General features: G+C 47.0%; 1 protein-coding gene across 5 annotated transcripts; it reads right to left on the bottom strand.

Moving 5' to 3' along the window:
* Nucleotides 1-5,868: 5,868 nt before the first annotated feature.
* On the bottom strand, nucleotides 5,869-54,804 carry LOC124177873. 5 transcript variants are annotated; one of them, XM_046560769.1, is made up of 5 exons: nucleotides 44,891-45,515; nucleotides 44,502-44,594; nucleotides 38,740-39,847; nucleotides 11,118-11,270; nucleotides 5,869-7,075 (listed from the first exon to the last, which is right to left on the bottom strand). In XM_046560769.1, the coding sequence occupies exons 2-5, from the start codon at nucleotides 44,570-44,572 to the stop codon at nucleotides 6,095-6,097; spliced, it is 2,313 nt and encodes a 770-aa protein (XP_046416725.1). In that variant the 5' UTR covers nucleotides 44,573-44,594; nucleotides 44,891-45,515; the 3' UTR covers nucleotides 5,869-6,094. The 5 variants fall into 5 exon arrangements, with proteins under 5 accessions (XP_046416725.1, XP_046416726.1, XP_046416730.1 ...); XM_046560770.1 differs by having other exon boundaries at nucleotides 44,502-44,590; XM_046560774.1 differs by lacking the exons at nucleotides 44,502-44,594; nucleotides 44,891-45,515 and adding an exon at nucleotides 54,646-54,804.
* Nucleotides 54,805-62,414: the final 7,610 nt, after the last annotated feature.

Genomic DNA, 62,414 nt, shown 5'->3' with positions numbered 1-62,414 from the left:
ATGGACCTGACGGACTTATTGTCACTGATCCACAGTACGGCGACAAGGATGGCCGAGGCAGCGGCCATCCAAAAAAACATGAGTATGTCCGTCAAACTGGGCATAAAGACTATTCTCGAGGCTGCCGACGTTGCGCTTAACAGGCGCGCTAAAGCAGCCCCGAAAGACCACAAGACGGACAACGAGACGACGGAGACGGACGTTGAGACTGAACAACGGACACAAAACACTCCGCGGACGAAACGGAAACGGGAGGCGACTGGAACCACTCCGGAAACCTCTCAGAAGAGGGCAACGGTTGCGGAACCGGTCGCTGACTGGCAGACAGTGACAAGGACAAGAAAGGTAAAGAAGAAACAGAAGACGCGGACGGACGGGACGAACGCGACGAAGGACACGACAGCCGGGGCTGAGGGGCGCAGAGCGGCTCCCAAACATTGGGGGACGGCGGTGCTCGTCAAACCCGGGAACGACACGACGTACTCCGACATCGTGAGGAAGATACGGACCACGGTCGACCCTGCGAAGAGTCATGTTAAAGTGACGACTCTCAGGAAGACGAAGAATGGTCTGTGTCTTCTGAAGATAAAGACAGACGCCAACGGACGAGACGACTTCCGACGCGTCCTGCAGGACGCGGTCGGCGACGCAGGCAACGTCAGGACCGGGACCTCCAGGGTTCAACTGGAGATCATGGATCTTGACTGTGTCACGACCAGACACGACGTGATACAGGCACTGCGACGAGAGACGGGACGAGACGCGGACTTTGGGGTCCACATCTTCGGTCCGAACCGGGCCGAGCAGTTTATGGCCGTATGCGACCTAGAGTCGCAGGAAGCCAGAGCGCTGCTCGGCCGGGGACGGATCGGGATTGGATGGGTAGCTTGCCGCGTCCGACCACGACTGACGGTGACGAAATGCCACAAGTGCCTGGGATACGGGCACACCAAGACAAAATGCAAAAATACAGACCGGACGAAGTGCTGCAGAAAATGTGGCGAGACAGGACACTACGCCACGGACTGCAAAAACAGACCGGCCTGCCCACTGTGCGCCGAGGCGGGACACGGCGATGCGGCGCATGTCGCGGGCTCCGGGAGGTGCGCGGTGTACCGGGTTGCGCTGGAGGAGTGCAAGAAGCAGGCCGGAAGACGGACAGGATAGTTCAGGGCAACCTGAACCGTAGTAGGACAGCAGATATGCTACTACCACAGATAGCAGACGAACACGACGCCGACATTCTGATCCTGTGCGAGCCGTACAGGGTGCGACAAACACAGGATTGGATTACGAACGAGACCAAGACAGCGGCTATCTGGGTGAGGGGCGCTGCCCGAGCCCGGATAACCGCTCGTGGCGTCGGGGACGACTACGTCTGGGCTAGGGTGGGCGCTGTCACCTACGTCAGCGTCTACCTGACCCCAAACTGCGCTGCGGCGGAGTTCCGGGCGAAGGTTGCGCTCCTCGAGGACGGACTCAGGGACCTGCCCGGGGACCTCGTGGTCGCGGGGGACCTCAACGCGAGGGCGGTCGAGTGGGGCATGACGGAAACGAACAGACGCGGACGGCTGCTGCTGGAGATGGCCGCAAGGCTGGACCTAGTAGTGGCGAACACGGGAGACGTACCAACGTACAGACGGCCGGGATTTGGAGACTCCATCCCGGACGTAACGATGACGACGGACAGGACTCTGCCACGGATAGGGCGGTGGCGGGTGCTCGAGGGCTACACGGCCAGCGATCATCAGTACATCGCCTTCGAAGTGGCAGGAGAGACAAGGACGACACGGACGAGGACACGGCACCCCCCGCGGTGGAACGTAGACAAACTCGACGTACTGAAATTCTCGGCGGAGCTGGCGGCAGCGCCGGCCCCAACTACCGACGTCCCCCCAGAGCTGACTGGCCGGCAAAGGGCGGAAAGACTGGCGGACGAGACGGCCAAGCTGACGACGCGGCTGTGCGACAGCACAATGCCAAAACGACGGTACGGACGTAACAGACCACCACAATATTGGTGGACGGACGAGATAGCCGAGCTGCGGAAGAGTTGCCTGGCAAAACGACGACGGGTTACGAGGGCTGGAGGGAGACCCGAGAGGGAAACCCTTCAGGCCGAGTACAAGACTGAACGGAAACGACTGACGTACGCCATTAGAGACAGCAAGACGCGATGCTGGAAGAAGCTCTGCGAGGAGGTGGACCGCGACCCCTGGGGTGCCGGTTACAAGATTGTGACCGGTAGGCTGGGGGCCCGGATCCCGCCAGAACTCAAGGATGCTGAAACCGCACGACGGATCGTCGACGGACTGTTCCCGACGCACCCGACGCGTACGGACGCGACGAACGACGACGAGACGGCGGCGCCCCCCGTCTTCACCGCCGAGGAGCTCGTCGGAGCGACCAAAGCGATGAAGAGGGGTAAGGCCCCAGGACCGGACGGGGTACCGGCGGAGGTTCTTCGGCTGATGGCGAGCCTGAGGCCGGAGATACTTCTCGACCTCTACAATACGTGCCTTACGACAGGGACATTCAGCGACCGGTGGAAGGTGGCGAGGTTGGTCCTTATCCCAAAGGGTAAGGGTGACCCCAGCACGCCGTCGGCCTACCGGCCGCTGAGCTTACTGGACACGACGGGGAAACTGTACGAACAGCTTCTGCGACCACGACTTACGGACGCTATACGGGACGGCGGAGGCCTCTCTGACCAGCAGTTCGGCTTCCGGAGGGGTCGATCAACGATTGGAGCGATCCAAGAGGTGGTTGACTCCTTCCGGTCGACAGACAGACATTGCCACGCTGCGCGACCCGTCGCGCTGCTGGTGACACTTGACGTTAAGAACGCCTTCAACTCGGCCAGGTGGGTGGATATTCTAGGGTCGCTGAGAGGCGACTTCGGGGTCCCGCCTTACTTGCTCCGAGTTGTTGAAGACTACCTTCGGAACAGACGACTGACGTACGAAACGACCGAAGGCCAAGTGACGAGACAGATTACCGCGGGGGTCGCTCAAGGTTCCATACTAGGACCCGACTTTTGGAACGGGATGTACGACGGCCTGCTCAGACTGGAGCTCCCACTCGGCGTTCGCCTGGTCGCTTACGCTGACGACGTGGCGGCAGTGATAGTCGAGCGAACTCCAGATCTGGCACAATACGCACTGAACCAGACGATGAGACGAGTCGGACGGTGGATGACTGACCACGGACTGCAACTCGCGACGGAAAAGACAGAACTGGTGCTTCTCACCAGGAGACGAATACCGACGATATTACGCATGACGGTCGGGACGGACGAGATCGAGACCAGAGGGGAAGTCAAGTACCTGGGGGTGACCCTGGATACGAAGATGACCTTCTGGCCTCACATACGACGAACGGCTCAGAAGGCGGCTGAAAGGATAGCATCCCTAAGCCGCCTGATGGCAAACACGAACGGACCGAGACCAGGGAAACGGAGACTACTGATGTCGACGGTGAACTCGATCCTCCTCTACGGTGCGGAGATCTGGGCAGACTCCCTGAAGACTGAGAAATACTGTCACGCAATGACGACGGTACAGAGACGAAGCGCGTTGAGGATCGCTTGTTCCTATCGGACGGTCTCAGCACAGGCCGTTCTGGTGGTGGCAGGCGTGATTCCCATAGACCTTCTCGCGTTTGAGCGCAAGAGGGTCTACGGAAGAGACGCGGACGTGACCCGACGGGACGCGGCAACGACGGAAAGAGACGCGACGATACAGACGTGGCAGGAACGGTGGACGGAAGAAACAACGGGAAACTGGACGAGACGACTTATTAAGGACCTGCGACCGTGGATCCAGAGGGGGTTTGGGGATGTGAATTTTTACGTCACCCAGCTTCTGACGGGCCACGGTTATTTTAGACGGTACTTATACAACTTGAACCGAGTACGGACGCCCAACTGTACGTACTGCGGACACGAACGAGACGACGCGGAACACACGTTCTTTGAATGTGACCGCTGGACAGAACTGAGACATAGACTGGAGACGGTCGTGGGAGGCATCACTCCCGACAACGTTGTCGGGGTGATGCTCCATAGTACAGAAAGGTGGCAACTTGTTGCCACCTACACAGAGACAATCCTACGACGTAAGAACGCGGACGGCTGCCTGACGTAACGCAACTGACGGACTGCCGACACGGGACGGACGGACGGACAGACTGACGAGACACACACCGACAGAGCTCCCAGCTAGAAGTAATATCACCATAGTTCCTGGCTGGGAGCGTTGCACAGGAGGTGGCGGTTTAGTGGGTAGGCCACCCTGGAGTCCCACATCCGCGCTAGCCCGTATGACTGGCGTGAATCCGTAACTTGGATTCCGCAACTCCTCGGAAAAAAAAAAAAAAAAAAAAAAAAAAAATAATAATAATAATAATAATAATAATAATAATAATAATAATAATAATAATAATAATAATATTAATAATAATAATAGTAATAATAATAAAAATAATAATAATAATAGCAATAATAATCGTGATAATAGTAATATAATAACATATTATATAACCTTAGAAATCCACACTATGTTACAACAGTGTTATATTTACAAAATTGAAAGGTGTGTGCTTTGCATAGGGTTTTTACTATAATATTACATTTATATATAATTTAAAGACATTTTTTCACGTTTAACGTTTGCCAAATCTAAACTCTCTAACATATATATTATATAGACAACATCGCGAATAAACTTTTATCGCAATTTTAGTTACAATCTCTATGGCTATACTATTGTTAATTATTATTGTTAATTAAGGCTGGTATTATATGTCATATAATATACAGATAAGCTACTTCCTCTAGCAAAGAGACACGACAAGAATGAAGATTGTTTTTTGTTTTTTTGTAATTTTTTTCGTTATTTTTGAGGCGTATTATACGTAGTATTTGAAAGAATTAATTCAGCCCTAAAATAAGGTCTGTCCTATAACACATCGAAATATATAGGTAGATACGACGACATAAGTATATTATATGTATAGAGATGGAGTTGAAAACCAGCATGCTTTCTCACTAAACGTAACGAGAATATAATTATTATTAAAGATTCAGAAAACTAGTATTTTATACATTCAATAAGTTTTTTCTTTTTTGTTTTGTTTGCTTTTTTTTTTTTTTGGTTTCACTATCTTGTTTTCTTCTATTTCACGAATAAAACCGTATCCCCTCCATTCAATACTTCGCGCGTAGGCTTTTTCCGGATCTCTCAACTTTTGCAGTTAGTGAACTGTGCGGACAAAAAGCTTTCGAAACCCATTCGAGTGTCTAAGATTTTTTCAGTGATATTCAAAACCTTGCTTGAGACGTTTGATAACTTACGTTCTACCCTAGATGCAAAGTAACGCAGATCATTCGTCGTAACTTTCTGTACGTGGAGAATATTTTCATTATAAACTAAAAACAGGAATACTACACTTGTGTCGACGATATCATTGAACGACGAACACCTATTAACCGGTTCCACTGCATTTTAATGCCCATCAACGTGTGAGAACGAGAAATTATCATATTACTACCATATCATTTCACGTGTTTCGAATTGCGTCACGACCAAGATGCGAATTGATGATAGTACCAAAAAACTGTGTCAAATGGGATTTGGGTTACTTCCTAGAGAGACAGATAGAATTGACAATGTAAATTAAGCGTACGGTAGAGAAACAATAGCTCCTCTTCTACGAAAGTTAAAAACTCCAGACTCAAGCCCTTATAGTTTTTCCTAATGATCGTGAACACGGATATAACAAATGCCACGGGAATTAAAACCTATACTTTTCGATAGGTACTAGAAAAGAGTTACAATTATTAACACTTCCTTGCGGTGTGAGATTTTGATAAGTAAATTAAAACTTGACACGTTTTGCATATAATTGTTACACTATACCAGATGCGAAATTCAACCTATGATGAAAGATACGATCGAGAAACTCGCTAAAGGGAGAAACCTTCTGTCCTGAAATTTACAAAGAAAAAAAGGAAACGATCCGAAGCAGGTACCGGAATACACTGATTCAGAACCTCTCCGTCGAATTAACCGTAGGGTGTGACTTGAAGGCAAACTCAGGAATGATTTTGGTTTATGATAGAAGGAATCGAGATCCCGGGATGCAGCATCGAGGATGCGAGTATGGAGGACGCCTGCGGCAGGGCGAGGGAGGAAGGGACAACGGCGGGTCTGAGCCTCTCGGTAAGAGCAAGCATCACCTGGCAGTGAAGATGTTGAATGGTGGCGAGGAGGTTGAGGTTGGTGTCAATGAGCCCGGCAGCCGGGGAGAACCTCTCCCTCTCCAGCGCTTCGGTGTCGACGTTATTCGCTACCTGAGCGTCGTCCTCGGCCGGTCCTTCGACCGTCTTCGAGGCGAGCTTGGTCTTCTCGGCGAGTAGCCTCTGCTGGTGCTTCAAGTAGGTGGTGGTGATGGGCAGGCTGTAGTCGATGGGGGTGTCCTTCGGGTCGATACTAGGACTCCAAGGTCGCGCCAAGGGCGCCGAGGGCGGCGGGGACGGCGTCCGACCCTCCGGAAGCATCCGCCGCCTCTTCGAGGACGCCGAGCTCCGGGAACTCGCTCTGTCGGACTCCGGGGTTCGCCGGGACTCGGCGAGGCTCTCCGTCGACGTGGTCGTGGTCGTGATCGTGGTAGCGGTGGGGAACCCGACGACCGGAGGATCCTTCTTGAGGAGGTTCGAGATACTCAGCGGATTGTACTTCTCCTCCTTGTCCTTGACGCCGGTCCTCCCAGCAGCGCTCGTATCCTGCTCCGGCTTGTCCTTCGGGTGCTTCGGGTGCCTGTAATTGAATAGACTTTTCCCTTCCGGGGCGTGGCTCGCTTCCCTGGGTCTTTGGCTCGTCTGGACCGGAGACGCTGATAGGGCGGTGGCGGGCGTCGGACTCGGTGGCGTCGCGGACGTCGCCAAGGGCGTCGTCTGCGACTGGGCGGAGAGATTTGTCGGGCTCGGCGTCCTGGGGCGTCGTTGGCACTCCGTACATCCGAGGAGAAATCTGGTCACAGCTTCGCGGGGCAGAAACGCGTAAGTTTCGGTGATCTGAAACAAGAAGAGAACGGAGGCGACCCTCGTAAACAGTCCTTCGTATTCGCTCAGCGGCGATCGACCGCGACCTTAATGCTAGATAAAGACGAGATGACGCGGAGGATAGCCACGGTTGTCCGGCCTTCGATCCGCGAAAAAAAACCACTCGAACCGACAGCCTTTTAACCATTCCGACCGCTCATCCGCTGATTCGACTATTTCGATCATGTAAGTGATCGTGAAAGAAATAAATAAAAAAATGCGTATATGAGATGTTTCCGCGAAGAACTGACTTGCTACCGTGCATACAGCGTCGTGAGAAAGACGCTGCAGCATCTTTGATCCGTCACGTTCTTGAAATTTCTTAACCGCATGAAAACCCGCCCCCGTTATTATACACGCGTGTTACGAAACCACGGGGAAAAAATCACTTTGATGTCTCTCTCCACCTCGCAGTTATTTTCCCCGTAGGCTGCAGCGTTCTTTACCGTTTGGTAGGAAACATTTTTTTCAGGGGTACGTGAGAGCTCCCGCATAACTTGATCAGAGGACGAGAAAAGATAAGACCGAAGACCCTTGGAGCCCTGGAAACCGACGGTGTACGCCTCTCGCTGTATTCGCAAGACTCGCGCATTTCTGAAATGTGTTTACCGTGTCTTCTCTTGCCGCGGTAAAACTCGCGACAATAGATTCGGTTAGGAGTTTCCTCCGGGAGACCGAGACGGACGTACGTACCTACAACCTGCCGGTCGCTCAGCCAAGCTCCCCGGAATGAGATACCATTCAGGAATCGAATCCCGGTGTAACGGAGTCTACATTCGATCTACGTCGTAACCTTATACCGTGCGTACGGAAGCTCTGCACATTCCGCAGGGGAGAATTTTACGACTCGCGAAGAGCAATGTTACAGTGAAATATCCGAGCTCTGAATTCTTCCAACTTGGCAGCGCGGCGGTTCTCCCACTGATAAATTCAACTTTTCCTCTGAATTTCATGGTACTTTTAGGATGGTTGTCGTAACACTTCTGCTATGTTCAAAGTCGCTGCGCTGTAAACGGCGTATGCAAAAAGATTTCCATCAGTTTTCGAACCTACGAAATTGGTGTGGATTTTTTCTTTGATCATTTGTCGCGATATACTGAATTTTCAAAATTCAAATTCTCCAATTTTGACCATATCCAATTACGAGTTTTACGACGTGAGAATCGAGTAACTTTAAGCTCAATTGATTATTTCTATACGATTCTTTATGCATAGTTTCCTTGCAACCGTCTAAAATACCTCTTCTATATCCAAAAGCACAGAATTTTCTGATCCAATTTTATCGACATCGTACACACTTGCAAACAAGAAAGAGCTCTCTTCTGTTAATTAAGAAATTTTTTCACGTCACGACCTTCGTTTCACCTTTTAGCACAAAATTAAGAGGTTTAGAAAATCTGAGAAGATCATGAAATTTCGGCCGATCCTCAACCTCAGCGTTCTCCATCAATTTCGAATCGAACAAACCTATTTCTGTCGCCGGATGACGCAGAATGTTCAAAAAACCAAAGAATACTAATAATACCGTAAAAACAAAGTCATACGACGAGAGAGAATGTTACATAATTACATGTGGGTAAATTGTGTTCGATTTGAGAGTCACGAGTGTCGTTATTTCCTGGACCAATCGTCGGTACAAGTTACTACAGTCAGCGAATATGCATATAATTGGTAACCGGTTCGTACCGACAGATTCAAAGTGTGCGTACGTGTAGTTGAACGTGAGAGTTGGTTCCAACGAGTAAAAAGTTAGCGTATCGATAACTTGGAGAACTTGTTCCGTACCTGAATAGCGTAATGCTCGTACGGCAATGGCACCTCCGAATCACGTTTGACGACAACTCCATTCGAGCGGTACAAGACAGATAACGCGGCTGCAAGTTCAACGTCCAAGTTTACGCAGCCGGCTTGTCTCCGGAGGGATTGAAGATCGGAAATCGAGAATAATCGAGTGTACGTTACGGGGATTGAGAAGTCTCCTGCGGGGGCGACGAGAAGGAAAGGATAGAAAGAGAGAGAATCTCGAAGCAAAATAGTTTCACAGCTTCGTCGTTCAAGTGTGCGAGCGTGTAAGCGGGCGCAATGCAACAAGTGTCCTCAGGTTTTGAATCACAAGCAGATCGCGGCCCGCGAGCAAGAGAAAGAGAGAGAGAGAGAGGACGGGAGGGAGGGAGATAGAGAGAGAGAGGAGGAGGATAAAGAAAGAGACAGACACATCGCCCACATTAGAGGGCGCGATATAGAGAGGGAAAGGAAAACGACCGCTTGAGAGAGACGGACGGATGCTGCGATTGGTGGAAAGGAGAGAGACGAGAATGTTTGCGTGAATCTACCGTTGCTCGAATACGCTTTACACGAACGTACCTACGTACAACTTCCGTAAAATGAGAAATGCACCGTCGCTCGACGTATATCGACGCTTCAAGGACTGCTCGGTGTTCAATGCATGAATGGCTTGATACACCGATTCACCGTCTCTCGCAAGTTCTCCTTCGGGAGTCTGTAAATATCTGCGGAACGTCTGCGACTGCGGCACGAATATACTTAGGTACGTGTAAACTTCTCCGAAGTATATTATATATTAGCGATGATTCGGGAGTTTGCTTGTGGGGAAACTTCTGGTGAGTTTTTGATGAGTGTAATGCTTACTTTTTCAGTAATAGTCTCGACCCTGCTTCCGTTAGGATAGGTCAGGAGTCTCATACAGCTTTCACTTGAAATAAAAACTTGTATGGAAATAATTTTAAAGCTACTGATACGTGAATTGGCAAATAGTTGAAACGCGTGCGATCAAATTAGACGAAAACTGTTCCCAGAAATAAACCTACTAGAATCTCTCCCTTGAAAGTGGCTAAATATACCTCACCGAAGACTCTAAGGCCTAACTATTTGTTTTACTTCTGTAAAACAAGTTAGAAAAGTCTCTGCATTTTCTCATCCTACGTATAGAATATCTTGTTTTGTTACGATGCTGAAGTTCATAACGTTATAGCGTAGTGAAACAGTGAAAACCCAGTCACTCTTTTACGACTTTTGAATTAGTTCTCGCGGGCTGCGAGTGTGTAGGATAAGTGAGCTTTGATTTATTGGACGTTTTACAATTCAGAAGTTTTAGAATAGTGATGAAATAAAAATATTTAGTTAACTTCATGATACAAACTTCACTTCGTATTTCCTAGCACCGAGATAACAAAGAGAATGAAACTTTTGCTGCGAAATCTGTTAACGCCGGATGGAATATCTTTGTAGAAAGAAAGGAACCATACTCGCGGAAATGCCCGACATACCGTGCATGGAAAAAAATGTTGAAACAATTCGAATGCAGAAAAATTTAGAGCAAGATACATCTGTTGGCCTACTCGGCACGTATCAATTATTTGAAACTCCGTCTAGCCGATAATCGTTCTAAGCGTCCTGCCTGCTACCGAGAATATGCACCCATCAAAATTCCAAGGTATGCTTTTCATCCTTGTACAACGTGAAAAAAATTCCAAATCGTGCAACTAATAACAGACCAAGTTTCACGAATTTTTAACTCAAGGATGAAATGTTGAATTGTAAGAAAGAAAAGAGTGATTTGAAACAGTATAGCATTGAACGAAATTGTTGCTGGATTCCCCGTAAATTACAACGTACAACTCTTCTTTTTTCGACAGTCGATATGAATCTTTCAGGCAATAACAAGTCTCGGTATAATATGGAAGCCTTTTGTTAACTCGGTCTTAGGAACGTTCGATCCTACAAATGAAGCAAACCGCAAGCTTCAAAATGGCGAGAAAATCATTTCCAAGCCGCTATACAATACTCGTATAATCACGATGTATGAGCTGGTTAAGTATAAGGTACGCGTATACTGGTAAATTCATTCCATTGATTGAGTTACCGTACGGACTGTTGCGACCTACGCAAGTTTTACAACGTATAGAGCTTCCACGTCCTAGAATAGGTATAAAGATCCAGCAGCCTACGCGCAAGCGACGGTCGAATGTGTCTGTAACGAGGGAAAAGGACTCACCGTCCGGTACGTGCGCTTTTGGCCGGCATGTTTTCCAGGGCGACCCTCCAGGTCGACGTGCACTGCGTGAATGATGTCGAAGAAATTCTCGACGATCGCTACCTTCTTGTAAACTCGTCCAGGCGGTACCGTACCTTCAGCCCCATTCAAGGCCTGCGAATCAAAGAAAATAATACATCGTTAAACAAGTTCGTATCATCTTAGTTTTCACCAGAATGTACAGTTGTAAAATTGATAAGAATATTTCCACCGAGAGAGCAACGCTAGGAAAGTTACGAGGACACGAACCGAAAATTTCAATTCCCGGGCTGTTTTTCGCGGGATATTTGAATGGTAATACGTATCATATAATGTAAGTACCGTGATCGGCGATACCGCAACGATACCGTACCGACATCAAGCGGCTACCTCGCGAATCAAAACGCGAAGCCGCGCTCCGTAGAGAAGCTCGCGGTACAGAAGCGCCGGCGACGTTAAGCTCGGGTACTAAACTAGGGGTTGGGTTTCCTGCTTTACCGACAGACCGTCGCGTACCGTCAGCAACGTCAACACCCGTTGAGCAATGGAGCTGATTTCGGGTGGTTGAAACTTCCCGAGAAAAGCCGGTACGTAAGTAATACAGGAATCTTCCGAACCCCGTTCGGAGGGCGAAAAAGCTTCAATTATTATTGCAGACAGAGTGTTTGTCACCATGTGTGGAATTTTTTTTCTGTTTTTTTTTTTGTTTTTTTTTGCAACGTCAAAACAGACGCTCGTAAGAGTTCGAGTGGTCAGGCTGACGGTTGAGACGTGACGTGATTCTTCATTAGTACGATACGGGAACTCGAAAGGGGCTCGAATAGGTGCGATTAAAAAAGTTTATAATTTCAACCGCATAGCTCACGGCCCTGCTGCAGGTGACATCCTTCATGTCCGACCTTGTCCAACCGACGATGAATACGATTGGTTGAGAAATGAAAACGCACGAGCGAACAATAGTGTGACGTAAATGGTTTAAAAATAGCCGACTGTACTTCAAGCACTCGACTGGCAATGACGTTCGAGATAACAACAGCTTAACAAAATCCATTCGAATTAATGAAAATCCGTTTTCCCTCTCTATCAATCCCTCTCGTTCTGACCCTTCGCACAAAAGGGATGCGGAGATGTAAATTTTCCACACCGTTGGCCCGATTTGTAAGCGCAAACAGGCTTTTGTACTTGTTTCTATTTTATACGATACGTAATACGTAATTCGCAACAATATGCAATATGCCACTTTGTAAGTTCACAATTGACAAGGTTTCACCTCATATTTTACGATTAAGGAAATAAACAGCCGTTTATATAATTAGTCTTTTAGATAAGTCTGCACACATTTTGAAGACTCACAAATGGTACAAAATTTTTAATCTCAATTTTTTCCCATACGTCAAATTGGGTCAATTTCATAGTAAACGAGTGTCTTCGTACACACTTCGAACTTTACGGGTTCAATTTGGAACGAAAGGGCACAAAGAGCTAAAACTTTTTCTCTTTTGATTATCATGACCATCGCTTTAAAAACGTAATTAATCTCATACTTGATTATGAGGAGCCAACTTGTCAGTAAATTTTAGGCGGAAGTAATTACTGACGTAAAACTTAAAGGAGAGTTCACGAAGATAAATTTCTAGCCGTCTCCGTTTTGTGAATATTAACTCGAAGAACAAATTGTTTTTCCATAATACCAGCTTGACATGAATCGATTCTAAAAAATAGTTTTAAAGGAAAAGTATTCAACACAATATGTAGTCCAGTTTAATAACACGAACGGAGCTCTGAACGAAAAATCCTCTGCACGCTCTGACCAAAACTCGATACACAAATAACTTTACTGTTTTTAGTGTCGAAATGAAACTACAGTGATGAACGTCGTACCAAACTGCACTGCATTACTAGTTAAAAAAATCAAATCGAAAGAATTTTCTATGTTTGACCAGCTTTTCCATAACTGAAATGCTGATTTTCTCCCGACTGTTCCATGTTTGTTACAAATATCGTACGTGAATCCCGAATAATACAAATTTTTGGATCTTTGGAAAGTTTTCAAGATTTCTCTTTCCTTTGTCTTCGCGTGACGTATCGCAGTGCAGATTACAGTGTTTCTCCGTAGGTTTTAGCAAACTCCATGATATATCCCATTCTTCGTACCTAAAACCGCGAAAAACAAAATTCACGACGTACAGTTAAGGTTCCGCAATGATGCGACCGTAAACCATAATACAATTATCCAAACACCTAACCGGTTACGAATTTACACAAGGAAACGCGCATGTACGTCTACATCTGGAACAGTCTCAATCTCTTCACAGCAATTATCCACGTCATATTACACGCCTGTAAAATAACAGCAAGGGCCCTTCAGCCAAGCCGTTTACATAGATGCTCGCGTATCCTTTGGTGCCTGTACACAGTCCGCATACATGCAACACGGACGATATAACGAGTACAGGGTGCAGCAGTGCACCGCATAGAGGTACCGTATCGATGCAAGGTGCGAATAGGAAATCAAGAGAGGTAGGTAAATTGTTGGAAACAACTTCGCAAACTCGACTCGGTAGTTGTTCAATTGCGCCTGCGCGTATATATTGTATTTCAGTAAAACACCTGTTGAAGGGTGGAACTTTAACTCGTGGAGACCGCGATTCGGTTAGAGAGCGAAGTGGGATGGGGTGAAGGGGGCGAAGGGGGGGGGGGGGGGGGGGGTGAAGGGGAGTTGTGGTCAGACCAGCCGACAAAGCCGCGCTCCGTCTGGAGCGTAGATCGCGGTCGGTGCTTTTCTGCCGTGGTGTGCCAAAGCGGCAATCTGCGGATGTATAAGTATGTACATAGGACGAGTCGCGGCTCGACTCGCGTCTAGCGTTACGCAACGATCAGTGACCGTGCGCGAAGGCTAAAAGGCTGCAAACTCGAGGATCGGAGGCGGCGGCGCGGCGGCGTGAATTGCGCAACGAAGCCAACAACGACGTCGCGAGTCACGGGACAATTTCGCTACGCGTCCGCGAAAAAATAGGGAGGGGAAAAAGGAGAAAAAATTATCATCGATCAGTCCTCGAGTACGTCGCACCTCTTTACACCCACACGATGACGCTCGGCTTAACATCGCGTGCCGCGCCGGCTGTTCGAGAGATCGAATCTAGATACGTATTATACCACAGCCGCTGGTATTCCGGGGACGCCGACGTCGCGACGGATTCCCGGCTCTATCGGTTGCCCGCGATTTTTCACGCTTGGACGCGTCGGCGTGTGTTTATCATCCCGTCGACGTCTCTCGACGTCACGCGACGCGGTTTCAGGATTTAAGGAACCTGCGACGGCGTCGCGTCACGTGGCCCAGGCCTATTCGTTGTAAGAAAAAAATAGTACCCGGGTGGCTGCAAGATTCTGACAATCTCGTTAAAGGATTGTCTGAAATTGCGGTAGACTCTGTGTTACGCGCAGCACCGACAAACTCGAAGTTTGCAAATTAAACAACTTTTAGATTATTTTTAATTTGTGTGCAAAACATTGCTGCCTCTTTTTAACGTTTCGTTACGTTGACGTCACTAATTTCAGCCTCACACGTCTCGCTACCGGGTCACCCGAACAATATGCGATGTTCACAGGCGGGCCCGTCGACGCTATGGGAATACCTATTAGAGTATTCTTGCGTCACTGGCTGAGACACGTTCCGCGGAGAATACGTGCCACGTGATTCCTTTCTTGGTGTAGATGGAAGACGCGCAGTTTCGCGTTACGTGGGTCGACAGATTCTGGATACAACGGACCCGTGAAAAGAGGCCTGTGGAAATAACCGGCAAACTTCCATACGATCCGAGTATTCCTTGTGTTTTTTTATCTCACCTTCGTGGCAAAAATATTCTTTCCTGATTTTGTGGATGACAGAGTTTTGCATGGAAAATAAATGCAATTTTTATAAGTGTATAAAACAGAGAAACTGTACAAAATAATCAGATCTCATTCGCTCAATTTCGTCAAAACTAATAATTATAATAAATCTTACAAGCAATTGAATTTGACAGATTTAGCAAATCGTTCGTCATGCAAAAACTCAATTCACAGAAAACAGGAAGACGATTTGCAAGCACTGGACATTCAAAGAATGTTAAATTTACTCTGTTGTGATTCTCTGCCGTCTCCACATTAAATATAATAATATAATATTCGATCGATCTTTTCTGACATTATACATTCGTGAAGTTTGAAAATAAACATTTACACAAGATATGCGTTATTCCCTGATTTTCAAAACGAACATATTTCCTTGACTTTTTCTGACCAACGAATTTCCCCTGCGAACAAGTTTTTCTTATACAGAAGCATCGTTTCCGTCGATTTCATTCATGAGTAATGGGAATTCCAACCTAACAATTATAACACAGTCCTGATAACAAGATTCTAAAAAGCAGGATACAACGCCAAATACTCATACAGCGGCATAAGCAACGGTGATACAAGAAAGGGAAAGTCGATCAATACCGCTGCAGGAAAAGCGGAAACAAATCGATAAAATTAAACTTTTAAAGATCTGGTATGAGACTGAATTTTATTCAGGACATAGTAATTAATTAATTAATTTCAAATAAATGTTTCCTCCAAAATTAACGCTGCGAATCGAGATCCTAACAATTTGAATTCGATTAACAACACGTTCCGGTTGTCTGTAATACAAACAAACCCCGTCAATACCGTGTGAATAAATCCTCGTGACTACGTCACCTCGATAATTGGCCAAATCCTGTTTTTCCCCTCTCTACATGAACAGTTTGCAGAACAAGAAGAGTTGAAAAAAAAAAAAAACTTTACCAAACTTAGGTACCTACTTATTAACGTGAGAAATTGAAATTCAGTATAAAGTCTACAGCCTCCCGACTCGTCCCGTTTTCACTGCAAATAAAAATTAACAATTATACGATATGGAGATTGTTAAGCACAATATCCTGAATGCATTGCTCGATGAAAACCATACGGCGACACCCGGTATACGCGAGGCTTAGTGGCCGCGACCTCTCGTCGGCAAACGGGCCGTCAAAGCTGCGCACCGCGCTGGCAAGTGAAACGGGGGCGTCGCGACGGGCAGAAAGGTAAGGGGGGAAGTGTCGGCCTTTCCACGGAGGTGTCCCCGAACGCCTCGACGTCGTACCGGGTGGCCGCAGACGCCGTGAAACTCCAAATGCGGAACCAGTTTCCGGAGGGGGAAACGCAGAGTTCGCAGCTACGTCTAGTCGAGGAAATCAGACGTTTAACCGTTGGAAATCGAAATTCGAATCAGGGGATTGTGAATTACTGAAAAACTTTTCAAGTTACCGGGAATGAATCGAGATGGGTGACTGAAATCATTGGAAATCCTTGCGAGTCACTTGAAATAACGTGACGGCCGTCAGGAAATCGTTAAACAAACGTTGGAACTTCATGTAAGTCTTGCGGAAAATTCGGAATGGTTAAAACTCGTTAAAATTTAATTTTTTCCCATTTTATCATGTGATTTCGTTGATTTCCAATAATTCTGGCCATTCTTGAAAATAACTGAAAATCTTTCAGGATACTTAAAAGTCGTTGGAAATCAGTTAGAATCAATGATAATAAATCGAAATCATTCATTTAATTTCCAAGTAAATGATTCCGCAGATACGATTGATCACAACTGCCGTTTTCACATAAATTTTCGCAATTTCTCTTTGTCAAATCACGTACCGCTGCGGGGGATCAAAATATTCGGAACCTAATAAATTTTGCAGCACGAAAAAAAAAAAACGGATGCGAATAGAATCTACATATCAAGCTGAAGGTAGCAGCCAAACCCTTAAAACTTTTTGAAATTGGAAAAATGCAGTTCACTTTTATCTTCATATTTCTATACAAGTATTGAGGGTTCAAGGTGTTTCACAAACTTTTGATTTCCGGAATTTACTGCCTTGTTCGAATGACCATTAGAACCTTTGACGTCTAATTCTGGTTCCTAGCTTCAGCCTCGTGGGCTACACTTGTATGGTTTGTTCAAAATCCCGAGACTGACTCTCGGGTTTATTACAGATATTGTTGCAAAACGAAGAATGGATCCAGCCGAAGATTATTTATAACGGTAACTTGATACCGCAAGCAGTAACGTAACAACTTGAGCCCAATTATCTACATAGATTTAATAATTGCTACGGTAAGATGACGGTGCTTGGGTTACAATATTCACCTGGGAGTCGAACCGAAATTAAGATAAAAAGTCAAGTTTAAAAAAAACAGAGGCAACGACGACAGGCTACGGGCAGTTCGTTCTTATACCGCAGGAACTAAAGAAGAAGCCGTGCACGGCGGCCTTCTTAAGCCCAGCTGCATTGTTCGCAAATTCCTCACGTTAAGTGGAAGCGAGTTCCACAGCTTGCGACGAAAGAGAGAGAGAGAGAGGGAGTGTGAGAGAGAAGGGATAGAAGAGAATAGAGGATTATAATTGAAGGTCTGGGAGGCGATTCCACACGAAGAATTGTTCATCGGGATATCGCAGGAATTTTCAAATCACGTTCGCAAACCGAATACAATTTCGCAATTTATAACGATTTTTTTCCCCCAAATCGTCAATCATACGAAAAACTCAAGATCATAGAAATGAAAACTTGCATTATTTCGAAATAACAATTTCTACCTTAACCTTATTTTCAAATGTACATGGTATTTTACTAAAATTGTCAACATCCTATCCATACTGATAAAAACAACATCTTCCAATCGTGAGAAATGATTCTGGATATTCTCACATATTTGTGGATACGGAATCCACTTTAAAGTCGTAAAAATCAACATCTACATTTTCCTAGTTTAGATCTTTGAAATTGAATTGTATAAAATAAATGTTTTTCGCCGACTTTAAACTCACGTTATAAAAAAAGGCAAAAGAAAGAAAATCGACGACCTTGGGATTTGTTTAAATAAAATTCGTACTCTGCGTCGGGTTTCATCTCTAATTATTACCTATTGAGATACACGCGACAACCGTTACGTCAAAGACCGTTTTTTCCACGAACTAAGATTGGTAATTCGAAGGATTCCACTCGCGTCCCTACCTATGAATACCATTTCGAAAATCCCTGCTTATTTTCGCAAAAAATTATATATTACACCTCGCCTGCGCGACAGTCACGCAAGTATCGCATTTGAAAATCGGCGATGATTGGGCGGGGCTCGTCTTATACGTCTGAAACTATACTTGATCGATGACGTGACGATGCGATGCGGGGGCGTCGCGGTATCAACGGACGCGTAAGAGGCACACCTGTAAAAATCTGCGGTTTAACAAAATGAAAACCAAGCGTCGTCGTTATTTTGTACGCAGCTGTTCGCCCGCAGGTTGAAGGTACCGAAAATTCCCCCGTTGCTGATTCTGGCCGACTCGCCATCACCGCTGTACAAACGTCGAGATATACGTCGACGACGGTGCAGCGGGCATTCAGGCGTTTGCCTTCCGTCGACGAGTCGACTCGTCTAAATAGCGCGACACCGACGTCGTCGTATCTCATCCTGCACGGCTCCGGATCTTCGTCGAGGCGGCGAAGTCATAGGCAGCGTAGTTGTGTACAAGAACGGTGGCGGGGGGCGGGAAGGCCGCTTATCGATTCGTTGTTAGGCGTCGATCGGCCCGCGCCCTGCAACCGACAAGCCGACGGAGGCAGATATGTCAGTGTGTATGTGTGTGTGTGTGTGTGCGAAGGGGAAAATTACAGAGCCATCGCGACCGAGGCGCAAACTGAGATCCGCTTCCTTACTGAATCGCTATTCTCATTCCAAATCCAGGGTCTCTTGCAGAGCAATCATACAGATTTTGCATACGTGAAAACTGGACCTTTGTAAGAAACTTCTGTGATCAGTAAAATTTCGCCAATAATAAATATGAAAATGGGGTATTCCACGTTGAATCCAATGGCCGGTTTCCCTGACGAATTTTAATCTGATTGCCCTTTCACAGTCAAAGTACGTATTGAAATGATGAACTTTGAATTTTTTCAGATTTTTTCGACAGATGATTTCTTCACAACTCATCCAATAAATTGATTTCGGCAATGTTTTGATTTTTCGCGCCTACATAGCTTGAAACCTGGACGACATATGAAAAAACTTCCTTCGCAAAAATTTTAGATTCGCTTGTGAACTTCTCCAGAGTATTTTTTCGGATTTTTCATACCCCGTTTCAGTATAGCTTTGATACAATATACGCGCAAATTATTCGTAACTGAAAAGTGCCCCAATCGAATGGGCTATAATTTACACACAGCGTGCCTTCTTCAAGGCGAAAGGTTGTCTAAAATCTTCATAGTGAGCGGTGCAGTGGTTCGGAAGATATATCAACAGCAAATATTCACACAGTGGCGAGAATTCGGTTCAAAGTTCGCGGCGCTGCAAGTTATTTGCTCACCCTACGCGTGGCGCTGCTGCGCACTCGAGCCCGATCTTCAATTGTTGCGCGTGTTGTTTATAACAGTTGACGGCTTTTTCTTGAGGAGTTCACTTCAGTCTATCATTTATTACGATTTGTGACACGATATGTGCGTTCCGTACCGCAGGACAAGGTTTTGAAGCATATTCATCCAAGGTAAGAATTCAACAATATGTTGCGTATCGTAATACCGATTGTATAACTTTCACCGTTCATATCGTGAGATATTCGAACATTTCTGAGATAGCACCCAGCCTTAGTCACGTACAATGATCATCTAACAAAAGAAGCCACGCTTTAATCCTTTGGCGATAAGGGAAATTTCTACGATTCTACAAATTAAATCTGTCACGATGCATTCCGCCGTTTATTTACCCGTCTAATTTTCACTTGCTGAAAGTTTTCACCCAACTATACAATATAGGAGGTCTAATGCGCCACTTCATTATTCGATTAGGTCGGCAGCAACTTAATCTGATTACCCTTTCACACAGGCAAAGTAGATATTGAAAGGACGAACTTTGAATCTTTTCGGATATTTTCGACACATGATTTCTTCACGACAACTCATTTAATAAATTGATTTGAACAATGTTTTAATTTTTCGCGCCTACATAGCTTAAAATCTGGACGACATTGAAAAAATTTTAAGTTCGCTTGTGAACTTCTCGAGAGTATTTTTTCGGATTTTTCATACCCCGTTTTAGTATAGCTTTGATACAATATGCGCGCAAATTATTCGTAACTGAAAAGTGCCCCAATCGAATGGGCTACAATTTATACACAGCGTGCCTTATTCAATGCGAAGGGTTGTCTGAAAACTTCATCGTGGGCGGTGCAGTGGTTCGGAAGATATATCAACAGCAAATATTCACACAGTGGCGAGAATTCGGTTCAAAGTTCGCGGCGCGGCGAGCTATTCGCTCACCCTACGCGTGGCGCTGCTGTGCACTCGAGCCCGATCTTCAATTGTTGCGCGTGTTGTTTATAACAGTTGACGGCTTTTTCTTGAGGAGTTCACTTCAGTCTATCATTTATTACGATTTGTGACACGATATGTGCGTTCCGTACTGCTGGACAATATTTTTGAAGCATATTCATCCAAGGTAAGAATTCAATAATGTGTTGCCTATCGTAATACCGATTGTGTAACTTTCACCGTTCATATCGCTGCATTTTAGTACGTATGGATGAGAAATTTCACAGTTCCATGTGGACTGTTACTTGTAACTTTTGAACTACTTTTCCGCTCACTACGAAACTTATAAACAATCTTTGGTATTGAAATACTACAGTATCGAAATCTTTGCGACTTTATCCAAATAATTGGATCTACTACTACAGGAATTATCATAGTTTCATTCTGGATGGCTACTCTAACAATAATATCACAACATTGTCACAACCAACAGCCATCTCTGCAGCTATCTCTATACAAACTCAATTTTATCTCTACAATTATAACGTCTAAATAATGATATATACACAATTACACATCTATGTGATTATCAGCATAAAGTAAAAGACGGTTAAAAAGACATCGAAAGGTTTCGACGGACAATTAGGAAGTGGATGAAAATCGAGACAAAATTTTTCTCAACCATCGGCCAATGTATAGAATCAGATAAACGAAGTTCTTTAGTTGCAGCTAATTAACGTGACGAACAACTACGCGAGATATCGCTGATTATACTTAAATTACAATTTCCTAGAGTACATCAAAGAATAAAAAAAAGTGTAGAAATCTTTACTAGGCAGGATAAAGTCCTTCGAATTCCCCCAATCGACGCGACGCTGCACACCCGTTCAGTTCGTTTTCACGCTACATGCGACGCGGGCGTAACTTTCGTTCGCCGGGACCAAACGGAGTCAGACAGGCCACCCAGTAGCCATTTAGATAAACGACCGGCCTCCGTTGAGTGCTGCGGTACACCAGCCGGCCGGCCGAGACTCGAGAGCGAGGAGTTGCGGCTAGCGGCGTGGTGGAGTGGGCCAGAAAAGGCGAGGGAGACAGAGAGAGGGAGGGAGAGAGAGAGAGAGAGAGAGAGAGAGAGAGAGAGAGAGAGAAAGAAAGAGGGAGAGGGAGCGAGTGAGAGATAAGGACCGTGTTTGGTCTTTAGCGACGGAACAAAGAGGCTTAAGACTCGGGTACGGATCATCCCCGGAGGATCGATTTGTTTAGACTTTCCTTGTATATTAGTTTAGGGCCCCGGCACGTAACGCACTTGTTTATTTTTACCCTGCACCGCGGCCATCCGTCCTCGATGTGAATAATACCAATGAGATGGGTTGCCGATGATCGCCAGTGATTCGAAAATCGTTTTTCAGCCCATGGTCAGGGAGCGCTTGTTTTCTAGATTGCGATGAAATCCGGTGGACGTAGATTCCGAATCGAAACGCCGACGAATGGAAGGCTGAAGTTTGTAACGTTGATATGTAACAGTGCTCGTTTAAGAAAGATCGTTATCTCGCAATACCTAACAATTTTGAAATCATCGAATTTGTGTGCTTTTTTTACTAATCTTACAAATTTGAAATTCGCGGGGAATTTCGTTCAGCTTTCTTTAGTGACATCGAGGAAATGAAGAGTGTAAAAACATCTGCATAAAAACTTTACGAATTTACTCTCTTATCGTTATCTAATTGAGAATTCATGATCAACGTTGAAAAACTGAAGAATTGACAATGAAAATGGCGACTGAAAAATGAAATATATGAAATAAAGAACAGTTATTACTGTTACAGTACAGTTATTAATATATTTCAAGAAATTGTTGAAAAATCACTGGATGTCGAATAACTACGACCAGAAATCTCTGAACTGAGGTCCAAGTGAAATGCAGTCCGTAAGCAATCATAAGCCGTGGCCTAACCTCACAGCCAGCTTCGTTTGTTTATGCGATGTTATTTGAATCAACAATTTTATCGATCCAAGATTCCAATGTTTATTGTTTAAAGCCTTCTCGCGGCAAGTTATAGATACATAGACGGGATACCGTCGGACATATCGATTTCTTTTCTCGAGGAGCCAATAAAATGGGCCTCAAAGTGATCGGCAACAACTGAAGTCGATTATAACCCTCCGCAGGAGAGACGGTTGCGACAGTTTTTTGCATCAATTTCTCGCCTTTTTCTTTTCCTTCTGCACCTTCACCATTTCTTCTTCTCTCCCTCCTGGATTTCCACTTTTTACTACGTTTCCTTTCACCGAAAAGTGAGGTCAGACTCTTAAAGTGTCCCGCGCAACGAAATACACGGTGAATCAAAAGACTTGAGATCCAAATTGCCTCGATATTTGGTACTATTTGGAATTGCGCTTTCGCAGAGTGAATACGGTTCTCATAACAGAGCTAGATCCGTTTATTGTTTCAGAAGCGTTAACTAAAACTTTCAAATTACTTTTCGTGACTGCCCTGTTTTCTAGAAAACGAAATTCGTGTTTTATCGTTTTTGACAGAAGAACTTCGGCTCGATCAGTTTTACGATCTTCAAAATAAATTCTTCATGTAAGACTGCACAGTGATCAATTGTCAAGATTATTGAAACATTGGTCAAATACAGAGTACTAACTGCTCTTTAGAATACATTTCGACTGATTAAAACCCGAAATTAAGAATCTAAAAACCTGATAAACAACCCTAGGAATATAAAATCCTCTCGTTTACCGAAGACCTAAAGAAAAAAAAAGTTGTCAGTCTCGAGTTTTCCACTCTGGCCGACATATTTTTCCAATAACGCGAGCGTGCCTTATTTTCATCCAGCGTGAGTAATTCGATCGCCACTCTGGCATAAGGCAAAGGCGCTCGATGCATCATTTCGTTGCAAGTATTTCGTCCGTTATCCGCGACGAATACGATTTCGATGTCGAGTGAGGCGCGTATCCTCGAGCCCGGAAGCCCGGGTCTCAAGTGATGCGCCGCGGACGAGCGCGAGGCCCAAACTGAATAAATTATCATCGGCGCGCATCCCGCTCTCCTGTATCCCCGCCATCGTCTCGGCGTGACCGGGCTGCCGCAGAAGATTCATATCTGACTCGACTAGTCCGTTCACGGGCGGCTTCGTCGCCTTGAGTCCCGTACGGGACACTCACGGCCTGCGGCGAGGCGGCGAACCGACTCGAGTCGACTCGAGCCGAAGCGGGCCGGGACAGCCGGCGTCGAGTGGGACAATAATTGTCCCGGCGTCATTACACCTTTGACAAGACTTCGGCATCCGGCTCGTCGGCGGTGGGACGGCAGGGAGGCAGAGGGAGCGAGAGAATCTCTCGGAGAGATTCCACGCATGGCGCGGTCGGTCTCCGAGGGAGGAACGGGGGGGAGGGAGAGGGAGAGGGAGAGCTCAGCCGGTGCCAAGCCTCGTTGGTTCCTCGGAAGGCAGCTGGCGGTCGGACGATCACCGCGGGCTTCGGGTTCTGCCTGGATATGCGTATATACATATACGGATGGTATCGCACCACCACGGTATATATGCCTATGCATGATCGCGGGGGTTGGAAGGAGCAGAGATAGTCGCGACGCGACGCCGACCCCCTGTTACAACCGACGAGGAGCTTCGAATTTCCGGGGGATAAAATATCCGTGGGCGACGACGTTGGTCGGAGTGGTGGGCTTTCTCGGAAAAAGGAAGGTCGCACGGACTCTGGGTTGCTACATGCGCCGCGAAGCGTCGGCTGTGCTTCGGCGGTACGTGCTGCGTATATCCGGCCGGCATGCTGTGCAGTCTCGCGATTCTACCTCACATTCCTCGAGGATCGATTTGCGGAGTTTTATCAAAGAATTGACGAGCTTGATATACATTCTTACTCTCTCATTCTATTTTAGCATTCCTTTTGAACAACGTTTAGTTACTTTCCACCAAGGACACCGGAAGTTTATAAAGCAGGAAGAGGGATCTGAAAAATATTCCTAACGAAGGACGGTTCTTGCACAGCATTAGGACTTCCGCTTTGTTCTCGGATGAAAACTTGGTCTGCTTATAACGGTTATGCATGCATCTTTTGCATCTGCTACGCTCGTTTACTGTTCTTTACGTCTATCTCAGGAACGTAGAATTTAGTGAAATTAATTATAGTCATTAATATTCTGGTGTGAAAGGTTTTGTATTAAGTGAAATTCGAACACTCAGTTTACGTGGGCATGAGGCATGTTTCGCGTATAACGTCTACTTGCATCGTCTTTTGCAAAGATCGTCCGTCTCAAAAACATGACAAAGTGTGACAGAGGGAGAAAGAGGTTTAGCCGATGTCTGAAAAATTAGAATTGACACAAAAACAGACCCACGAGTGATTCATTTTCCGGCATCATGTATGAAAAAATTACATTTGATCGATATCTTAGCCAATTCGATGGTTTTCCTTATAAAATTTGAAAAAGTCACGTGTAGTATGAAATTTTTAAATCGCAAACTCGTCTGAAAATTAACCTAGAAACAGTTACTTCATACCGTGTTCGATTCTCGTCACATACCGAGTCGATTTTCGCGAAAGGGTTAGAAATTTCACATCGACCGAGCGAATCGTGGCCTCCAGGACGCGCATACCTCTGCATATTTAGCCAGGTGCCACACACTGCGCGAGGACCGCGACTCCGAGTCCTTCGAAGGTTTTGAGATGACGCTGGTGCATCTTGCCTGCTCACCCTCAGGCTCAAAGAAGTTTCTGTTACGTAGCGCGTCTCGGGTTTCCACCCGCCGTTGATGGCAGGTCACAGTCAGCCTGCAGGGGAAAAAGGGGATGGAAAGGGGCCTCCGTCGTTCGGCATGCTCGACTACCCTAGTCGGTGTACAGGCACGTCAGATTTCAGTTTACTTGACGCAACGCCGGTGACGCAGACGGTGGACGTGGAAAACTGGGTACTTTCGTCGCAGACTTTATTATAATCACTTAGCTAGGCTGAAGTCGAATTTGAATGTGCAGTTTGATTCTCCTCAGATGGTGATGACATTCGTAAAATTGACGGAGTCAAGGCGTGTCGTGAGCTGTAATCCTGTTTTCTCACATCAGTTAGTTTTTCCGATGTGTTTATTGGGGTGGATGGTGGGTGTGGCGGAAAAACTTTACAAACAACGAAACGACATCTGGAAGTCTAGTAGACGACTTTCTCTTTCTGACTCATTTTAACGTTTCCCTGTTCTGAATTTAATATTTACATACGATAGTCGATGGTATCCGCAGCCTGCAGGATAGAGGCTTATCGATAACGATTAATGCACGTAACATAATATAAAATAACCACTGCATAGTCTCCGAAAAATATCCTGTTATTATCTCCCTTGATCATAGCGTGAGTTATACACACGTATAAATATCTCACATAAGTAATTAACTTTGAAAGAAAGAATTCTTGGGTGTGACGGTCAATTGCCAAAAATATTAATACTTTATCAAAAAGTTTCGGTCGGAGCATGACCGACCATCCTTGGTTGAACTTAACGCGCAGATGGAAGTAAAAAATATCAAAGATACAGATGAAGTAAGAGATAACCAATAACGGACCGTTTTCGAGCTCTCCAATCTGAGCGAGTGTGCAGAATTTCGTCACGGTCAGAAAGTCTCACCAGATCGCGGAGAGAAGGAAAGAGCGACAAACTACGGTGACACTCGTCGTCGGCCGGAGCCAAGGCGAGCCGGGTTTGTCTCGGGACCGACAGGGCGTCGATCGAAAGGAGGGAAAGGCCGGGAACATTAGCACGAGGTGCTTATTGTGAGGTGTCGGCGTTGCACGGCCATGCGGATGCGGGCCATTCGGGAGGCGACGCAGAGGGCGCAGAGCGCGTTTTCCGGGGTCTGATGGTCCCGCCGGTGAGTCAAGCAGGATTGGTGAATACGTCGGCGGCTCGTCGCGCGGCGGGAGTCTGCAGGAGGATTTCCATTGATCCCAGAGGTCGGCGGGGGCCCGAGGACAATGAAGCGGCAGCCGTTGTTCGCGTTCCATGAACCACCGCTGCACGTGGCTGTCCCGAATCAGGATTTCCCCGCGTATCGATCGACGGGGGTGATGAAAAGAGATCAAAAACGAGGGGGAGAATTAGGGAAAGGAGGCGCGAGGCGTGAGGCGTGAGGCGTGAGGCGCGAGGCGTGAGCGCCCGCGATTTCGGATCTCTCTGGGTGGGCTCGCGTACATTCTCGACGTAGTCGGCCGGGAGTGAAAAAGCAGGGACCAGAAAGCGGCGCCGATAGCCTACCTCGACGCAGCGAATTTGCCATCTCTTCGTCGAATTAGACTTTCTTCTTCGTTTCCGTCACCGCGGTACCGTAGACGCCGACTCTCGGTGCTCGTTACCGTTATCTCAGCGTGTCGCCTCGCCTGCCGGGTGTTCCGCTAGTCGCAGACACACACACCATCATTATTATTATTAACCGAGAGACAAGCGCGTTGGTGGCGGCGTCGCGGTTGCTCTCCTCGCTTCCAGAGGCTCTCGGTCCGCGCGGGTCGTTGTATACGGAGCGTCGAAAGGCGCGCGCATGCCTTTTAGATCTAAAAACGGAGGCGGACCTAAACTTTCAGCCGTAATTGAAGGGTCGCGAGGCTCCCGCGGCCGCTCCGACCGGCTGAAATATAGCCGCGGCAGCAACCCGACGGCTCTGATCTCTGTGTGCGCGGTCACACAGACGCGACGCCGCCGACCCGGTATCGGAGGGACGGAGACGGCGCGCCGCGAGCGAGACGGAAGAAGGCGAGCCAGCGAGCCGGCTGAGAGAGCCGCGTTCACCGCAAATCCACAAGTGAAACGGAGGCCGACGCTCGCGTCGTTACGGATCCGAGAGAGACGCGGATAGCGCGACGTAATGGGCCGTAGGTGCGAGGTTTGCGTGTAATTGGATTCATCCCCTCGCTACACGCTGGTACTCTCAGTTTCGCTCCCTCTTTGCCTCTTCGCTTCTCTCTTTTGCGTTCGACGGTGGCGCTGCGACCCGGTCGCTCCGTTCTCACTTTCCCCCCCTCTCTCTCTCTCACTCTTTGGCTATCTCTTCCTTTTTCACTGCTGAAAATTAACCGAGTACAAGTACGGACGCGAAACAGAGAGAGTTGGAGAGGGAGAGAGAGAGAGATAGAGCGAGAGGGATAAATAGGAGTCAAGAGATGCAGCGCCCGCACGGCTTCCGCGAGTTTCGTAATCGCGGAGCATTTCAAAGCCGCCGACTGTGTTCAAAGAGAGCGTGTCTAGGTTTACAACGCTGCGTCATCCTAGACTGAGAGGCGAGGGTACGAAATCAGGCTTTTTAAAGACCGTTATTTTCGAATCTTAGCAACTTTTCGTACAGAACTTCCAACCAGTGCCCGCTACTTACGTTTCACGATTTTGCAATTCTCATCGGAAATAAAATCCTGTCTTACAATTGATAACGTTCAGGGTAAATGTATGGTAAGGTGATCTGAATTAATCACAAAGTAAATTAAATCTAAAGCAGAAACGCCATTGCAACGGCAAAACCGAAATTTCACACATGTAATACATACGGCAGTTACGCAAACTTAAAATAACGCAAACGATGTAAAAACTGCATTCCAAATCACAGATTTTATCATCGGGTCTTCCAACTTCTCTAAATTCACCGTAACGTTACCTCTCGATATTCCAATTTTCAGAAATTTCGGACCAGAAATCCGCAGAGGCAAACTGGCGTAGAAACGATATAGCCTGCATCCACCGATTCCGGAAGAACAGGAAATTACTAATCAACGACAGATTTTCTACTTTCTCGCCTCTCGGCTACAGGGTGAGTCACTTTTTCATAACCAAGGGTAACGACAAACGCGAGATTCAGATGATGGATCGTCGAATCGTTTCTCAATAATACAACGGAACATACATACTTTACAGTATCAAAAGAATTGGTTACATACCAAAATTCTAGGGGCTATTCTAAGGGGTGGCATGCATACATGGTTTTCACCAAAAAATTGAGGTTATTCTTAAAAACTTTACGTACGAACTGAAACTACGGATATGTGGTAATTATGTAACGTCGTTAAGATCCCGAAAAATCTTTTTGCATCGCGTAGCGATCGCACGTCATTATTTCAGAACAAAAAGTCCGAAGACACATTCACACACTACCTAAGATCAAGTCCCACAGAGTCACAACTCAATATTTCACAGGATATTCAAGAAGTTGAGAATATTAAAAAAATGGTCATTTCCATAACGATGTGGAAACCTTGTCCACCGTTCGATTTCGGCTAATCATTCCGTCCGGGCAAATTCGACGCACCCGAACGTGGTAAAACACATACACCCACATCCATAATTCACAAATAAAGCAATAAGCGGCGTCGCGACGCACAGTGTCGTCACGTAGCCGCGATCGACGTGCCGCGTTATATTATCCACAGCCACTCGATCGGCCGCCGAAGGCGGCCTCGGCACATAGCCTGAAAGACGCGGCTCCGCGAGGCGAACGGCGAGAGGGAGATAGAACGAAGAGAGAGTGAGAGGAAGGGAGGGAGGCAGGCGTCGGGCCGACGAACGTGGCGAGAGGCCAGGGGCATGTGGTAATTCGACTCATCGATAGCCGGCGGTGGCGGGCCGAGAGGCCACGCGAGGTCTCGCTCACCGACTCACCCGCCTGCAGCTGTGTCGGCCAGGGGCGCTGAGTGGGCCGAGTGTCGTGTCCCCAGGCTCGGGCAGGCGGGCAGCAGCCGACCGGCGCTGGCGTCGCGTGTGTGCGTCGCTCATTAGGCGGCATTCGCGAGCGGCTGCTGCGGTCGCCGCTAAACGACCGGCCGACCGACCGGCGCGGGCCTCGCGATCGCCGCCCCAGTAACGGTGACCCCGGATGCAAGGCAGCTGGTCGCTGCAACGGGGGCGATGGGCACCTGTGTTTTCACGTCGGGATATACGGGAGCACGTGTTCGCTCGGGGCCGGTTCTCTGCCGCTGCGCGGGACTCTGTCTCGCGCTCGCTTTATCTACGATGCAACCGATAAATTTTCACTCTATGACGCAGACGCTATCCGCCCACCGTAATCTGATTACCGCCTCCGTGCGCGACCCCCGCTTCGCTTCGCTTCAACCTCTGCAGCTTTGCCCTTGCCGGAACGAAATTTTCGTGTTTACGGAATTCGAGGGCCGGCACCCACTCAAACTTCGAAATCGACTTCGCCTGACTTTTTTAGGAGTTGCGGGACAGGCGATTTACCAGTTTTCATTTCCTTGCTACGTTTATCACCGGTATCGATGAATTTTAACCAGACTATGGATCGAAGTATCACCGGATTATTGTATTCCAATTAAGTTACAGCATTTCTCTGTCAAGTCGCGCATGTACGTTGAAAAGCATAGGTTTTTTTTAGCAAAACGTATATGGGTTACCAAAATCACTGCCAAAAACTTTGGTTACCTTAGAATATATATATATATATATATATGTATTGACCCGCGAACAAATTAAAACAAAATATTTCCTGGGCTATCGCTTACCTGACTCAAGAAATAAAAAAGAAAGGGTTTGTTTTGTCGCTTCTGGAGGATCTACCCCAAATGGGTTTCATGTTAGGAAAGTTATACAAAAAATACATTAGGTCATATCTTTTCTGCGGCGGCAGGAAGTGCTGAGAATTCGAAGTCAAAAGTGCAATTCGAAAAAGATCAACGAATGTCTCGAACAATATAAAGGCTGACCCAAAAATTGGAGGATTTACATATCTTTGGTATACACCACACACATCGAAACATCAGCCGAATAAAAATTGTTACCCTAAAAAACTGGCCGAGAAGGTTCGTGTATCAGTCATACATACGACGGTCTCAATCCGAATTACGATATTTGAAAAGGACTCTCTATAAAGTAATTTTTGAAATGTCGTTTAATCCAGCTGCACTGCCACAAAAGATCTACGCGAGTGAAAAATTGATGTTAATTTATCGAAGGCGTAAAAAATTGCAAATCTTCTCGCCATTGCACCTGCACCACAACTGCATAACCGTGAGCATGCAAAACTTTTCTCAGATCTCAGTTCAGTTAAACTGAATCGTTTGCTCTTTCCACAAGTGTATCGGGAATGATTTGAGACCGGTATCACACAGGCAGCCGGAACAGGCCTTAACTCAGCTCGGTGAAAATGGTGGAGACAGATGGTGTTGCCGGGTGCCACAAGTAATTTCTTCTCCTGGCTCTTCCGCAACGAGTTTATCAAAACCACCGCAAAATCGATAGAGTAATTAACTTTTAGTCAAGTTGTTTTTGTTTTTTTACCATTCTTTCCTCTCTCTCTTCAGCTATACCACAACATCTCGCCCTCGTAAGTCTGCTGCCCGTAAATAGTTTTCCTTACTTTTTACTAACCGATCGTCTTTACTTATTCGTTTGTCATCATCTTGTATCGCCAATCCTATTTTCCTAACCTGATCGAGCCCAGCCTCCGCGGAACGAATCGTTCGATATTGGTAGCCCGCACCTGGCCGCATGCACCGTAAAGTATAAATAAGGTACAGAGGGTTTTCTAAGGCCACCGAGAAGAATCCGTCCCGCTCCATCATAATACATAACCGGAGAAAGATGCAGGCGAGCACCCCGCATACCCTTTACTAGCTAGCTACACCTTTCCCGTAGGCCGCACACATACGCCGAGAGATAGAGATCGTCGGGCAGGGCGTGCGCTATCGGACTTATCTCTCCCTTCATCCACCCTCTAACAACCAGCTCGTACGGGACGGTGAACGTCGCCGCCGAGAAGATGCAAAGAGAGATGAAACTTGTTGGGGGAGAGGGGGAGAAGGAGGAGGAAGGAAGGGGACTCGAGAGGGTGAGGGGGCGTCTATTTTTGTCGGTCGTCGGCGGCCGCGGCCGCAGGACAAAAAGTCCCGGTTTTCTCTCTCTCGCTCTCGCTCTCTTTATCCCGCTCCGTCTCGGTCCGTTTCGCTGCCACTCTCCGAGGCGCTTTTTATACACGCGCGCGCGCTCCGAGCGCTGCCAAAGCCGAGGGTGACGGGTCGGGGGCCCGGAGCCGGAGCCGGAGCTGGGAGCCGGCTCTCCTCTTTCCCCCGGTCGCTTCTCCCTTGGCGGCAAAATACTAATTGCCCTCGGGCCGGCGAGTCGAGCGCACGCACGCCTCTTTCGGAAACGCGGGGCGAGAGGGACGGACGATGATGAGAGGTCCCGGTCCCGGTCCCGGCCTCGATGCCGCGCGAAACCCCGCGGGACACTCCGATGTGCGTGAGACCGTACCCGCCCTCGAATTTTCAAGGAATTAATGCCCGTGTCCGGGACGCTTTCGAAATACCGTCGTTGGTCCACGACCGGCGAAAAGGGGAGAGAAAATTGGCGGCAGCTATGTCCAATTACCGTTGTCGGTAAAAAGAAATACTATTTGGAGAACTAGTGTAGCATGATTTCCTCTTATTGTTAGTCTTGCCTCGAGTATGGAAATATAGGATTGCCCTAAAGTAGGGCTGCGCGGTTAATTGATCAATCGAAGAAAACGATTTATCGAAAGGATTGATGAACCGATTAATCGATTAACCGCAATTCTCTACCCTAAACTGAGGCCTATGCGGAAAGATCGGTTCAAATATATTTTACAATTGTTCTATAAATTTTTTGAAACTTGAACAGCGATTAATCTTGCAGACTTTGTTATCGTATGATTATAACTTACGGTATAAATTTACCCAATTATATTATCAATTCATACTGACTACCCGTTGCATCGTTTTTTGAAATGCGTCCCAATTTAAGCTGTGATAAAAATTCATTTTGATTAAGTTTGAAACTGAATTTGGCAGAAAAGGAATTCTTGTATTTCATCACTCAAAAATCCAGTGCTTTATTATTTTTTTGCAAATAAAATCAAGATTTATCCGTACTTCTTGTGAAAGATGATTTCGAACTCAAGTACCAAAGGCAACATGATAATCGTATAAAATGACAATGCTTTAATTGTGAGAAAATTTGCGCGGTGATGCGGCTATACAGTAATCGCTCTGTAAGTGATGATTTTTTCGATCTCAGATAAAGCAGCAGGGGTTCTTATGATCGCGAATAATCATTCAATAACCGTCGTCTCATTCCCCGCCATGTATAACGAGTGGCAAAGCATCGCGGTAGAACGAAAGGATTTCTCGGCCGAGAGTATCGCAATACACACTTTAATATCTTATCTTGAATCAATCAATCCCTGGCAGTTTTCCAGCACGGTACGATAATGAACGGAGATCAAGTTGCACGGTGCGCCTTCTTCGATCGAGTTATACGACTTCAACTAACAAGCGGTGCTCGTCGTTGCTTATTGTTACAAACATTGTCATCACCTTTGCTCACGCGAAGTAATTATCGTAACAGTTAGGTACCAAAAGTTTTTCGTAGTTCGCAAATGATTTTGTAAAAAAAATCAATCATTATCATGTATAATCTTTCACGTGTGTTTAACGGAACAAAAAAATGTACTGCAATTAATTTTTCAATCCTCACGTGACTCGTTATTCGATATGCGGCGTCTTGAATATACGAGAAATTGTGTAAAAAGATTTGGTTTTTATATATGTACTTTCTTCTTCCACGTTACGTCGTATAACGGAGCATTTAGAGAGGTACAAGCCGTCGTTCGTAAAAGACAAACAAACAAAAATACTGCAAATAATAGGATGAAAAAGGAGGAAGAGAAAGGAAAAGAGAAGTGCTATTGGATAGCGAGTTGAGGCTGAGCGAGGGAGCAAGGCTTATCTCCTCTCGTTGACTCCTGGTACAAGGATAGGCGATCTTCTCCGCCTCTCAACCTCGCCGCAATTTCCTCGCGCATTCCGGACCGCCGAAGTTTAGTTATGACCGGTTAAACGGATTTTTAATTAGCGAAGGCCAAGGTGCAATTACACGCCACCCCCGGCACGGGTTGCAAATTTCGCGTATAATCGCGTTAGAGTCCCCGCAGGCTCAAATCCTCGAGATTCGCTTTTAGGTAACTATTAACCGAAGAATTCAAGCGAACCAGTAACTGTAGTAGAAAATGACTCATGGATAATTGGTAGCTGGATAAATAGTCGTTTCAAATACATCATCCTAATTATGGAGAAGACGGAAACTCTATATAGGAATAAATTTAAGGCTAGTGCAGGTGCGAGTTACACTCACAAGTCGAACTTTCGGATCGTACCCGTTTCGGAAAAGCTCCGGCTGCAGGACGCGGTGCAAGCGTGTATGTAAACGTACGTATCCCGGTGTTGGGATACATTGCGGTTTTATCTACAGCACAGCTGTGCGGCGCGATTGGAAAGGGTTAAAGAGATTGCGGAACGGTTTTCGCCGCACTTGTGTATTCGAATTTCGAACTGCAAGTTTTAAGAAATGAATTAGAATTATTTAAATACAATCACAATTTACAATTTGAGATTGCTCGGGATGATTTTATACCCATCAAAGTATCTCGACCACTCGTTGAAATGCGTTGTAATAATTATACGTCGATTTTCCGTTACGTTACAGGGACGTAATTTGAGGATACACTCGAACAAGTCCCAAAGGTTATTTTCAAAAAACTGTATAGTCTCGAAAAAAAAAAATTTGTACGTATACTCGCTATGCGTAAATCGCGTATCCGAGGTTGGGTTGAGAGGTAGTAGAGTCTGACGGTTTTGAGAATATTAATAGAATACGGGGCTACGCCCCGGCAGGCTACGCGCCTCGCTCCGGTCAGCTTGAAGGTCCATTACTCCGCTCCAGGAAGTCGTAGCGTCATGAAACCTGAACTAAAACCTTTGCGGGAAGGAGAAAATTATTTCAAGTCGTTGAAAAGAAACCGGGCGTAAGTCGGTCCAGTTGTTCCGGAATGTACTTGCGAAAGAGACGGACAGACGACAGTATAAAAATGCCTTCCATCGTCTTTCCTGAAAACCCTTTCCTCGTTGTATTCTATCGTTTAATTATCACGAGCCATCGACCCTGCAAAATGGATTAATTTTTATCAAAGTTGTGGAAAAATTATGCGGGTGAAATTTTCCAACCTCCCTTGTTTAAAATAGACGAAGATATACGAGCGACAAATTTCACGGCGATTACTGCGGACGATCGGTTTGGATGACCTCGGCTTATAACATAATACCGACGGTAAGCAAACTGAAGAACGTGACGCCGGTAACGTTGACTAATTGGATACCTGCGTTGCGAGAGGCAGCTCGTTAAAGGGCAGCTCTTCGTATATTGTTGAGCTTCAAAGCTCCGTACCCCTTGAATGTCGCAACCGAAGGACCAGACAAAGTTTCGCCCACGATGCTCGGTATGAAACCGACCAATCAAGGTACGGAAGGTATACTATTTCTCGGGATCCTGTCCCATGGAAAGCCCCGCGATGAATAGAGCTTGTAACGAGAGACGTCGGCGAGAACATCGACGAAAAGTGCGTTGAAATTTCGCTATACGCGGTCGATAAAAAATCGAATGAAAACACGGGACTTTTTTCTGTATTCAAAATCTCAGCCAGACTCGCGATTCCTGGCTGTGCAGCAGGCATGTAATGAAGGCAGAGCCGACAGCCCGGTTCGTACGCACATGTGTGTCTCGCTCGAATTACCGCGGCTCGAAATCCTCGGTCTCTATTTTTCTCCCCCTGCGGAGTCCCGGGCTCTCCGTTGAGTGCGTGACTCAGCCGAGCTGAAAACCCGTGTATCGCCACCCCAGCTCTTTCCTTTTTTTCCGTAGCTCTGGCCTCCTCACCCCGGGCGAAACCAACACCAGCAAACGCGTGTGCTTTCATTATCGGGGCGGCCTGGCGATAATCATCGAGGGCGTGGGGCGGGAGAACCAAGAGAGTGAGAGAGAGAGAGAGAAGAGCGGGAACCGAAGGGTCCCTTCGACGCGGATATTGGGGTTAGCGATGGTTAGCGACGGTTAGCGACCAAGCCTCGAAAGACTCGGAGCCCTCTCTCCGACAAACGTACGCTCCTACAACCCGTCTTCTTACCGAGAGGATCGACTCCTGCCGACTGAAAACGCGGCCTCAACCAGATTTGAACATTTCGAGTAGATTCGTACTTCGGATACTTGCGAATTCTTACATTCTCATCTCTCGCCACGGAGTCGAAGTACAGTAATAAATGTGAAACCTCGTAACTGTGCAATTTTCAAAAAAAACTCGTTATTTTGCAACAGCAGGATTGTTCTAAAATTCGGCAAACATACATCTGCATATTTTGCAAAGAAAAACTCGACTCCGTCAAAGTTACGCTTAAAGTTACAAAATTATACCTCATTATTCGTCCAATCTTTCATAAGGTACATTAACGTTACTAACTTGAAATTCATGATTAGTTGAAAAATACATAAATAAAAAGTCCAAGTCCCACACTTTGTTCGAACGAGAGAGTGAATATTCCCCCATGCACGGCGATTGTCAGCACCTTGTTTACAATTTGACTTACACTCCATCTGATATTATATAAACCGCGGTTTTCAATAAAATTCCGAGACCCTTTCCGGTTTTTCCTGATCGTAACGAACCTGAAGTTATGACTGTTATATCAGCGGCGAGATGAGCCGCGCTGTTAAATTATATTTTTGTAATCATTTTTTCCAGTGTAAAATATGCAATAAGAATTAGGTACGGACTAAATTCAAAACCTAAATATGTTATACCTGCAGAGGTTGGCTGCAAGCCTGCGCAACGGGATACCGCGAAACTCCGAGGCGTTGCAGATGTATATTGAATGAAGTTAAAAGTTAAAGCGAGCGAAGCTGAGGCCGGCCGGGTGTCTGCAACCCGAGCGAATTCTTGTGTCCCAGATTCCCGCAATTATTTCGTAATTACTTTGCCTCCCATCGAGAGTCTGGTTGACGAGTTGCCGCTGCAGTTGTAATTAGATTTTTCCTAATTATTCACAATTACGCGGAAGAAAGGTCCGTCTGTCTGGCTGAGGCTTGTCTGCCTGTCAGTCGCTGGTTAGGTCGGAGTTCGATTCGATGTCGAACGGAAATTGCGCTGTGAGGATTCGTTCTCTCTGCAGCTAACCGCATTTTTTTCATTATGTACTTCCTTTATTTGTCGACGTATCGAGTCTGCGCTGATCGTTGACACCGAAGTGTGAATCGAAAAATGTTTATAAAACAAGAAAATAAAATTATAGAAATACAGTTTCATCGGTTATTCGTTGAGCTCCATGGTTCGGTTGCGGGCCGGAATTAGTTTCAAAAAGGGGAACTCTAGAGGTGAAATAAGATTACTAGAAATCTACTGTATCCGGTATAAGGAATGAAACAAGTAAGTTGAAAATTAGGTCAGATTAGATTGCATTAGCTTGGGTTGGATGAAAATTTAGGTATTCTTTTACTCTTCGTAGTAATACTTTGACAGTGAAATTTTGCCACCACAAAATTGATTGAAATGTTTCAAAGAAATCGCGAAGATAAAATTTATCAAAAATGACCTTCGCAACGAAACAAAATGCAAATTTTTGATTTTCGAAGGTTTTTTCATTTTTGACAAAATTTCTGAACGACAATCATGAGATGTGATATTTTGAAAAAAAAATGCTTGTGTCGTACGACTTCTAAAATTCACTTGACATTATTATTGCATGAGCTGCTGTTTCTCTACTGTGGAGTTTATTCTTCAAACTTTCCGTAAATATTGTACAAAACACAATTACACCACAAGTGAAAATATCTATAAAAATGTCGAATGTTACGTAATACGTACACGAACTCGAGTCCGAATTAGTTTCGACAAACAAGTTTTTCAATTACGGAACAGCCGTGGATCGTTTATTTTTTCTCAACAATTTCTGCAGGCACGTCACGAATCGGCTAAAAAATAATGCGGTCTTATCGGAATTGAGTCCTACGCAATTAGACTCCCGCGTTTACGATCTAAGAAAACTCTGACGATGAGCAGCGATAATATATATCTCAGTCGAAGCACGGACCGAGGGACCGAGTGGAAAAGCAGCTCGGAGGAACGAGGCGACGTGGCAGAGGCGTCGACGGCCTGCACGGGACCTTTAGCGGCGAGTTGCAGTCGGCGGACGATCAATGACAACCAGAGTCGGTCTCTGTCGGGCCGGAGGCCCTGGCGTCGGTTCGTTTCTCTCCATACTCACCGGGCCCGTCCGGAGAACTCCCTCTCAATCAAGATAGACGGGCGAGAGGCTTAGCGCCGAGAGAGGCGAACACGATCGGTAGAATTTCCGTGCAGCGGGAGGGAGAAGAGAGCTAGAGAGAGAGAGAGAGAGAGAGAGAGAGAAAGAGAGAGAGAGAGGGAGAAGGAAGGAAGACGAGCATCGGCGGAGCCTGTCTGTGCCTCTGCTTCGGCAAGTGACTAATGACTAGCCCCAGACCCCACGCTTCTGGCTGCCACCCAGTGAGAGAAACGAAGAGAGCAATATGCCGCGGGGCTTTTTTAACCAACGCGTATCAGCGGCAACGGCAGCAGAATGCGAGCGGCGCGTCGTTATCTCCTCGCATCCCCGTTGCGCAACGGTCAACCGTGAAAAATGAGTATCGGGTAGCCGAAAATATTTTATATCCCCAAGCCCTGGAACATCGTCTCCTCGTGGATATGGAGCGACGGTTTGCGAGGTGTGTCGGCGAAATGGAAATTTGCAAATTCGGACTCGATGTGGGAAGTACGGATTCGGAATCGCGAAGGCAAAGTTGTTGAACAGTTGTTCGACAACATGTTTGTCAATTCTTAAGGATGATGCAAAAGTGAACTGGATAATACAGAAAGTATTCCACTGACGTACAATTACCGAAAAACGCTTCGCTAAAAGAGGTACTAAAGTGGTCTGAAATAGTTTTCCTTCACTTCCGAGTGTTCGTAAAATGAATTTAATATTATCAATTATCGTTCACTTTCAATTCAGCTGGAATAAAATTTAACGCTTAAAATACCTCGAGCGGTACATGAAGAGCAGTTTGAGGCGACGGTCAAACCTGTTCCATCGGGTCATTCTTCCGAACGGAACGAAATTGCAGATAAACTGATCACAATTTCTTCCTGTAATTCACCTATCTAGAGTGATTGCAAATTGTGTGTCTAAGGTTTTCATCTTTCATCAGGCTCAATCGCAAATACTCGAGTTTCCACCGATACCAACTTCCAAAAATTGACGAACAGCACCAAGTGGTGAAACTACGGCTAAAAATCAGAGTGAACTACTTCTTCGAGATCGGAAGTTTAACGAGTAATCGATGAAAACTTGACGTATGTCTGCAAAAAAGTGCGCTTAAGGCTTGACGCAAAAAGGTGAAACTTACCTTGTTATGAGGTGGCTGGGTGGGAACGTAGAGAGGTGGATCAAGTCCCGGACTGGTGACGGCGTGTCTGCCAACGATCCTGTCGGCAGGTTTGGCATCGTATCCATCGGGCTGTCCGATGTGAAAGCCCTTGCTCTTGACCCAGAACCTGAACTTGCTATTTTCCGCGCTGTTGGCCTCCTCGCCTCTGAGAGTGCGAAGAATCCTGGCGTACTTTTTAATCGTGATAGTTTTGGTCTTTGCGAGATCGCCGTAGGTCTTGATGACCCAAGGCTGATAGGCGTTGAACATGGTATCGTTCTGGAACTTCTTGGCGGGCCCTTCCTTGCCTATACCGACCCTGAATATGCCGCTCGCGTTCTTGGCCGGCGAGTGAGCGTTGTTTGGACTGGCGAATGCCGCGTTGGCCGTTGATCCGATGCTGCCACCGCCGGCGCTCGTCATGTTCGAGATATCGAGATACGACACTGCGGTGTTTTTGTTCAAATTCGTCGCGTTGCCAACGAACGTAGCAACGGACGGCGTCACCGACGGTGTCATGTACGGAATGGCGCTTCCGGCGCCGAGAGAAGACGAGGAGGAATTACCGCCGCCGCTCATCGTCGGCTGTCCCGTAGCCAGAGGCAGCGCCGCTACAGACGAGAAGCTCGATCTGGGCACGGGCCAATTCGCGGGGCCCGATTGGCCCGCGGCCTTCGAGGGGCCCTCGCTCTTCGAGACGGACCCTCCACGCCCCGAGCCGCCACGGCTCTTGGTCCCCAAGGCCTCGGAGGCCCCGGGAGCAGAGTTCCTCGTCGATCCGGAACCCGTCGAGCGCGACTTCTTCGCCGGAGGTTCGCCCTGCCCGCCCGTTAACGAGTTCAGATTCCCATGGGACGGACTGTTGTTGTTCTCCGTCCTCGAGCGCTTGTTGGAGGATGTTGAGGCCGAGGATATGCCGCCGTTCGTTGTCGAGCAACCGTTGTTCACGGGCACTCTTCGTCGCAGACCCATCATCACCGAAGCCATCGTAGAGCGTCGCGTTGAATCACTGACGATAGAATCAGGTCGCAGCTTCGTAATGTCAGAAGGAATAGCCTCGCGTTCCTCGCCTTTCCGATCTCGGAGTCTGAAACATAAAGGGAAAAAGGTTGAAGATCGGTGACTGGTTCACTCGAGCGGCGTATGGTTCCGTGAATACGGGCAAAGTGTTTCGGTAACGTGTAGCTTTCGGGAGCGAACTACGGATTTTTGGTCACGGGGGGGAAAATAGTCTAAACTTGTACCGCGAACTAGATTTCGGTCTGCTAGTCAACCGTGACGGCCGTTCTCGCCTGCCGATACTTACACTGGCGTTGCGGCGGCCCGAGTCGATACGGTCGCGAGATAAGGCCGCGCACGAAGGCTTTGGCGTTTTCCTGACGACAGAATCGCGCAAACAAAAACCGATAACGACGATAATAGCGTCGCGAGGAGGTGTCGCGACGGTAGAGTTTGCGGGTGTACCACACGCAATGCGGTGCATGTACAGTACTGTTGATTGCATACGCTAGAGCATTGCACAAAGGCATAGGTATGATACGAAACGAGTTCCAGTTTCTCGCAGGTTTCTTCTTTCTTTGATTCTCCGGTATCATCAAGTATTCAAATCGCATGCAATACCTATTTTTCGAGACGTACTTGCCACTCAGATGTCTGTCTGTCGGACCCCACCCAATTTTCGTTTAAAACTCCGACCGAAACGGTCATAGTTTGATTTGTGGTTGTTCTTGTTTACGATGGCCGATTGGTCAAGAAATCCATCTATTCATTGACAAAGTCGTAAGAATTGAGACTTTTGAGATGTGGTTGTAGGTTGAAAAATGTTTTCTCTCGAGAAACGCTAGTTTACGGTTCCACTTTGAGGTTGTCTGAAATTTCGTTAAACCATAATTGAGCAATACACTGCATGTTCTGGAAACTCAACACCAGGTGAAAAGTCATCACACAACTGCAAAATATCGATATTTTTGTTTCGATGTTTTCTTACGTGAACGTTAATTTCGTCAATAAATTAGAAACGCAATTCTTCTGTTTTCCGTAGCTCCGAGAGAAAGGTGTCACAAGAACAGATACCTGCCTATCTATATAATGATCTACCGCAAAGGCAAGCCCTGAGGCACGTGCTGATCACGAACCATTCAACATCCGCCACCTTGGAATCCAGCAAAGAAGTCGCGACAAGTTCGTCGAAAGCAAAGGGCAAAATTCGTATCAGCTGAATAAGTGCAATTCCGAGTGTGACACCCAGATACTCTTCTCTGCGGGAAAAGTTTGGGGCTCCAAGTGTAGAAAATCGGGAAACGGATTCTGCCGGGTCACAAATTGGGGTCCTTTACCCCGCCTCGTCCCCATGCAACGACACAGAGTTCGAAGAACGCAGGGTGCGCGCAAGCGGCAACCCGAGGAGTCACGCGTCATTTGACCCCCCACGTTGACGACCGCCGAAAACCCGAACGAAAGGACGAGGCCTGGTACGTCGTGTGAAGGGAGGCGAAGTCAGCAGTGCCGAAGAAGGTAATGAAATATAACGACATAAAAATGAACCTTCCTCTCTCGCGCGTGTGTGCTTACGGTCAAGGCGCGCGGAGCGCGTGAAACCTCCCTTGAAGGTACAATCTCTCCGTTTTCCACTCCCAGGCGTCCATCGTCAAAGCGACCTCTCCTTGACGGTTATTTCTCTATTCTCATCGTCACTAGTTCGTCAGGCCTGCGGAGGTACCTAGTTGTTTATTCCTCGGAGGATGCAGCGTACGTTACGGCAGGCATACGCCCGTCACTCCGTGTATATAGCGCAGCGTGCGCTCGTAAGGACGACCGGTGCGTAGTTCGCGCTCTGATGCACGGTCGCGCCGGAGTTCCCGAGTCATTAAATAGGCGACCTTTCCAGCCGGCGGAGGCGGCGGGGGCGGGGGCGCCGGGGAAGCCGAGCCAGAGTCACGTAACACCGACTAACCGAGCAACCGTCCAACCTACCGCGCTGCACCCACACACCTAAAAGGACTCGAGTAACTCCGCAGCGTCGCGGCGCAGACGGCGGTGCTCCACTGCTCGCCCACACGCTTCTTACTATCTCGCGCATTGCATACACGACCTCCTCCTACTCTCTTCCCGCACGGGACGAGGACGGGACACATTGCGCGGCCACTGTCACGCTAGGCGCTTCCTGTCGGCTGCCCTCGTCGGCACGGAGAGGCCGGGGCGCGTGTCCGCAATACGTAATCGCGGGTCGCCTCCTCGTGCAGCGTGGGTATCGAACCGGGGGTGCGAGGGGGGAATCTCTCCGCGTTTAAATACCGCTCCCGGCTCTCTGGCGCAAAACCACCCGGAGGGACTCCGACTGGGAGAGCAGCGGCCGATAATCGCTGCGCCGATACGTATACGACGTATAACGTACAATGTACGTATACGTATACAGAATTGAGGTACGGAGCTTCAGTTTCGTTATTACAGGAGCTGGGAAAATGCTACCCCGTTTCTCGCGTTTGCAAGAATGGCGCTGGATTTGAAACGTTTTTACTCCACTTCTCGGGATAAGGGAGGATTTTCTTGCAGTATCGGCCAGTTGGAAATACTCTTTAGTCGAATGAAATGTAATTGAAATCAAAATCAAAAGTACGAGGCAAATTATTGAACAAATCGTCGTATCTTTTTCTCTTTGTTTAATCAAGTGCTATAATCTTAATGATCAAACGTAAACATTTGTGCTGCCATTTTTTATTGTCATATGCGGATATTCCCAATTGTCTCGACACAATCTCTTCGCTTCGTGTTATAACATCGTATACGGCAGAATTTAAAGGATCGTTCAAAATATGCACAAGTGTAACATGTTCTCATTGCCAGCTTCAGTTGCATAGTCGATTGCACCACCCCGGGAATTGAAAACATTGATGCAATATCCTGATCCGTAAAATGCGAGTTGAATACGAGTGGAACGTAACTCTCAAAAATTACCAATCGGTAAGTAACAATTGTGCGATAATTGCGGTTTTTACACCAATTAACAATTTGACTTGGATTCTTCACCGGCTTAAGAGTTGATATTCGGCCACGTAAATTTGTGAAATTTTAAATACTATGTTGTAGAAATAAATTCAGACTACTTATTACTCCACATTTAAATTATCCGAACGTTTACACCTACGGTGAATTTTATTGCTTTTCCACATTTTACCAACTATTGGGAGGGGAACACTGCGTCCGCAGATTAACGGAAGTTGCAACGAAAGTCGCTGAATCCTCGAAGAACCGATCATCCCTCTCTCTCTCGTTTATATTCGGCGTTATTTACGACGCCGTAAGAGACTCGTGTGTTTGTGTGCGCGTGTGTGTTGGTGCCCCCCTTAACGGACGGCGCGTCGCATCGGCTCGGCGCTAGATGCGATGCAGCAGGAGGAGCACGAAGCGTGAGGTCGACCGGAGAATTAAGGAGGTCGAGTGAGCGAGGCGAAGACCGAGCCGAGCGCAGCGGTCGGACGCGATAAGGAAGCCCGGGACTAATTTGGAGGTGCGCGAGGTCTTGAATTTCACTCGCAGGATACCGAGCCGTCGTCCTCGTTAGCCGCCGCGCCGTGCCGCGCCGTGCCGCGCCTGTTCCGTAGGTGAAGAAGCGGGCAGCGCGAGTCGGAGAAATAATTCCCGTTCCTCCTCCTTGATCGTCGTCGTGCAGGTTTCGCGACGACGGCTCGGATAGACGTTCTATGCCTCCGTTCCGCGGATCTTGCGGCTACGCGTCGCTGTACAGGCTATAATATTACAGACGGGCGCCGCGCCGCTCAAGTGTTATTTGTCCGCAGATGGCGGCTGGCTCTTTGTTTCGCGCTGAAGCGGCTATAGGCTCTGTACCGTGTTCGCGGATGGATCCGAGGAGGAATTCTCCGCCGCTGATCACTCAGGCACGAAAACTGAAGCTGCTACGCGACCGTCACGAACGGTCGTCCGGAACCAAGCAATCGCATGTGCTGCGCGCCGGCCACGTTATACGGCTTGCGTATCTACATATGTACGTCATACGCATCTTATCCTCTCCGCATACCATATACCTATAGGCATAAAACTCGACGTCTATCTCTCTTTCTCTCTCTCTCTCTCTCTCTCTTTGTCCGTCTGTCAGTACGTTCGCTTATATCACCGGGACTACCGAACCGATTTTGATTCTATTTTATTCTACGAATATCTGTAATGTCTGGTCAGGTTTTAGGATATATTTCGTTACATCCAGATCGACGGTTTTGAAGATATAACGATATTTTTAAACCAAATCGTAATGGGATCGGACATTTAACCGAACGCTGACCGAACTCTTACGTACAGAGGAAAGGTATGTATGGTCATGAGTTTTCAAGGTGTCGATAAGCTCTGCAAAAAAGTCCACGAGAGCGTGTGGCTATGTCTAATAGTTTTGCCACAAGAAGCATCTGAAAATATTTGCGGGCGGTGCCACGAGGGCTGCCGGTATACGTACATACAAAAATTAAAGTCAGCGTAGTTCTGTGTGTACCTGGGTACGCATACGCACGTTGCTGCTGTGCCCACACAACAGAGCGTGTAGCATTATACGTGACGAAAACAGCAAAAGTATTGATCACCGAGTAGCGTAAGTGATACGGAATATACGACGTGCACGCGCGTGTTCCGCAATGTTCGCACATCCCGGGTATACGTATAACGTGTGCATTGCCAAATCCGTGCTGCACACTTTCGCGACTCATGTATCGTTGCGTATGTATGTAGGTGCTTACTCAGATAACGTATGTGCACGGTACAGTTCGGAAGCCACTGCGACGGCCAGAAAGTCGGAATAGTTAATCATTTGTCACCCCTTCTTTTCCTGTCTTCCATGTAATCGGTCGTAGTTACGAAATCAGGTTTATAACGTAGCCGTTATTTCAATTCGAGAATCGTTCGAATTGCATATATAGATTCAGAAATTGTCAAGGTTCTGATCAAGAAAATATTTCGAAAAAGGAATAAATTATTCTTATTAACTTGATCGTTAATCGTCCGTAGGCACTACCGTTACATACGTATTCGTTCTCCGCGTAAAATTTACACGCGTATAATCAAATTAATGTTTGTTATAAATATCGTGAGATGAGAATATTTCTTTCATAATTGAGTAAATACCTACAAATTTGTTTATTCCGTTCGCATGGAAACGAATGTCATGTCAGTTTTAACAATAATTGAAAACTAAGAACTATAACTACAAACGTATGTGAAGATAGTTTATTTTATTTTTTTTTTTGTTTTTTTTTTCTCTCATCCAATTTCACCAAGGTTTGATTAATTCGTGGTGCATTTGACCCGGCCGATCGTTTCTCTCCCCCTCTCCCTATATACATGGCATACCCGCCGAACGACCAATTGCCCAGCACCCCTTGCACTTGGGCCAATCGCGCTTATCCCCCAATTACTCCTCGACGGGCCGCTCGCTCTTTCTCTCTCTCTCGCTCTCTCCGTCTCTCTCGACGGCGCAACGCGGTATGTACGCGCACCTATATACATCTATATACCAGTAATTACACCAAGCTCGGTTTGCCACCGTTTGAAAGTAGAGTTTATTGCGCTGCTCGTGGTCGCCGCCAGGCCGTCGTCGGTCCGAGTTGAATCCGGACGAAACGAGGGTCCGACTCGAGGCGATTGGCCAGAATAGATAAACATATAAACAGATGAACGAGCAGCCGAGTTGGGGAACGCCGTCCGATCTCGGACACTAACCACGCGCGACCAGAGGTCTTAATTAACCCTCGAATTCTCATCGCGACAAAACGAGCTCGTTCGATGCGCGCGTTATAACGTGCCAAAAAAAAAAATCCGACCGAATTCCTGTACGTGGCTCGAAATTACGGGGGCGAAATCCGATCGGGGATATGGAAATTTCGGCAAAACAGAGACGCGGAAAAGGCGGCGGAGTCGAAAGAGAAGCTTGTCGGAAGCGGCCGTCTCGAACAAAGGACGCGGCACTCGGTATCTCGCACGCTTCGAGGAATCCCGGCGGCATTCGTTGCCCGCGGTGAGCTGAATTCCCGAACGGGCGGGTGTGGCGAACCCCGACGACCCACGGCGACCTGGGCCTCCGCGACGACCGTTAGCGATTCCCGATCCCCCGGATTTCCTACGAGCTCTCGCGCCTTACCCAAACCCCAGACGGCGCGACTCGCCTATTTTTAATGATCCGCCAGCCGTTTAGCGGCCTGCTAACAAGCTCCAGCTCCTCGCCTCTCCGAGTCGCCGTGGGTACTGCATATGCGGGAGTTGCTGCAGGTGAAACATGCGAGGAACATACGCGTGTATTTGGAAAAGAAGAGAACAATTACGACGTTTCTCGTTGCGATCTCAATGCTCGATGAAGAGGGCGTCGAAGGATCCGTTGGGTGCGATTAACGGCCACTGCCGAAGATCGAGCTATCGGAGAGTCTCAGGATCAATTTAACGCTTGGGGATGCAGTGGTTTTTTTCAGTTGGAGCAGAAAGTGCGGACAGTGAAAAAATGAACAGGCACCGGCTGGCTTCATCTCACTATTCGCATGCCTGACAATTGAAATTGGATTATTACCTATACAACAACTGCAGTTCCGGTAATGCTGCGTCGCGTACGTAATCCAAGGAAACTCTGCATGGTCGTGCGTTCGTCGGTATATCTTATCCCGCAGCTTGGCACTGCGATACAAGGTACGTTCACACAACCAACTATTCGCGCACGTATCGAGCTGCACTTTCTGTTTTTAATTTCCAATCAACACAGTTCACACACCGCGAATGCTACGAGGTTTCGTAGCGGTCGGAGAAAAAAGCGGTATCAACACCCCGGCTGTCGCGAAGCGATGGTAGAAAATCCCGCACCCGGTAGAGCCGAGACGAACCGAGGAGCCAAGAAACCCGCTGAGGTAGACGGGAACTCTCGAGCTGCGACGCGGCGCGAGGGAGCCGCGTGAGTCGTCTGATCAGGTGACAGCGCCGGTGAACACGTTTCAAAAGTGCCGCGAGTGACTGGGACGGAGGCGTACGCGTTCCGTACGTCCCGAGGCGGCGGCGCTCACCGCTCGGGAGAGAGCGAGAGAGCGAGAGAGGCTGAGAGAGAGAAGGAGAGCGGCGCGGGCGTCGATCGCTTCTGAGTGCAAACTGTTCGGCGCGCGGTGGGACACTGGCGCATGGATAGCGGCGGCGGCGGCTGGAGGCGGAGGCGGGAGGTGGGCGGCTCTCTCTACGCCGCCACTATGCCAGCCGCTGAGCGCAACCGAGTCGGGCCGAGCGGCGACGGAGGCGACGGGACACCGTCGGCGCTCACGTTGCTGCACCGAGAGAGCCGGAGAGCCGGAGAGCCGGAGAGTATCGGCTCTCCCCCCACCCTCTGCCCCGACGAGGCTGCAACCGCTCCCATGCCGCCCGGCGGTAGCGTAATATCTCGGGCTCTGCCTGCCACCGGAGCCTGCCTTTCAAAGAGCTTCGAGTCGAGGGAGAGAGAGACGGAGAGGGAGAGAGGTGTCCCGCGTACGTACGTCTTTGGCAGCGGGTGAATAAAAACGAACTTTGATTACGAGTGCCCGAGTGCGGGTGAATTTCACTTGGATCGACGCTTTTCGGACCGCGAGAAACGATCCGAAGATTCATTATCCGCTGTCGTGATTTTTTTTCGATATTTCTTTTTTTTTCTCTTTCTTATCTTCTCGATCGATGTTCAGTCGTCGTGAACGTTCCGTAATTATTGTATCATCGTGGAATGATGAATTGTACAGATAGAGGAAAACGAATGGAAGAATCGTCCACCCTGACTTTCTCGCTTATCGGTGTACCAGGAATTTTTACATTGGTTAATCATTTCTACTAATAAACTGATTGGAAATTTCGTAATGCAAGATACCGGAATATCAAGTAGGCACCTGAAACTGATTACCAGAATTTTTTGGAAATTGTTGAAATGCCATAAGTGGGGGAAAAAGAGTCAAGGACGAGATCGTCCGTGTTGGCCGGCAACGTCCATAAAAAACCACATGGCCCTTGGAGGGTTGATACGAAATTCGAAATTCCTTTGAAACGCAACCGCGGTTTATAAAAATCTACTCCACTACGCTGAATCTTGCAAATTTCTATGGAATCGTAATACTCACATCTGATGATATTTGCAGAGCTCCGATAAACATGAACCAAGTCGTAGGTGCTTGTCTATGAAAATTTATTCAATTTTGTGTGAAAGGATCCGATTTATGAAACAGATAGCACAGTCGGAAATGAACTAGTTTTTTGGATCGTTTATACTTTCACAGCGTACTTTCATTTCTCAACTCATCACTGAAATTGACATAACTGTATAATCTGATCTTGAGAATCGACTTGACAGCCTGGTTCTGCCGTGATCAAATCCGATTAAATGATCTAGTCCCGGATCAGCATATCGAAGATTATTGTCAAATTTTGATTTCCATTTGAATAGATGACACAATGGAATCGCAGGGTGATATGCTCTAGACTGAAACGGTGACGTGAACTTCTGTTCTTCGCAGAGGAGAAAAATGACGAGCATAACACAGCAGACGATTTATTTTCCTTATTTACATCGATGTTAAAGTTAATCGATAGAACGAAAAATAATTCGCATCTTTTTTTGCCGGGTGGTTAGACTGCAGCGTTAGAAATCGAATATTCCCACAATATCCGAACACATTTCCACCGGATCGTAATGTTTCTAATTTTAATTGAACTTCAGTGATTGGTCTGACGCGTTGGTGTCGCTCCTAAACCAACTAGCCACACTGCCAAGGTGACTATCGGTTTTCCCCCACTCAACGGGAAGCGTCGAAGAGACAGTCCCGTGAACGACTTAGGAGAAAGAAAGGGAAATGAAAACAGAGAGAGAAACGGATAAGCTGTTGAGTTTCTAAGTTTATGTCTTTTAATGTCAATCGGCATTTCGAGTTGTCCTCATACATACGTACGCACACTCGCGCGCAGTGTTTATCTGCCTGACTCTACCTAGAATCCTGCCGAAACAGTCCGGCTGTGTATTTCAGGTATTATCTACTCACTGTCTCAGGTATATACAGTATCAGCTAGCTCCTATAGGTATCATAAATATATTCTCTCACCTTTGTCAAATCCGAGATCAAATCTCAGTTGTTACACAGATCTCTTGCGGTACTCATCGAATCGCCTCACCTTACTCAAGTAAAGTATCCTTCGTTGTTATTTAATTATCGTCTGTCTTATTCATCATCCCGCTTCATTGCGACAGTCATTTATCACTGATTCGCGGCTGCGTCATTGATCCGGATCTATCGCTATCTCTCTAAACAGACGATTCATAATATATGTATCCGTCTGTTACTAATCCTTTCTGAACTACTCTTTTGGAATCTCTCGAATCTGTAGATTTTGCAACGCGTGATTTGCGTCGTTAATTCATAATTCTAAGTGGGATTGATTTAGTATCAGTAAGTATACCGAAACCATACAATTTCTCTGACATAGGGCGCAAAACAGCCATTTCGAAGGCGGGCAATCGATACGTTTTCCTACATCTCACTCGAAATAGATCAACTCGTACGTAAAATGGAATTAAATTTTTGTTCCTCTGACAATAAAGCTTTATAATCATTGACTTCTTCAAAGAATTTCCATCGTTCAAACCATAACTTATACCACTCGCGAAGAGAAAAATTTCATGTTCTTCTCGAAACATTTATTTTTCCGTATTTTTAACTAGCTATTGAATGATTGCAAGCTATGCCTAGTACCGCAGGCGTCCACGCGAAGTAAATTTTTGGATGAATTTTTAGGTTTGTATAATATACCTTTAAAAAATAAGCCGTATAAAATTGTGTCAAAGAGTATATTTGTTACACGTATTTAGAATAAGAGTAATGAAAATGAAAAGTATAAAAATTACTCATCCCTCCGGCCTCCGAGAAACAAATAAATGCTTAACCGTCTCAAAAGACAAAATTAAGACAGGAACATCCACGCGAACTACCCATATTGCCTACGTTATACCACGGAATGAGTATAAAAATAAATTTAGATGCAAGGTGGCGACGAGACGAATGTTACAGGTACAGTTATAATACCTGATCGCAGTACAATGCACAATTAGTCAAAGAATAGTGAAAACGAAACTAGTTTGGAAGCAAAACATCGTTCAACCTTACAAACACGCGCAGTAGCACGTATAGGTAAAACCCTAGCGATCGTGAGCGCAAGCTCTACCTACATAAGAGTGAGGCGTTATTCCGGGATACGTTTCGAGGGTAGCGGCGGAATGGCGGGGGCGGAGGGGGAGGAGGGCAGGAGGGGGAGGAGGGGGAGTCCAAACATATTCCGCTTCCCGTCGTGAACGTAGAAGTTTCAAGACCACCAGTTCGTAGCGTCGGTTAGACGATAAACAAAAGAGCAACGAGGCGAGCAAGCGAGCGGTGGACGGTGACTTTAGCCGTCCGGAAATTCCGTTAACCCGCGCGGGTACGCGGAGAGGAGAGGAGGGGAGAGAGAGAGAGAGAGAGAGAGAAAGAGAGAAGTGGATAGCGTCCATCGAGCGCTGGCAAAGCTCGTCGCCTTTGCTCTTGGGTCGTTCCGTCCTTCCACGGACTAACAGAAATTTCCAAAAACCCTCGGCGCCCGTCGCCCTCGACCAACGCACACACAGGCAAGAACCCACGGGTGCGACGAAGCCGGGCTTAACGCGGTGGGGGGCCGGTGCCCCGTAACGCCCGGCACGAGGCTCGGGGCCCGTCGGTCCCCCGCTGGCTCGGCCGGAGGGCCCGGAATTATTAAACTCCGGCACACATGCCGCGTCTCCCTGCCCCCACCCTGCCGCCCGGCAGGAAACCGGTACTTCATGCGGCACCGCAGGCCGGCGGACTGTGTGCGTTAATGTACCTACGAGCTACGGGCAGCGTGCGTGACGTACACGTGCGTACATCGTGTGTACCCCCTTCGACAATCGACCCCATCAATTCCGGCGGTGTTTGTCTCCGCAGCGTTACGTGGGCTGTGTTGCGCTTGTTGGCCCGATCGCTCTGGGTGAGCGGGACGCGTTTGGCGGTGAGTATAATTCGACGGTATATCCTGCCGCAGACTTTGGACTACCGAACGCCGCTAGTTACCGCTACGGGATCAATTTATGCGGCTCGTCGCCTTTGATCGCTCTGCGTGGGTCGACTCTCTTTGTCGAATCGAACGGTACGTGCGCCTTGCGGATGGTGGTGCTGAGTTTTTGGAATACCTACTTGTGGCAGGATGCGCTCATTGTGGGGATTTTGAAAGGTCGGTCGGTAGACCGTAATTAGCATTGAAATACGACTTGTGACTTGTCTCCGGCTGTAAATCAAACATTTTTCTTGCTACAACCGATGAACCTTGTATGAAGGGTTTTTAATTACGGTACTTTTGTCTCTGAGCAAATTTATGGATCAAAATTGATCCATGGATCGTGAATTGATGTGATTTCCTCTGAGAACAGCCTGAACAAGATTCGGCTTTCCGTAATATTCGTGATCAAGAAAATAAATAAAAATTATCTATGGATGGTGGAAACGAATTTTCATTAGATCGTAACGTTGAGCGTGAGACTCTGCCGGCTACGAAATTGTTGTTAAATTCGTACTTGACAATCAAAATTAAACAATGGTGTAAAATTGACATGGTTGTTACACGCCTGCTTCACTTCGAAACATTGTTTCAGTTCGTCGTCATTTCAGTATTGACGGAGTTCCAAACGCCGAGTATTTGCTAGAAGAAAATTTTGACTCAACCGTAAACCCGTCTGTCCATCCGTTTCAGGCTTTCAATCGTACCCGAATAATTTTTAATATACAACCCACTCAACACAGCTTGCAGTGAAATTTTCCGGGGATGCTCACGGGACCGTAATGCAGCCGACGAGCGAGATGGAAGAATAGCTGTCACCGAATACCCGTGGTCCAGAGATTTGGAAACCGGGCCTCGCCGCGTCATCGGAACTAATTGATCGCCCCGTCCGCCTGTCGGAGAGCCGGCACGAGATTTGATTGGAGTTTTTATCGGTAATTCAGGACTGAGATATAAATCGGGTAGCGAGTTGGACGCACGTACACAGCCGGGGAGATGTTTACCGGCGGGAACCCGTCCGGGGTAATGAGATTTTTTAAATTAATCGGCAAGTCGCCAATATTGGATAGCTCTCTCCGCTCCGCCTGGCGCGGGTTTTCATCCGGCCGGCAAACTTTCCGCCGCCGGGGTAAGCGGGAGGACAGGGTTTATTACGGCTAATTCAGAGAGTAACCGCGGTCGCCGGAAGGGGAATGGAAAGGGGAAGTCCCGAGCGCGTCGAGAGCCGGAGGCGGCAGCGATGTGGGTTCAAATCCGGCTGCCCGCACCTTGCACGACTCTTAAAGCTCCCGTAAGGAGACGGACCAGCGACGCACCGACGCGGCCCGCCGGCTACCTGCCGGATGGGCCCGAGTCCCAGTCCCACTCCCGTTCGGGGCCCGGTGACCCGCGCGGCGACCCGGCGACCCAGCACCACCCATTGTGTCGCGGACAACTTTGGTGGCAGCAAATGTAGCCATTAGGCCCGCCCGCCTTTCGCCTCCCGTGTGTCGTGTTGGTACAACGAAATGCGGTGTAGGTATTCCGGCGCGTCTCTGTGTCGAACCCGACTAACGGAGGTAAAGAAAACAACGATTTTAGTCCGGCTGAAACAGCTTCTGGCTAATCGGGCCCGGTCTGCTTTGGGATTTTACGACAACTCGATTCCCTGACCGTAAAACCACTCGGCGAAGATTCCCGCGAGTCAAGTTTTTCATCTCGTGCATATTCTACGCGTGTTTCTCTACGCGCACACAGTTTTCACTGGATTTTTGCAATATTGCTCAACTTTGTGACGGTATAATTTATGTTTGACTGAGAAAAAAGTTATTATTCGTAATTCCGCCGCAGTGTGACCAAAATTGTCTCGTCTGAAGCGTAATATTTTTGTTTGCGGGGAGAATCGGATCAAGATTGTTTAAGTCTAATACACGAGTCGTTCTAAGAACCTGTGCGCGGTGAAAAGTGACCATTATTCAAGAGCGTGATAATTGGTATTTCCTTTTTTGAAAAATGTCCAAGACTTTAGTGAAATTTCAGAATATATTCACATTGTTTAAAAAATTTTATGAATTTCAGTTGAGAACAGTCAGATTCGGAATCGCTTTAGACTCCGTATCTATACTGTGTTTAATTTTTAATTGAGGCGAAAAAAGTGTGAAAGAGACTTGTTCTCGTAGATTCAGCTCTGAATAATTTAAGCCGTTCTTCTTCCACCTACAATTCCAGGTTATTGTTGAGATTCAGCCTCGTTTCGGCTGTGTCAATCCGTACGAATCTCCTAGAGGATTATTCGAATTCGTAGATTGCTGGACGAATTGCAAATTTCCTGTCACGTATATCCGCACGTTTCGACAGTTAAAAAGTGGCAAATAAAATAACAATCAACAGGTGCGACATGGCTTGGCGATTTTTTGATACCTCTTCTCCGCAACAGAAGCTCAGGCAGCGCGCGCACCTCGAGTTTCAACGAAGCCTCGCAGCCCCGCGGGTCAAATAACCGGCTAAATCATTCAGCGAAAAACTAGGCGGTGCCCGCTCGCGGTCACCCTTATTTACCGCACTGGTTTTATACCTCGATTCCACCCCGCTCAGCCCGGAGATCATATCGTCACGTGATACTGTAATGGAAATACACGTGCGAGGGTTCATGACTACTCGTTAAATTCTACCGCTGTAGGATTGAAGCCAAGGCCAAATGCGTATTCGATATAACGAGACAATAATTTGAAACGAAAATAAAAAGAGAGATAATAAATTTTCAATTAGTTTCTCGAGGTTGTTGCCATGAAATCCTTTGAAATCAAAATTTCCTAGATTTTCACGCTGTATCAGACTACTCATCGAGTGCAACGAATTGTACGGGTTCATTATTCGTTCACCGAAACCTCTCGCGGGTGCCAAAATAATATTGAACTGAATAAAGATGGAAAGAAAAGTTGAAAGGCAAATGTTTAGATGTTTCGGTGCAATTCGGACGAAAAATTAGATACATTACCTGAACACGAGTCGAGTCATGCTCGATGCATTAAATCGTGGAAAAAGTGGTTTCGAGCAAATTATGGTGCACATTATTCACGGTTATGCTATTCCGTTTCTTTTTCATTTTTCACTAATTTAAATCATGGATTCTTCATTCCTATATGCTTTGTCTGCCTGTCTTATATTTCGTTGGAAATGAAACTTGTATCGGATAGAATGTATATTCAGAAAATGTATACCGGAATCTTGGGACATATTGGTACTAAATCATAATCCCACAACGCCATTTATATTTCCAAACAGCTGTGTTATTTCAGTCCTTGTTACGTAGAATGTCTCAAAAAGTACCGGGAATATAACATAGTCAGTTTAACGATCACGATGCTAACGGGTTTAGCCGAAGACATGACAACTTTCAGCCACAAATGGCGATCCGTTATCTCATTAAAACCTGCAAATGCGACGATTTTTCGTTTATTTTCATCCATTTCGACTTTCGAAAACTAATTGGCCCAGAAATTGTGAAATTCTTTGCGGAATTCGTTGCGAACATTTTACGATGTCATCAATCGTGACACAATGGAAATCTTTCGTTACAGATTTTACCGTAACTGAACTCACGAGTTTCCGCACGTCGTATTTTTCCCCGCAGTTTGCACAAAGCCGTGAAACGTACGGTTTCGTAGTCTCCTAGAGCTCTCGTGAAAGATTAAACGAACCGGTTAGCAAAAGTAGCCTTCTAACCATCTTGTGATTCTGATTACCCCGCTTCTTCACACGTCATTCAAAGTGCCTGCGTAGAACGATCGGAAAAGCTAGCAACATCAAAGCGAAATTTCTCACCAATCCTCCGCTATATAGACGTCTAGTGAAATCCCGGGGCGTCGTTAGAGGCAAGTGGATCAGAACTGGGTAGGTGCCTGGCTCCGGTCCAACGCTGAGTAGATTAAAAGCTTCTTGGCTTCTTCCGTGGAAACTGAAACTTCCGGTTCGCGGTCGCGGCGGCTCCTGAACAATCCCGTCGCTGCCGGGTCTTCCTTCAACCGCCACACGCGCACTCCGACGAGCCGACGAGCCGACGAGCCGACGCCGACGTGGGGGGCTTCTGCGACGTCCCGGACCGAGATCAACGGGTTTGCTAAACCTGAAACACTTACACGGACAACACTTTACCGCCCTTTCACGCACTTGCGCCGCGCCACCTACGTGCAAAAGCTGATAAAAACCCTAAAAAATTAGTCCACCTTAAGAAGTTTGATGGAACGTGTACGTGTTGACGATTTTTGGAAACCGGCACTTGTTCCACTGTACGTTAAAATTGCGTAGCTAAATTCTGAATAGTGGAGAGTCAGATCATACTTTGTAAGCTTTTTCGAACCAGATGAATATCGTGAGCGTTGTTACGCTGATTTGAACAATTTCTAATCCTTTGAACGCGAAACCCTAGAAGGAATAAATATTTGGTCACGGAACAAATTAAAACCGCTATCGACAGGTGTGGAATTTTTTAAAAATTTTGACAAATCTTTGCTGTTTTTTTTTTTTTTTTTTGATACACAAAAGAATAAAGTCAGTCTAAATATCGATATCGATATCGATATACATGTTTCTAAGCCATACTTTATATACGATAGAGAATTAGAAAGGTATACGTAAATTTTAACTGTTGGAAAAATATCCGGTATGATGTTTAGCTCCAATCCTCGTCACTTGGACAATGTTCGAAAGTTCGCAGCGTCACTGATGCAGTTTTAAGCCGGTTCACACACCATTGAACATCACGTCACAAGGGCTTATACGGTATTATGCAAAAACTGAAACGATCGTAGAGTGAAAAGTTTCGAAACGGTGGAAAATAAAAATAAACAAGCGGGGAAAAAAGAAGTAAACAGCTGAAAATAAAAAGATAAAGTAGAAATTGTTCGATGAAAAATTTGTAAAGCGTCAAGCGGATATAAACTTTTCTAAAAAGATGTAAATGCGAAACCACCGGCAAACTTCGTAGACGCGAAAAGTAGGACTATTTAACGGCACGAATCGCGTCTGTGTCGATACGCCGATGAATGAAAATCGAGACGTCTCTGCAAAGTGAGAACTGAATTCAAAAGAAGATGAGTACGAAGTGAAACGAAGAATTTTGATTCGCGTCTTCTTGTACACACGCCGCAAGTATCTCCCCTCCTCTTTTCCACTCTGGGCGTATAAATTTTTCATTCACTTTCGCTGGACCAGTTTCTAGGCGCGTTTTAATTCTCACGGGCCGGTACAGCGAGAGATGCTGCTACACTGGTGCCGCAGGGGCGATGGACAACGGTCAAGCTCCCGGGCTGTTTCTGTTCCCGCGGGATGCAGCCGTGCCACGTAGGGGATGCTCTCGAGGGAAACGCGTCATCTTCGAAAAATCGGAAGGGGTTTAATTCTGGTTTTCTGATCCGGAGGGATGCGAGGATCCACGAAGATGGACACTGGTCAGCCCGTGAGAAAGGACTTCGTTGAATTGACCTTACGCGATCTCGACTCGCTCCGTACGATTCTGCTCCGAGCGACGAATTCAAACCCGCCGAGGAACGAGCTTGAGAGATACAAAAAATATACGCGCTGGGCTTCTCGCTTGAAATGCGCGCCACTTTTCTCGTTTGCGTATACATTTATTTTCATAACACTTGACCCTAACAAATTACTTGATGTTTCGAACGAATGTCGATGATTCGCAATACCTCAATCATCATTCATTTGTGAAAATGTTATAACGATTCTTACATCTTATTGGGTGGCAAGTGCAAGAGCAAATACTTTCACTTGTACCTGTAAATACATGTAACGTGCCATGTGAAAAAATCAACGTTCAAGTATGTTTAGAATGAATTTTGAAAACAAATCTTGAGATATAAGACTGCGGTTACTAAATAATTGAAGTTTGAGCACGTCGTAAAAACACGAAAGCTTTAATAATTTGGTCAGTGTGATTTATTGTTTTCTCTTGATTTCGCTTTACGTACTACTAAAAATTAATTTTTTCCAACAGTTTCTTCGAAAAATATTTTTCCAAGACGTAACGTAGAGACGAAACTGATTCGACTTATCACTTCGAGTGCAATGATTTGTTTTGTGTTCCCAGAATCTTATGTCATGGCTGATTTCGTTAACCTCCCTCGATTTCTTGCCCCTTCACCCAATTTACGAATGTGCATCGAAAGATTGATCGGTAAATTTCCTCATTAAAAAAAAATCAAAGTCTTCCTCTAAACGTCCATCCGAAAATTCGAACTTCAGTGGTTCATCGCTTTCTCAGATCAATGTTCCTTGGAATTTGGGTGAGCTCTGGCAAGATTTGATTTCTAAGTTTTGCCACGCTGTAAAAAATGTTTGATACCTGTGTAAAAAAACATTGTTCACCGTTGGAGTGCAGCTTTTACCGAAAACCTGCTTGAATCATTTATAACACAAAAGTGCACCCTAATCGATTTATCTAGAATTTATACGCAGTATGTTTTAGCGCCTGCAGGTAACTACAGCATCAATGATGGCCGACCAGTGAACACAAAGAGAGAATATCACGTATATACCGGTCTCGTAATAGAATCAGTTGTATGGGAGGCGTAAATGGATGAAGCGAGCTGGTCGTGCCTTTACTCTTGTTTCCTGATTTTGGGTACCTTGTTTTTCCTCTTCGTTTCGCGTTCCGAGGTGTTTTCTCGTAATAATACTACGCCCTGCTCTTTGTGTACTCGCGCTTTGTGACTTTCCGTAACTAGTTGCGTCGCTTTGCCTCTTTCTTTCTCGGACCATTCTCTGTACGAGATACGTGTCTCGCCTGTTTCCGCCACTCGGTGTTCTTTACGACAAAAGGCATTCCAGATAGGAAATCTGCCCCGATCATTTTGATCAATCCGATATATCTTGACACAGTCATTGAATTATAATAAAATTCCGTCGCTCATTGTTAGGCCAAAGGAACGTCCTTGCCTAGCTGATAAAAATAAGACAACGAAGCTCAACGATACCAATCTTGTCAAATGTCGCGAAAAGCTGGCACACCTTTTCCAGAATTAGTAACTGGGAGTAACGCTGTGCTGAATTATCCTATTCGAAAGAAGTTTGGCCGCGTATTTAGCAACAGCTAACACTGACTGCTAACTTCAGTTTCATCCGGTTTGCATGGAATTCAGTGCACATAAATCTACGCACAAGCTAATGCTTCGGTAGTGCTGACCGCAATTAACGCAATTGATCCCCATTTACGATAATTATAGACTAGGTAAGTTGTAAATTTTATAAACATCTTTCATCTCACATAAAAATGATCGGACCTTGTTCTACGCACATGTAGAAAGGGTACCACGTTCCAGCACGCGGAAGTCTGCAAAAGATATAGGAAATAAGTAAATTACATTGCACGCGGGCTGTGTGACATCGAGTCCAAATTAAAGGGCGTCGAGGTGTCGTTCTTCCTTTGAGAAAATGTGAACCAAACGAATTCGTAAAAAACAAAACCCCACTGCGGGTTGCACAAAAGCCAAGTGGCCGCACGTTCAGCGGCCCTTCCTTCCCGTCGGCGGAGTATCGATGCCACGAGTTTCCTCTCCGAGTCAAATTGAAAGTACAAAGCCGCAGGCGCCCCGGGCGGCCGAAGTCGCGCCTATCTGATAGGCGAGCGGTTTGCTGCCGCCGTTGGATCCGTGGAAAAGTTAATACATACAACCCACCGGCAAACTTTGACCATCCCTCTGAGAAAACAAATCGTGAGTTCAAACCCCGGGGTAAAGGGGAAGGGGGACAGGGAAAATGTAGAAGGAGTAAATTAATCGATAGCCGGGGAAATTCACGCTAATAAAGGCGTCGCGCGGTATTAGACCGCGGAGATTTTTCCCCCGGATGTTGCATCCGATGCACGTGCTCATTGGTGTTTTGTATGGGTGTGCACCCTGATATACAGACACCGGGCTAATTCGAATAAATATTTACTACGGACGCCTCGTCGGTGGGTGGATCATATTTATACCATATTCGCTCGTACGTAACACACGGCCCACTGTATATACGTATGCACTTGAATCTCGCGAGGAGCCTAATTCGGTTAGCTCACTTGGCAGAAGCCCAAAGGAGCTGCGAAATTCTTATTTTTCCCGCCTCGAGTAGAGCGCGTAAATAAATTAATAACAGAGAGAGGGAGGGAGGGAGGGTTAAGGCGTGGAAGAGACGGGAGTCTGAAAAGAGAGGGGTTGTAAGAAAAGGGAGATGCAGAAACGGGGGCTAGTATCGATATTATATACCCAGCGTCTCGTCACGATCCAACGCTTCCGTAAAATCAAATCGCCCGTTACGCGCGTTCCAAATTCAAATTTCAACCGCGTGTTTGCCACGTTTAAAAACCCTGCCTCCCTTCCGTCAAGTCTCCATGTGACATAAATTGGGTAAACCTCAGAGAAGAATTAACCCTAAATCTGATATATACCACAAATAAAGACCTGTATACAATTATTTCGGGGATTTTGTTTGGTTCTTACGTACCACCTATAGAATATACCTTCGATTGAACAAAATCATAGAATTGCATAGAGTCGATGTCACCTCGATGCGTAATTCTTCTGACCAAAAAAAGTCCAATTCGTCACAGCGCATTATCGGATCGCGTTGCCTGAATTTGAAGAAACGACGCTATTACGTAGCCAGGTAAATACTTAGAGTCGGGAAAACGGAAGCAGTGCGTAATTGAATACAGATACCTATAACGGCGGAAAAGCGAGGTTGGAGAAGGAGGAGCGGCGACGAGGTGATAATACGTGCAGGCATACAGTGCCGCGTCCCATCCACAAATATGCCCAACTCGCGCGCGCGTGTGTGTGTGTATGTGCGTGTTTGTGTGTCGCGTAATGGCCAGTCATCCGATACCGCTGGGTTATGTCGCCTCGCCTCAGCTCGTTCCTCGGTCCCGCCGCGGAGCGGTCGCTGCCCCCCATCCTTCCACCCCCCTTCCGCGATGTGCGAGAGTGTGAGAGAGAGAGAGAGAGAGAGAGAGAGAAAGCGCTCCGAGTGCTCACCCCTCGTGGATCGAGAAGCCCAACGAGGCCGACGGAGCGCAACGGCTATTGGAATATCCACCTAGTTCGGGACGTGCGGAGCGGCGGCGGCGGCGGTGGCGGCGGGTGTAAGGGGTGGGTGGGAAGGGTAGGTAGGAGGGGTGATAGGGGGTTGAGAGGGGCGAGCGAACGCCGCCGAGTCGAGGAGCGAACCGGCCTCTGACCCGTCCCAGGAACCCGCAGCTGTCGCGTACCCAACCGACCCCCTAACCGGGGACTAGCGCACATACGCACGTGGAGTAGTGTGTGCGAAAGAACCCCTTGCGTGTGGGTTGCGGTTCGGTGTGTGCGTGCTCACACGACCACGGAAATAGAGATTGTAGGTACGCACGTCGTATCCCCACCGGGCGTGCAACACTGCACACGTCTGATTTACACCCCGAAATTTCTCACTTGTACCGCCGCTGGCGACGCTGACGACCCCCGTGTACCTGCGTTACAGGGTACATAATACGCACCAAGCCGTCTGCGTCAAGGCATTGATATGACGCGCTTTAGCGACTAGGTACGCGCATTGCATCGCCCCGGGATATCGTCTGCCATCAACCGAGTCCGGGACTCTCGCCCCCCACGCCCACCCCGCCTGAACTGGCCGATGGACGGTCGAGCCCTTTTCCCTTCCCCCGTTTAGCCCTGAATTACCGATCGGGGATCCACGGATCATACCGTTATTAATATGCCCGGGGGTCCACGCCACGTACGTATTATAACAGCTTCCATAGCATATTGTACGGATTTGTATATGTGCACGGGCTCTTCGTATTAATTATCGAAGCGAAGATTTACCCCGGACGTCTCGAGAACTCGTTGGTCCACTGTCGAAGCGATTGAGTTCACAGTGTACGTAAGGTGGAATCTCGATTGAAGAGTTCCCTGTATATCCTTTTCGAAAAATTTCCCAGCCTTGATGTCTTCACTTTTCTATGATTTAGACGAATTGGAAAAATTTTTCGCGCATGGTCATCTACCTACTACGCAGGATTACTCTCAGGATTATAACGCACGTATGAGTAGGTGAACGAAATCAACAAATCAACATCGTCCAACGAACGTTCATTCATTCCCTGTTGAAAAGATTAAGCACGTGTTAGGATATTCATAGACCCTTACATCTTTTGCAGGTACTCTCGAGTATAAGTCCCCGTAATTTCACGCTACCTGGAAAGCTTCCCTGAAATAGTTATCCTCGACTATTTCACCGAAAAAACGTAACGAATATAATCACCAAGTATTTCTACCGACGAATATCATTTTCTTGACCTCGATAATGACGAATAAGTATATGTTTCTTGGATATGCAGGTCAATGAAGAAAAAAACGTCAATTTGCTAACGTTTCGGCCCGGGTGGGAGCCCTCCTCGGAACGAATTTTTTTTATTAATCTGGTGCGAGAATTTTTTGGTTGCTAAAACTTGATGTGGACATGACGATGAAACGGATTTGCAGAGTAAAATTTTTTTTAAAGACACTGCTACATTACAATTATACAGTGCAATCCGGAACTCCCAAGCTCGCATCTTGGGTCATATTTACTGGCAAGGAAGGACGGACGTTGAAATTAGATGACCGTTAGAGACGTTGAGACAACAACGGTCGGACTAGAGAGAAGACCTCTTATTTCTACCGACGTTTGCGTTATAGATATATGTATAGGAGATCGGGGGGTTATTTAATGAATGACATTTTTCTATTATACCAAGCGTAATTTCCAGGCTGCAAACAGAAAAAAAATGTTCCTTCGTAGTGAAAAAGGTTTTCACCTCCAAAAATAAGCGTTCCGTCATTTAATTTTTGGCCCGTCTCATTTTGTTCCGGTCTCCCCTACGTCAAGGTATGATATGGTACATAAAAAAGTAGAAACGGAATTAGAATAAAACGGTGAAATCTAGTTTTACAGGGCGTACGTACAAGGACACGAAGTACGCCCACAACACGTATCACAAATAAAGTTAAAATTCGCTCGGTGAACGGTTATCATCCGGAGGCGGTTACGCCGGCGACCCATGCAGAACGTCCCGAGCACCGGGTTTCGTTCAAGTTCCTAGCGAGCTGTTCCGCCCCGGTCGAGAAGAGATACCTCTATATATCGTTATAGCTCAGACAGCCGCCCCCATCAATCCACTTCTAGAGAAGACAGGAGCCACGGAGGGGTGGTTTTCATGCTAGGCAGTGCGCGCCGCGTCGAGTGGAGCCCGGAGGCCGAAGGGCGAGGTTGTAATAGGGACCGGCACGGTGCTATGTGGGTTTATCGAATGCGGGTGGGCGGCCGGGCGGCGGTTCAGGCGGGTTCAGGAGAGTTCAGGCGCGGGTTCAGGCCGGCTGAAAACTCCCAGGACCGCGCCTCCGCCTCCGTTCGCCGTTCGCCACCGCAAGGTTTATGATCCCGTCGAGAGCGAGGGAGACAAACGCGCAACACCCGTCGCCGGGCCGGAGTGGGACGCAGCGATCACGGACGGAGTTGAAAAAGGGCCGAGAGGGAGCGAGAGAGAGAGAGAGAGAGAGAGCGGCGAGAGGGAACGAAGGCGCGGCGCG

Source organism: Neodiprion fabricii, chromosome 3 (assembly GCF_021155785.1).
Source record: "Neodiprion fabricii isolate iyNeoFabr1 chromosome 3, iyNeoFabr1.1, whole genome shotgun sequence".
NCBI lineage: Eukaryota > Metazoa > Arthropoda > Insecta > Hymenoptera > Diprionidae > Neodiprion > Neodiprion fabricii.
The sequence above is the reverse complement of the archived record's forward strand: the minus strand, read 5'-3'. Positions and strand labels throughout refer to the sequence as shown.

Excerpts from the sequence above, each read along its gene's own strand:
- LOC124177873 (XM_046560769.1), bottom strand. The coding sequence starts at position 44,572 with ATGATTAACTATTCCGACTTTCTGGCCGTCGCAGTGGCTTCCGAACTG. Across the intron at positions 11,271-38,739 it reads CCCAGCCACCTCATAACAAG|GCCTTGAATGGGGCTGAAGG; the intron begins GTAAGTTTCACC and ends TTTGATTCGCAG. Across the intron at positions 7,076-11,117 it reads AAAAGCGCACGTACCGGACG|ATCACCGAAACTTACGCGTT; the intron begins GTGAGTCCTTTT and ends TTCTTGTTTCAG.